This window comes from Panthera tigris, chromosome B3 (assembly GCF_018350195.1).
Source record: "Panthera tigris isolate Pti1 chromosome B3, P.tigris_Pti1_mat1.1, whole genome shotgun sequence".
NCBI classification, from domain to species: domain Eukaryota; kingdom Metazoa; phylum Chordata; class Mammalia; order Carnivora; family Felidae; genus Panthera; species Panthera tigris.
Window position 1 is genome coordinate 135,008,287 of NC_056665.1, and position 72,089 is coordinate 135,080,375.

Below are 72,089 nucleotides of genomic sequence, written 5' to 3' on the forward strand. Positions count from 1 at the left end.
GGAATGTTCATATACAAGTTTTTTTTTTCTTATTGTTTTTAATTCTCTTGCGAATATACCTACAAGCAGCATTGCTGGATGTAGCAGGCATAATAATGGCCCCCTAACCATGTCTTGGTCCTAAGCCCCAGAACCTGTGCATACATGTCCTTATGTGGCAAGAAACTTTGTGGGTAGGATTAAGGATCTTGAGATGAGGGGCACCTGGCTGGCCTTGTCAGTTGAGCGTCCGACGTTGGCTCAGATCATGATCTCATGGTTCATGAGTTTGAGCCTCACATGGGGCTCTGTGCTGACAGTGCAGAGCCTGCTTAGGATATTCTCTCTCTCTCTCTCTCTCTCTCTCTCTCTCTCTCTCTCTCTCTCTCAACTTCTCTCTCTGCCCCTTCCCCGCCCTCACTCTCTTTCTCTCAAAATAAATAAACTTTTTAAAAGATTTTGAGATGAGGAAATTATTTTGGATTATCAAAGTGGGACTAGTGTAATCATTATAAAGGAAGGGGAGACAAAAGCCAGAAAATGTCAGGTGGTGCAGCATGAGATAGACTCTGGCTGTTGCTGAGTGTGGAGACGGAGAGAGGCTATGAGTCAAGGAATGCAGGCAGCCTCTGGAAAAGGCAAGGAATTCCTTCCCAGGGCCTCCAGAAGGAACACAGCTCTGCCAACACCTTGGTTTTAAGCCAGTGAGACCCATTTTGGACTTCTGACCTCCAGAACTATCAGAGAATACATTTTTGTTATTTTAAACTGTCAGGACAGTGGTAATTTGTTACAGCAGCTGCAGGAAACAAATACACTGGGCTATAAGGTAATCCCAGCTTTACTTTCACGTTACTAACAGACCCATTGAGGGAGTCATCAGTGGATGGGATTAAGAGCACGATTTGCCAGGTGTATGGGTTCAAATCCAGCTCTGCCATTTATTGTATGTCATCCCGAGTAGGTTTTTTAGAAGTTGTGCATTTCTGGAGCACCTGGGTGGCTTGGTCGGTTGAGCATCCAACTCTTGATTTCAGGTCAGGTCACAATCTCACAGTTTGTGGGATCGAGCCCCGCGTCGGGCTCTGCGCTGGCAGTGTGGACCCTGCTTGTCATTCTCTCTCTCCCTTTCTCTCTCTGCCCCTCCCTTGCTCTCTATCTCTTTAAAAATAAATCAACATTTAAAAATAAATAAAAGTTGTGCATTCCTCAGCTTCCCCATCTATAAAATTGGGTAAACAAAAATATGTTTCTTGCATTCTGTTATGAGGATTAAATGAATACGTTGAATCGGACTTCATATAACCCCTACTAGATGAGAAGCACTACACAGAATCATTTACCCTTATCATTATTCACATGATCTTCCCCGAACAAATAGTAATAGCCTGTCCCAGAAATGAAACCAAAAGTCTGGTCAAACCTTTCAAAAAGGTGTTTTCTTCCTCCCAACAATCTTATTAAAATTTCCAAGTTCTTAAAACCAAGTTTACCCTAGAACTCAAGCTAAAGGTTTCAAGAAAGTCTCCTCCTTAGAGAATTATCTTTGAGAAGAATGCTTTTCCCTAAGTTCCTAGCTGTGGAAGACATCAGAGGCCCAAAATGCTCTTGGCAGTTCTGGTCCCGTCCAAGACATCTTGCTCAGAAATCACCGCTTAGTCCATGGACAACAATCTGGTGTATGTTTTTATCCAGTCCCTCAAAACATTGTAAGCACCTCACAAGTGTTGGCTGAATACCAAATAAATAAATGAAAGGGAGTTGAGCAGAAGAGCCCTCTAGTTCAAACTTCTAGTGATCTTCTTTCCAGAACAGATGAAGACTCTTTTATGACTTATGGATATAAAAAATGGGGAACTTGAATAACTTTGGGGGTGATATGGCACAGGACCCTAGTTTTGCAAATAAAAAAACTGAGAGACTGAAGGAAACATGCCACCTAAGAGTATCCAGCAAGTTGGCCACAAAGTAGGACTTGAACACAGCTCTTCTGTTCTCTGGCCCAGATGCCTCTCAAGATGTTGCTACCAATGAAAGGGGCTAAGACTTTGGACTAAATGGGGTGATCTCAGGTCATGCCCTCAGAATCACTTGTTGAATCAAGTTCCTGGTATCACCTTGTTTCATTTTCTTATACTTCTTCTCCCAAATAAATCTTATTATTTTTAATTTTTTCATTTTTTGATGTTTATTCATTTTCTGAGAGAAAGAGACACAGAGCGTGAGCAGGGAAGGGGCAGAGAGAGGGAGACACAGAATCCGAAGCAGGCTCCAGGCTCCGAGCTGTCAACACAGAGCCCGATGCAGGACCTAAACTCACAAACCGCGAGATCATGACCTGAGACGAAGTCGGATGCTCAACCAACTGAGCCACCCAGGCGCCCCTATAAAGCTTTTTTTTTTTTTAATTTTAGGGTTCAGTAAATCAAGGAAATGCTTTCAGTACTCTCTCTTTTCATATCACCTATCTTCAGCTCCCAATGAGCGTGAAAAGACATTGGCAAAAGCCACTATTATCTTTGGCTGGTATCCTGGGACCCATGACTTCCCCAAACCCGGCCTGAACTGCACAAATAGTAAGACTGGCTTGTGATGTTCAGCAAAACACAGAGACAATAATTAACGTGAACTCAAAAATGAAAAGAGTTAGCAGGAGGCCAGAGTTCCTCTTTTTCTTTCTTCCTGTACAACAAAGCACTTGATTAAACGTGAGACTGCTGACTGAAGAAATAAAAAATCAAAACAGGAAGTGATAAATGGCTAACAAAGCACTATATTCGAAAAAGAAGACTCTTAGATAACCTTCATGCTTTCAGAAATGAGTAGACAGAACTTGACTCAATGAAAAGTTATGCAGAGTATATGAACACATTCAACATCCATTCTCTTAGAAATACTTAATGTGAATAAACTCCCAGGGCCTCTTACTTTCCTCTTTTCAGGAAAGGGGTAACCTTATCACATGCATAGATTCATATATAAAAAATGTCAAGATACAGACCTATTTCACCAACATAAAATAAACATAATCTTAACACTATTACCACCCTAAGTAAATAATTCCTCAATATCACCAAAATCCAGTCATTATTCAAATTTCCCCACTTGCCTGCTTGCTTGTTTTCTCTCTTTTACTTTCTTGGTTTTGTTTGTTTCAATCAATATCCAAGTAACAGCCCTACATAGATACATAGGAATCTATAGGTCTCTCTCTGTGTCTCTCATTTCTGTTATAGTTTTGTTTTTTATTTTGAAATGTGTTTGTTGAGGGGGATGCCTGGGTGGCTCAGTTGCTTCAGCATCTGACTTCGGCTCAGGTCATTATCTCGCTGTTCGTGTGTTTGAGCCCCTCCGCCACTCGCACTTTCTCTATCAAAAATAAACATTAAAAATTTTTTTAAATGTGTTTGTTTTGAGGAAATCAATTTGTCTTATAGAGTGTCTCTCATTTTGGATTTTGCTGATTATATCTCCATGGTGTTAACATGTTCCACCCCGGAGGCTTAATAAGATTCAGATTCTCATTTTTGATGATAATGTTTCTTCAGGAAGCACTCCATGCCTGGTTACCTCTCTCTCTTTTTTAAGTAACAGTGTTATTGATGTACAATTCACATCCCATAAAATTTACTCTTTTAAAGTATATAATTCTATGGTTTTCACCATATTCACAAAGTTGTACAACCAACACCATTATTTAATTCCAAAATTAGATAGAATTCCATCATCCAGGAAAGAAACCCTATACCCATTGGCAGTCACTCCCCATTCTCCACCTCAACGCCCTGCAAACACTAATCTGCTTCCTGTTACTATGTTTTCCTATTCTGTACATTTCATTTACACTTGACCTTTGAAGAAACAAGGCAGGGGTTATGAGCACTGACCCCCCATGTGGTTGAAACTCCATGTATAAGCTTTGACTCCCCCAAAACGCAACAACTAATAGTCTACTGTTGACTGGCATCCTTACTGATAGCGTAAAGAGTTGCTTAACATGTATTTTATTGTTATATGTATTGTATACTGTATTCTTATAATAAAGTAAGCTAGAGAAAAAAATGTTATTAAGAAAATCATAAGAGGGGCGCCTGGGTGGCTCAGTCGGTTAAGCGTCTGACTTCAGCTCAGGTCGCGATCTCGCGGTCCGTGAGTTCGAGCCCCGCGTCAGGCCTGGGCTGATGGCTCAGAGCCTGGAGCCTGCTTCCAATTCTGTGTCTTCCTCTCTCTCTGCCCCTCCCCCGTTCATGCTCTGTCTCTGTCCCAAAAATAAATAAACGTTAAAAAAAATTAAAAAAAAAAAAGAAAATCATAAGAGAAAATAAGTTTATGGTATTGTACTGTTCATAAAAAAAAAATATATATCTGTGTAGAAGTGGTCCTGCACAGTTCAAACCTGTGTTGATCGAGGGTCAGCTGTAATGGAATCAGAAAGTATGTGTGTGTGTGTTCTTTTTAATGTTTGTTTATTTTTGATAGAGAAAGACAGAGTGCCAGTGAGGAAGTGGCAGAGAGAGAGGGAGACACAGAATCTGAAGCAGGCTCCAGGCTCTGAGCTGCCAGCACAGAGCCCGACACAGGGCTCGAACCCACGAACCACGGGATCATGACCTGAGCTGAAGTCGGATGCTCAACCGACTGAGCCGCCCGGGTGCTCCAGGCAGTATGTGTTCTTTTGTGTCTAGATTTTGTTAAGCACTTAGCAGAACGTTTTCAAGTTCATCTGCCTTGTAGCATGTATCAATACTCGTCATGGCTGAATAATATTGCATTGTATGGATATGCCACATTTTTAATCCATTCAACAGTTGGTGAATATTTGTGTTGTTTCCCTTCATCTATGAGGAATAGTGCTGCTATAAACAGTGGTGCACAGGTTTTGTGTGGACATGTTTTCGTGACTCCTGGTACACTAAGGAGTAGACTTTCTGGATCATTACTAAAACCTGTTTAAGTTTTCTTGCAGTTCTTTTTTGTTCTTAGGGTGTGTATCTATGAGAATGTGCAGTCAAATTAGTTTTTTTAATGTTTTATTTATTTTTGAGACAGAGAGAGACAGAGCATGAGCAGGGGAGGGCCAGAGAGAGAGCGAGACACAGCATCCGAAGCAGGCTCCAGGCTCCGAGCTGTCAGCACAGATCCCGACGCGGGGCTAGAACTCACAAACCACGAGATCATAACCTGAGCCAAAGTCGGACGCTTAACCGACTGAGCCACGCAGGCACCCCCAAATTATTTTGTTTTAAAGTCACTTGAAATAGCTTCTGTCTGTGTGGTAACGCCACAACTCAATACACACATTTTATTTCATTTTCGCTTCTGATTTGAGAGATTTCTATTTTTAATTTAATTTTGTTTTATATTTATGTGAAATATTCATATGGGCTCCCCATGTTCCTTCTTTGCTCCATTCCCTAAGAATCCCACTGAAAAGTGATCGGGCAGTCTCAGGTGAGGAAGACAGCCAGGTCTGGAGGTGCCCCAGCAATAGTCAGGGCTCAAAGAAGGCAAGAGGCCCAGCGGGTCAGTGGCCTGGCAGTTGGGGCCTCAGAAGGGAAGCTGGCTAAATTGGCCAGTGGCAAAGCAGAACTGGGAGATCAGGTACGTGAAGTGGGATTGAGCAAATACATAAATACGTTGAGGGTAATGGGTAATGGGAAGCAGGCTTCTCATTATCAGGAAAGAGAGTTAACCAGTCTTAAAAGGGATCAATCTAGAATGGACCTTGTGGTGTTGGATTGGAATTGGGGGCATTGCTAAACTCATGGTTTGCAAAACAAAAGATGGATATAGAAATAGACAGCAAGTAACAATGAACAAACTCAGCACTCAGATCTTGGTTTCTAAATGCCTTCTTTTCCCCCTGGCAACATGAACAAGGGACCCTTGGAGAAGTTACTGACTCTAGGAGTGAGGTACAGGAGGTATATACTGAGCCTGAAACATGCTGTGGTGTCAGAAAGCAAGGACGTGCTCTACTGAGGGTGACATCTCAAAGGGACAAAGAAGCCAGATTCTAGGGCAATTTGGAAAGCAATTAGTTAGTGAGAGTAACAGATTGCATTCCATCACCTGAAACAGGAATCCAGCAAGTGAGAAGAGAGAAAAGCACTTCCTGTGGTGGAATGGTACCTGGTAAATGTGGGAGGAGTGATAGAATCATCAAATCATCACCTGGCAGTAATTAATTCAGTCAAGAAACATGGACGGATGCTAAATCCAGCAGGTAAATGGACGAGAAACAGGATAGGGTCTTCTCACTGTGTTCTTACTTAGCGGGGAGGGGAAAGCCTTCTGGTATCTCCTCAAAGCCCACGAATCCTACTTAACAGGCCCCACTCATGGCTTCATTTGACCTCCACTACCTTCTCCTAGGCTCTGTCTCCAAGTACAGTCACAATGGGGTCAGGCTTCAACATGTGAATTCAGGGAGATGCACAATTCAGTTCTGTCGGGAAGGCACGCAATTCCTGTCCCTTACAAGGTCCTTTTGGCTGGGCTAAGATTCAACTTGACATGAGAAATTAACAGGAGAAAATTAAGTTTCATTGCATATGTATGGGGAATCCATGCAGACAAGGGAATTCCAAAGACAGTCAGGCAAAATGAGGTGTGTATTTCCATCCTAAGTAAGGAGAGGAGGGCAGGGTTCCCGGGACTTCAAGGGAAGGAATGTGCTTCATGAGGCAATAAAAAACACAGATGTTAGGTAACTAGATGTTTGCCCTGCCATATACATAGGACACTCAGATAAAATTTATCTCTGGTAATAATCTTTATTCTTGGAAAAGCCTTCAACTGAAATTCTTCTATTTAGCTAAGGGAGGGGGAAGTTTCTCCTGAGTCCGCAGAATCCCAGCATCTCAGAGCTGGAAGGCACTTGGAGATTACTTGGTGCTGAGTGCAAACACATTTAACTCCCTCAGGGCTCCTCTGGGTTATCTCAGCAGATTCTTGATGGAGTGCAGGGAATGACTGGGTGGGGATCTGGGTACCCTCTTTTCCATGCCTACGCTCTTCATCCATACTCCTTAATCAGGACTACTCCACTTTGATGTGTCTTATATATGGGTTGTAGACATAGGATTCCTTTAAAGAACGAATTCTATGTATAATGATCACTCCCATACACTTTAAAAACCACTAATGACCCATTTTACATCTAAGGAACCTGAGGCCCTGAGTGATAGAGTTGTCCACGATGCCAAAGTAAAGCACAAAATGCTGTTTGTTGATGCCCAAGCATGTGCTGTTTCCAGAGCAACTTAGAGCCTTTTCTCCACCCGGCCCAGCTGCCGACATAGAGCCATATGGGGTTTGGGGGCCTCTTAGCAGGGACAGAGACAGGTTAAGGAGGGGCACAGATGGGGGCCTAGGAAGTTTCATCAGGGGCTCAGAGCAGCTTAGCATTCCAGATGGCATGGAAAATAGAATTGGCCTGTCACATCTGAAGGAACTTCCAAAAAAGTATGGGAACATGAAGTTCCTGTGCATCATTCAGGGTCAGTTCATAGAAAGATTACATTCTGTGCTCCATAAACAAAAGAACACAGCAATCCTCCTTTTACTTGTCAATCCAGACAGAATATACATACGTACAAATAGACATATGTATATTTTAAGTACTCAGTGCCTCCTGCTGCTGGAAGATGAAAATGCACAGATTTTATCCTTCAGATCTTTTCGACAAGGACGTAGAACCACAGAACCTGGGAGCTGAAGAACACAGGACCTTTCAAGTGAGGGTCACAAAATTCCTAGGTGCTGGGCAGGTGATGGAAATGAAGAATATCATGTGATGCCAAGAGGCAGGACCACAAAGACGTGGGGAGTGCATGTAGCCTCCTACAGTACTCAAAGTTTAAAAAAATTAATGTTATTTATTTTCTTTTTTCTAATGTTATTTATTTTCACAAAATAATGGTTTCTCACGGCACAGAGGACAAAAGGTACATACAAAAAAGGATTCATCGAGGGGCCCCTGGGTGGCTCAGTCAGTTAAGCATCTGATTTTGGCTCAGGTCATGATCTCATGGTCCGTGAGTTCGAGCCCCACGTCTGGCTCTGTGCTGACAGCTCAGAGCCTGCTTTGAATTCTGTGTCTCCCTCTCTCTCTGACCTTCCTCCATTCATGCTCTGTCTCTCTCTGTCTCAAAAATAAATAAACATTAAAAAATTATTTTTAAATAAAAAAAAAGAGGATTCATCAAAGAATAAACCACCCTTTCACCCCTGATGCCCAGGCAAATTCCTCCCAGGAGGCAAAGAAAGTGACCTTCAAGAGATAGATTCTACCCTTAAAAGATATTTTATACACACACACACACACACACACACACACACACACACAAGGATATTTTATACAAATGATAGCATATGAACACACTTTTTTCCTTTCAGATTTTTTATACATTGTTCAGCTCTCACAGCTCCTTAAGAGCTTCTGTATGTGTGTGTGGTTTTTCTTTTGTTTTTCTTTTTTTTTTTTTACATTTATTTATTTTTGAGAGACATAAAGACACACACACACACACACACACACACACACACACACACACAGCGTGAGTAGGGGAGGGGCAGAGAGAGAATGAGACAGAACCCGAAGCAGGCTCCAGGCTCTGAGCTGTCAACACAAAGCCCAATGCGGGGCTCAAACCCACAAACTGTGAGATCATGACCTGAGCTGAAGTTGGACGCTTAACTGACTGAGGCACCCAGGAGCCTCGTGTGAGTGTTTTTTCAAAACAGGTGTGTAACATTCTGTCAGATGAATGTACCAAGATTTTTAAATCAATGGACATTTAACTTATTTCCAGTATTTGCTATTATATAAGCAATATTGTAATTAATAACTCTGTATATGTCATTTTGCATGTGTGTAAGCATATCTGTGGTACAATTTCCTAAAAGTGGAATTACCTTCCTAAAGAGTATGTGTATTTAAAAAAATTTTTTTTTAATCTTTATTTATTTTTGAGAGAGAGACAGAGTGTGAGCAGGGGAGGAGCAGAGAGAGAGAGAGAGACAGAATCTGAAGTAGGCTCCAGGCTCTGGCTGTCAGCACAGAGCCTGATGTGGGGCTCAAACTTGTGAGCCTTGAGATCATGACCTCAGTCGAAGTTGGATGCTCAACTGACTGAGCCACCCAGGTGCCCCTGACATCTTTATGTGTGGTCTGAGGTAGTAATATTTTTTCAAAATTTTTTTAATCTTTATTTTTGGGAGACAGAGAGAGACAGAGCATGAGTGGGGGAGGGGCAGAGAGAGAGGGAGATACAGCATCCGAAGCAGGCTCCAGGCTCTGAGCTCTCAGCACAGAGCCCGACGCGGGGCTCGAACTCATAGACTGTGAGATCATGACCTGAGCCGAAGTCAGATGCTCAACCAACTGAGCCACCCAGGTGCCCCAAGTATGTGTATTTTTTTAAATTGTTTTAATTGAGATATAACATATATGCAAGAAAAATTAACAAGTGCACAGTGTTTAATGAAGACTATTTACATGTGTATCCACACGTATTCTCAATGCCAAACTCCAGATGCAGACATTATCAGCACCCTGGGAACCTCCATCCCCACCACTCCTAGTCAATACCTGGCCCCCTCGCCCAAGGTAACTATTATTATAACTTCTGTAATCAGAGGTTAGCTTTGCCTCTCCTTGATCTTCATAGAAATGGAATTATAAATATGTAGTCTTTGGACTGGCTTCTTTTAACTCAACACCACGTCTTTAACACAACTCTGTCTGATTCATCCATGTTGTGGCGCGTAGTTATAGTTTCCCGGTTTTCATTGTACGTGTTTTTCACCAGATTATAGACTAGACCTGTAACCGAACCAACGTGTGTTTGCTCCTTGGTGAGTCACAGATACACCAGGTGGGGTTGGCGCACAAAGTAAACTTTATTTGCAGCCAAGAAGGGGGTCATAGGGAATAGCTTCCAAAGCCGTGACTGACTCCCTGACAGAAAGTGAATGGGTGCCTTTTATTTAGGGTTGGGATGAATATTTAGGTAGGGAAGACTTGTCATTGTATGTAGAGGTAGGCATAAGGTCACGCACGTGACTTAAGGAAACATGCCTACACACACATTGCATGTTATGTAAATGAGACTGAGGCTTCCTCCTTGGGGGGAGATTTTAGTATTCTAATAAGGTAAAAGTAATTGCCAATCATTCCAGGGGCCACTCCGTGGTCCCTCTCAGTAGGCATGAGTCGGGGGTTTAGCTCAAAAGGCCTGGGTGGTCTCGGCCAGCGGGAGGTCTTATCATGGCGGTCACTACCACTTGAGGGGTGGTTTCAGCTTTCATTTGCCTGAGTTTAGAAGTAAGCCAGAAAGAAGTTTACGGAAAAGTGTAAGACAAAGGTCAGTACCAGCAGGTGGGCAGTAAAGGTCAAGTGTTGGGGTCTAGCTGGTGACAGACCTATGTTTAGCTTTAATAAACAGAGGCCAAGTTTTCCAAAGAGCTTCTATCACTTACGCTCCTGTCAGAAATGCCTGCGTGTTCTAGCAACTCCATTAATTCATCAGTACTTGATATTTTCCATCTTTTTACACTTTAACCATTCTAGCGGCTGTATAAAGATATTTCACTGTGATTTTTCTGATGACTAATAGCTTTTTCATGTGCTTTTGGCCAATTATATATTTTCTCTTGTGAAGTGCTTAAGAGATTAGTCTGTTTTTGTTAGGTCGATTGCTCCTTTTTATTGGTTTGTAAGAGAGCTTTACGTATTGTGGGATACAAATCTTTTTCAAATATATGTGTTGTAAATATCTCCTCCTAATCTTTGGCTATCTTTTTGCCCTCTTAATGTTTGATGAAAAGAAATTCTTAATTTTAACAAAGCCCAAATTATCAGTATTTTCTTTCATAGTATTTTGTGTGTGTGTCTTATAAAGGGTTTTTTTGTCTGCCTCAAGATCATAAAGATATTCTGTTTTCTTGTAGAAGCTTTATTATTTTCCATTTCACAGTTTGATCTATAATCCTTTTGTAACTGATTTTATTTATTTATTTATTTATTTATTTATTTATTTATGTTTATTTTTTAGAGAGAGTGAGAGAGCACGAGCAGGGGAGGGTAGAGAGAGAGGGAGACACAGAATCTGAACCAGAACCCGATGCAGGGCTCCAAACCACAAACTGCAAGATCATGACCTGAGCCAAAGTCAGATCCTTAACCAACTGAGCCACCCAGGTGCCCCTTTTGGAACTGATTTTAAAAGTAGGAGTGTCTTAGTCCATATGGACTGCTATAACAAAGAAACTAAGATTGGGTGGCTTATAAAAAACAGAAATTTACTCTTGACAGTTTTGAAGGCTGGGAAGCCTAAGGTCCAGGCACTAGTAGATTCAGTGTCTGGTGAGAATCTGCTCTCGGTTCATAGGTGGCTATCTTCTTACTATAATCTTACATGGTGGAAGGGGCAAGGGGACTGTTTTATAAGGTCAATAATTCCATTTATGAGGGCTCTGCTCTCATCACCTAAAGGCCCCACCTCCAAATACCATCACATTAGGGATCAGAATTTCAATATATGGGGGCCTGGGTGGCTCAGTCCGTTGAGTTTCTGATTTCTGCTCAGGTCATGATCTCGCAGTTTGAGTTCAATCCCTCCATCAGGCTCTGTGCTGACAGCTCAGTCTCTCTCTCTCTCTCTCTCTCTCTCTCATTCTCTCTCTCTCTCATTCTCTCTCTCTGCCCCTCCCCCTGCTGTGCTCTATCTCTCAAAATAAACATTAAAAAAAATAAGTTCAATATTTGAATTTGGGGGGTACACAAACTTTCGGTCTATAGAAAGGGGATAAGAGGGGCACGTGGGTGGCTCAGTTGGTTAAGCGTCTGACTTGGGCTCAGGTCATGATCTCACAGCTTGTGAGTTCATCAGGCTCTGTGCTGATAGCTCAGAGCCTGCTTCAGATACTGTGTCTCCCTCTCTGTCTGCCCCTCCCCCACTCACACTGTGTCTCTTTCTCTTTCCTTCAAAAATAAACATTAAATTTTTTTTTTTTAATGGGGCGCCTGGGTGGCTCCGTCAGTTAAGCATCCAACTTCGGCTCAGGTTATGATCTCACAGGTCAGTTTGTGAGTTTGAGCCCCGCATCGGGCTCTGTGCTGGCAGTTCAGAGCCTGGAGCCTGCTTTGGATTCTGTGTCTCCCTCTCTCTCTGCCCCTCCCCTGCTCATACTCTGTCTCTGTTTCTCTCAAAAATAAATAAACATTAAAAAAAATTTTTTTTAAATAAAAAAATAAAGGGGATAAGATTCATTATTATTTTTTTTTTTTTGGAAGAGAGTGTACATGCACGCATGTGTGCACTCATGTGCCCCCGCAAGCATGAGCAGGGGAGGGGCAGAGGGAGAGAGAGAGAGAGAGAGAGAGAGAGAGAGAGAGAATCTTAAGCAGGTTCATGCTCAGCACAGAGCTTGATGTGGAGCTCCATCCCACGACCCTGGGATCATGACCTGAACCGATATCAAGAGTCGATGCTCAACCAACTGAGCCACCCAGGTGCCCCCAGATTCATTTTTTTCCCAGGTGGATATCAAACTCTATAAGTGGTTCATGCATTTTCAATTTTGACATGCATTTCCACATTGCCTCCCCCCATAGAAGTTGTATCAATTTACATTTCTGTTAATAATATGTAAGAATATCTATTTCTCCACACTCTCGTTAACACAACATGAGTGTATGTTTGTGGGATTTTCAATTAAACATTTGGCTTATGGCCCAAACAAAACAAACAAAACAAAAGCAATTAATTGAGGTTGCAAACTTAGGACCACCAATCCCGGTTCAATTATTCATCTCAAAAATGAAGCCTGGGAAGTGGGACGGTCTGCTGAAGCTCACACAGCTAGGAATAAAACTATGATCAGAACAAAGGTCTTCTTACGTTCAGCCTAAATATATTCTAGTTCATTATAGTCTGATACAATTATTTTCTGATAAAATTGAGAGAGATTAAGACACTTGAAACTAATTGATAGCCACGTGAGAATCCAGATCATCCCATTTCTGCCTCTTTCCCATGCTGTCTCAACTCGTACATTATTATTCATTCGTTACTCAATATGTCAGACCATCCACCATGGTCTGTACTTTCCTAGGCTCTGACGATACAGCCACAGACAAGACAGACACTCCCTGCCCTCCTTCACGTAACCACTCTTGTGTAAATGCTATGAAGCAGAAGAATAGGGTGGAAGAAACAGCTGTGTGATGCTAGTCAGGTGGGAGACACAGAAGGGGAGTCACTCCCCACAAGGAGCTTATATTTTTACATCTGGGGGAGGCAAACACTCTGAGATGTTAGCGTATCCAGTTTATTAGGAAATCTTAACCCACTTGGGGCACCGCAAGGAAATAAATTCAATTTCTTCCATTCATTCTCTTCAACTACACTTTTGATTTGTAGGAGATCCCACTTTTTCTTCTGAATGATAGTTTCTTTGAGACGATCTTGCCTGATTCTAGAACTTATTAAGACAGAGTTGTCCTAGTATTTAACATTCAGCTCTGTTTAATTTCTTCACTTAGATTCGAGTTATCACCTGGTATCATTCCCTTTGGGTTGCAGGATTTCCTTTAATATTTAGTATATATTATATATTATTATGTAGTATTTATTTCTCTAAGGCAGATCTACTAGCCACAAATTCTCTCAGTGTTTATCTGGGAATGTCCTCATTTGACTTCATTTTTGAAGGGTAGTTTTGTTAAAGAATTCTTGTTTGACAGTTTTTTTTCTCCTTTGGCCCATCAAATATGCCATCCCACTGCCTTCTGTCCTTTATTGTTCCTGGCATCAACCTTTATTCTTATCCCCTGTATGTGATGAGTCACTCAAAAGTCAGGCAGTTTACAGGTCTGCCTTCCCCATCTTTTATTCTACTGGGCTTTCTAGTGTCTCCTCTGTATCTGTGCAAGGCTTTGTATTGAGCCAGGATAAGAGAGCCAGGCTCCCTCAAGATTCTCCTGAGCTTACACAGCCTTGCAAACAGCCTCCTCCCAGACCCCCAGAGTATGTGGGAGCTTATCAAAGTCCGTTATGGCTGCCTCATTACCTGGATCTCCATACTAAACTTCTAGGAGGCTTTCTTGTCAGTTGTTGGCTCAATCAATATTGCAACCTTGGGCAGCTGCAATGTTGGAGTTCCAAACGGAGGCTTCCCCTGGGTCATGAGGCCTTTCTGGCTCCACTCCAAACCAAGTTGCCCTCTCCTGCACAAAGCTGCTGGTTTCCCAGCTTTCCCAGCCCTGGTAGAACAATCTCCATGGACCTTTGGTGGGAGTTTGGGCATCTCTCTGGGCTAAAATGTCATACACCCTCACTCTTCCTGCCAAAAGTTTAGTGACTTTTCTTGAATAAATACTTCTTAATTTGTGCTATGCCTTTGATTGATTTCCAGGGAATTGAAATGATTTTTGTCACAGTTTTGTATAATCTCATCATTGCCAATGATGGGGACGGGATTTGCTGAGTGCCTCACTCTGCCATTCCCCAAGTCACAATACAGCTCTGGTCATTTAAAACTTTATTCTTAAACTCGATTCCAAGTCCTCCTCCCTGGAGGAGCACCCTCCCTGCTCCCCCTAGAGAAGACTAGCTTGGTTGCACTAGAGGCTTAGAGTGGAGGCTGAGGTCTCCGTCCGGTCCTCACATGCCTTCTCTCCCTTCGGTTTTGAGGAGTTAGCTCCTCTGGTGGCATGAGGACAGGGAGGAAGGGAAAAGAAAAGAGCACACTTTCTTACCTACTGGACAAGGCTGTGACCTCTCTCTCTCTTGGTTGTGCTGTTGCTCTGGCTAACCCAGCCTGGTTTCAAGGACTTCTGGGTGGCAGGTCTCTATATGCTGACTCTCTCAGGGAGTATATGTAAAAATTCTTGAAACATTCTTCTGGGGGGCCTGCCTGCTGCTAATATATTTGACATGGAGATTTGGCTCTGCTTCAGCTTCTTTTATCCTCAACCCCTTCAATGTTTAAAAGCACTAACCTGGCTTCAGTCCCAGACATACTACTCACTCCCCGTGTGACCGTGCAGCTGCACCCCAGCAGACTCTAAGCTTAGGGTAGGTGATGGTCTGGTGAGGTCAGAGGAGAGACCTGGAGACAGCGATTGAGACACAGGTTTACTGGGGTACTTTACATATAGGGAGCCCAGGAGCAGCCGACTGGACAAAGCATCCGCTTCTGGGATCTACATGCAACAAGTTTTTACATCACAGCACCTTAACTTAGCAAGTATCAGTGGCCCTTCCCCTCCTTGGATGGCCAGAGTCTCAAAGAGATCAAGCAAGGCCTGCCACCTAGACAATCTTTCTGTGTGTGTGTATGTGTGTGTGTGTGTGTGTGTGTGTAAAGATTGTTACTTTTTTTTTTTAATTTACATTGAAATTAGTTAGCATCTAGTGCAACAATGATTTCAGGAGTAGATTCCTTAGAGCCCCTTCCCCACTGAGCCCATCCCCCCCTCCCACAACCCCTCCAGCCACCCTGTTTGTTCTCCATATTTAAGAGTCTCTTATGTTTTATTCCCCTCCCTGTTTTTATATTATTTTTGTTTCCCTTCCCTTATGTTCATCTGTTTTGTCTCTTAAAGTCCTCATATGAGTGAAGTCATATGATTTTTGTCTTTCTCTGACTAATTCACTTAGCATAATACCCTCCAGTTCCATCCATGTAGTTGCAAATGGCAAGATTTCATTGTTTTTGATTGCTGAGTAATACTCCATTATATATATATACCACATCTTCTTATCCATTCATCCATCGATGGACATTTGGGCTCTCTCCATACTTTGGCTATTGTTGATAGTGCTGCTATAAACATGGGAGTGCGTGTATCCCTTCGAAACAGCACCCCTGTATCCCGTGGATAAATGCCTAGTAGTGCAATTGCTGGGTCATAGGGTAGTTCTATTTTTAATTTTTTGAGGAACCTCCATACTGTTTTCCAGAGTGGCTGCACCAGCTTGCATTCCCACCAACAATGCAAAAGAGATCTGCTTTCTCCGCATCCTCGCAAACATCTGTTGTTGCCTGACTTGTTAATGTTAGCCATTCTGACAGGGGTGAGGTGGTATCTCATTGTGGTTTTGATTTGTATTTCCCTGAGGATAAGTGATTTTTAGCCTTTTTTTTCATGTGTCGGTTGGCCATCTGGATGCCTTCTTTGGAGAAGTGTCTATCCATGTCTTTTGCCCATTTCTTCACTGGATTATTTGTCTTCTGGATGTTGAGTTTGATAAGTTCTTTATAGATTTTGGATCCTAACCTTTATCCAATATGTCTCCCATTCTGTCGGTTGCCCTTTAGTTTTGCTGATTGTTTCCTTCGCTGTGCAGAAGCTTTTTATTTTGATGAGGTCCCAGTAGTTCATTTTGGCTTTTGTTTCCCTTGCCTCCGGAGACGTGTTGAGTAAGAAGTTGCTGCGGCCAAGATCAAAGAGGTTTTTGCCTGCTTTCTCCTCAAGGATTTTGATGGCTTCCTGTCTTACATTGAGGTCTTTCATCCATTTTGAGTTTATTTTTGTGTATGGGGTAAGAAAGTGGTCCAGGTTCATTCTTCTGCATGTCGCTGTCCAGTTTTCCCAGCGCTGCTTGCTGAAGAGACTGTCTTTATTCCATTGGATATTCTTTCCTGCTTTGTCAAAGATTAGCTGGCCATACGCTTGTGGGTCCATTTCTGGGTTCTCTGTTCTGTTCCATTGATCTGAGTGTCTGTTCTTGTGCCAGTACCATACTGTCTTGATGATTACAACTTCGTAGTATAGCTTGAAGTCCGGGATCGTGATGCCTCCTGATTTGGTTTTCTTGTTTAAGATTTCTTTGGCTGTTTGGGGTCTTTTCTGGTTCCATACAAATTTTAGGATTATTTGTTCTAGCTCTGTGAAGAATGCTGGTGTTATTTTGATAGGGATTGTAGATTTGATAGGGATTTGATGTAGATTGCTTTGGGTAGTATTGACATTTTAACAAGATTTGTTCTTCCTATCCAGGAGCATGGAATCTTTTTTCCATTTGTTTGTGTCTTCTTCAATTTCTTTCATAAGCTTTCTATAGGTTTCCATGTATAGATTTTTCACCTCTTTAGTTAGATTTATTCCTAGGTATTTTATGGTTTTTGGTGCAATTGTAAATGGGATCAATTCCTTGATTTCTCTTTCTGTTGCTTCATTGTTGGTGTATAGGAATGCAACCGATTTCTGTGCATCGATTTTATATCCTGCAACTTTGCTGAATTCAAGAATCAGTTCTAACAGTTTTTTGGTGGAATCTTTTGGGTTTTCCATATAGAATATCATATCATCTGCGAAGAGGAAAAGTTTGACCTCCTCCTGGCTGATTTGGATGCCTTTTATTTCTTTGTGTTGTCTGATTGCAGAGGCTAAGACTTCCAATACTATGTTGAATAACAGTGGCTAGAGTGGACATCCCTGTCTTGTTCCTGACCTTGGGGGGAAAGCTCTCAGTTTTTCCCCATTGAGGATGATATTAGTGTTAGGTCGTTCTGGACAATCTTTGTTATAAGGGAGACACTCTGGGTTGGCCACCCCCAATGCCCCTGACCTTGAACACTGAACAACACATTCTGCTGCACGTTCTGCTTGATAGGAATATGGACAGAGGAAAAGATTTCTACATTTTCAAGATAGTGATTAACAGGGGCATTCAGGGTATGCTTGCACAAACAAGCTATCCAGCAGGTACCATACAGTGACCGTGGGAAAGTAACTAAATCTCTCTGAATCTCAGTGTCTTCGTCTATAAGAGGGGGTTATGTGTTAGTTAAGGCTCTCTGTCTTAATCGCTCTCTTAATCTCATTAGTTAAGGCTGTGTAAGATACAGTGCCAAATCTCAGTGCCACCTAAAAGCAAAGGATGGGGCACCTGGCTGGCTCAGTCGGTTAAGTCTCTGACTTCAGGTCAGGTCATGACCTTATGGTTCATGAGTTTGAGCCCTGCGTCGGTCTGTGTGCTGACAGCTCAGAGCCTGGAGCCTGCTTCGGATTCTGTGTCTCCCACTCTCTCTCTCTGCCTCTCCCATGCTCATCCTGTGTCTCTCTCTCTCTCTCAAAAATAAACATTTAAAATTTTTAAATAAATAAATAAAAGTGAAGGTTTATTTTTCACTCCTGTAATGTGTTAGATGTGGGCTGCTTCGCATCTTTTTCTTTCCAGGTCCCAGGGGGAGGGAGCAGCCCTAACTGGACTAGCCATTCTCATGAGAGAGGAAAAGGATCAAGAGAGCTGATAGAAATATAATGGGTCTTAACACTTTTGCACAGATGTGGTGAAAGGCCTTCTGTTCACATTTCATTGGCCAAAGCAAGTCACAGGATCAGGCTTGACCTCAGGGAGGCTAGAAAGGACACTCCTCCTACAGAAAACATTGCAACCACCTGGCAACAGGTAGTGATGTATAATCCTTACCAGGAAAAGCTACATAAAACCTGAGAACAAGACCACCTATCACAGGATAACAACAGCACCTTCCTTACAGTTGTAAGAATTAAATGAGGTGAGTGTTGGTGGTATAGTGGTGAGCATAGCTGCCTTCCAAGAATTAAATGAGGTGAGGCACATCCGATGCATAACCGTATTCTGCACTTAATAAGGGCTCAGAGGGGCGCCTGGGTGGCGCAGTCGGTTAAGCGTCCGACTTCAGCCAGGTCACGATCTCGCGGTCCGTGAGTTCGAGCCCCATGTCAGGCTCTGGGCTGATGGCTCGGAGCCTGGAGCCGGTTTCCGATTCTGTGTCTCCCTCTCTCTCTGCCCCTCCCCCGTTCATGCTCTGTCTCTCTCTGTCCCAAAAATAAATAAAAATAAATAAATAAATAAATAAAAATAAGGGCTCAGAAACTGAGCCCTTATTATTATTACTTCCAGCTGCTGCTGAAAGTGTTTCCATTCGCTAGACTGGGCTGAACCTGACTTGGGAAGAAGAGAAACAGGAATTGTAATCACTCCCAATATTCAATTGGAGAATATAAAACACTGAGTCTAAGGACACAAGCTTTCGAGAACTGTGGACTCCTCATTAAGACAGATGATTTTAGACGAGCTACTTAACCTCTTTGAGCCTTAGTTTCCTCAACCTGAAAATGGGGATGTATGGGACTATGTTGTAGGCTTGTCCACAATTAGAGCCAAATTAGCCCAATCCTGTGCACCATAGCAGGAGCTGAGTATTTAATTATTGAGTGTGGATTTTAGACTATTTTCAAGTATTCTAGGAACTGTATGCATAACATAACTACAATATTGCTGTATGGAAAGACCCATTATGGGTCTTTTCCATCGTTTGGGTCTCGGCTTAAAGGTCACCTCTTCAGAGAGATCACACCATTTAAAGTGTTTCCTCCACCTCCAGTCACTTCTCCCTTTTTGTCTGTACAACTTTGATAGCGTTCTTAAAATCGTCTTGTTCAGTCATTGGTTTATTTAAAATCCGTCTCTGCCACTAGAAAGGAATCTCCAGGAACTCAGGGATCTTGTTTTCTGTATTCCCATCTCCCGCCCTGGGTCCTCAGCATCCTTACCCTAAAAACTGGCAGGCGAAGAGGGAAAGGTGAAGGCTGGGGGTCCACCTAGGTCTCACGCCCCGCCCAACTCAGGCCTCAAATTCCTTCTAGGCGGGGTACCGCCTCAGTCACCCCGCGGTGCCGCCCAGGGTCCCGCCCCCCTGGGGGGCGTGGCCTACAATGTTATGCCGGCCGCGTGCAGACCGTCGTCCTCCAAGGGAGGAGAGCTACGTCACACGCACCAGGCGGAAGAAGGGCGTGGCCAAGAGCGAGGCCCCCGCAGCCGCCGGCGCCACCGCCTGAGTCGCCTCCAGGTGGCTGTTGTCGGTCCCGGGCCGCTCAGGCAGCTCGGAAGCCACTCTGTTTTGGGGTCCTCGCCGCCCTTCCACGTCTCCCGGAAGAGTAGCGGGGCCGCGGCCGGGCCGGGACCAGGTTTCGTCTGCCTGGCCCTCTAGCCGCCGGCTGCCGAGGTGGGGGGCGGCCCTGGCGGGCGACGAGGCCGCGGTGCAGCCGCTCCGGAGTCCTCAGGTGAGGCGGCAGCTGAGCCCAGTGGGCCGGACGGGTCCGCCTAGGGCGTTAACGGCCGTAGGTGCTGGGTTGGCGTCCCCTAAGCGGAGACTCTGGTCTCTGCGCTTTTGGGGGGCTGAGGGAGAGGGCAGGAGAGCCCCCTGGGGCCTCAGCCGGCATTGTTGAGTGCCCTGCCCTCTCCTCCCTCCCCGCCCCCCGCCCCCAGCCGGGTTTGGCAGCTCCTCCCCCTCCAGAGGTTCAGCCTGGCAGGTGGGGAGCGAAGCGGGGGTCTGTACTCGCCTACCTGAGATCTGTTGACGACAAAGTCCCTGGGACCGACCGACTGACCCCCAGCCTCCCTTCCTCTGTGTTGACACCTGGCCTTCGAAGCAGACCCTGCCACTGCTGTCTGCGGACCCATCCCCAGCCCACGCACTGTCACCCTCTCTTCATCTCCGTCCCTGTGGGCCATTTCCTGGGGCAATGCCTGAGAAATTAATTACTTGGGGGCACTGCACCTCTGAAGTCCGCTGGAGTTGTCAGTGGGGCAAGTGCCCAGGACCGCTGTTTGTATTTAATTGGATAATCAACATTAAGGCATGGGGTTTTGTTTTAAAACCCCATTAACTTTAAAAATAGGAGGCGAGATATAGGGGGTTAATAAGTATGCTTTGACTCCTTTAATTAGTAAGGATCATTTGCCGCCCAGTCGCCACCAATGTCTGCTTGAGAATAATACTTGACATCTGTAAAGAGTTTTACGTGTTACAGAGCACTGCACCTCCATTTTCATTTGAGGTCACATAAACTGTGAAATATACAGGTATATAATAGTCCCATTTTGTAAGGAACAGGTTTAGAGGGTGAGTTTCTTCTTGAGGTTATTCAGTTACTGAGAGGCTAGATGGGAAAGGCAGCGGTTAAAAAAAAAAACTGGGTTTGGCTGACTTAGATTTGAGTTGCTAAGCTGCCATCGAAACTCTGGGATCTTTCTAAATCTTTTCCCCGTTTGTGAAAAAAGAATACTGCTACTTACTACGTAATGTGGTTGTGAAAATTATGTGTGATAAAGGTAATGATTGTATGGCATTTGACATACAAACTACATTCAGCAGTATTTACGGATGCCTGCTGTGTGCTGAGAATTTAGTGGTAAGCAAAACAGACCTGGCCTTCATCCAGCCACTTCCCTCCTCCTCTTTCCAATAGGAAGAGACAGAAAAAAAAATCATATAAAACATGGAAGGTTGTGAGAGTAAAGCCTAGCATGCGAACAGAGAATGATAGAACCTAAGCTAGATGGAGAGAAAGAGAACTGTGTTTTGGAGCTCATGACATTCAGGTGAAGTTTAAGAACAAGAAAGAGTTAATGACGAAAGAGCGTGCCAGGCACAACAATGTGCACATTCAAGAAATGGTTGTTGACTTTTTTAGTACACTTCTGTATCTGTAAGGACTAATTACTTCATCATTCTAATTCATTCTGGCACACCAAAAAGTACTCAGATCTATTTATCAAATAAATGGCCGTGCAGTCATTTTTTTTTATTCTGAACTTAGCCAGTGTGCACATAGTAGGTACTGAGAATGTAAATTATTGTAACTGTACTTTAGACAGATTATATATGTGCACATCTAAATTATCCATAATACTGCTGCATTTAAACATGGAGATTTAGTATCAATCAGAAGTTTCTTCAAGTTTTAGCACCTTAAAACAAACTTCAGGGAATTCTTTTTATTTGGTTGAGCTGGAATTTTACTATATTGATTATTTGCTACTTACGTTTGCTACAGTAACATTTGCCTATTGTTGAAATAGGAGTTATAACAGTAGAGATAGCTGTAATTATTATGGTAATAGCAACTACTAAAATGAGTGTCTACTGCGTGTTAGGCCTTTTGCAGAGTTGTTTTTATAGATTACTTCATCTTAAAGCCGTCCTATAATGTGAATACACTTATTTTCCTCATTTTCCAGGTAAAGATTCTCAGTTTCAGTGAAGTCGTTTGCTCAAGGTTACATAGCTAGTAAGGGGCAGCGCTAGGCTTTTAGTCCAGGACTGCCTGACTGCGGAGCCTGGTCTTCACTGCTGTGCTCTGCTGTTATGCCATACTGACCACTTTATGTCCTTTTCACAGGTTCACCAATAGGATTATTCTGCTACCATCATGTCCTGGTTTGCTGATCTTGCTGGGAAGGCAGAAGATCTTTTAAATCGAGTTGATCAAGGGGCTGCAACAGCTCTCAGTAGAAAAGAGAACACTGGCAATATCACATATAACAAAAATGCTGACTATCCTGAACTTCAGCAAAATACAGATTTGACTTATCAGACTGGATCTAAAGCTGCTTATATTTCCTCAGCAGCTGATAACATTAGAAATCAGAAAGCCACTCTCTTAGCTGGCACAGCAAATGTGAAAGTAGGATCTAGGACATCAGTGGAGACCACTCATTCTGTTGAAAACACATCTGTTCCTAGGCCTTCATCCCAGTTTGTTCGAAGAAAAAAGTCAGAACCTGATGATGAGCTGCTGTTTGACTTTCTTAATAGTTCACAGAAGGAGCCTACCGGGAGGGTGGAAATCAAAAAAGAAAGGAGCAAGACACCTGTCCTTCAGAGTTCTCGGACAGCAAGTGTCGGTTCTGTGAACACCAGCGTGACCACCGTCAAAACCGTTGAGGAAAATCCTTCTAGGAGCCAAGGCGATGGTAGTTAATCAGCCCTCTGGTTTCTTTTAGAGTTAAGCAAATGGGACGTGTCATAACCTGAAATGTTCTGGTAGTGTTTCTCATCCTCTGTTATGTTACCTTTCCCCACTGGTGTAAAGGCAGCTTCTAAAATGTGGAATGAACGTGATAGACGACACGGAAGCCATTAGTCAGTGTACAGTTATAATAGGGACCTTTGAATGTTGTCTGTTGGGTACCTTTACCCAGCCTAGGATCTAAGAAATTCTGCCCAGGATGATTCTCTAAGATATTTTAAACTACAAAAAAAAAAAAGACAATTTTGAAATCTGAAAGAAAACATAATTTTGGACTTGGAACTATCTCAATTCATTTCTTTTTGGGATGATAAAATAGGAGGATGTCCTTCACATTTATTCTGGATTGTGAGGGCTTTTTCTGTGTGTGTGTGTGTGTGTGTGTGTGTGTGCGTGTGTGTGCGTGTGTGTGTGTTTACCCCTTGCATCCCTCAGAAATGAAGCTGAGAGACTGAACTTCGATCCGAGTTGAAGGGTTGAAGGCATTGACCTGGTCATGAAGTAACAGTTTAGAATTCTGGTTTTCATTGCTGTGAAATTACCTGTATATATAGATCTTCTCACCTGCAAAAATGAGGTTAACGTGGTAATATGGCTGATTCAGGTACCTACTAACCATTTTAAAATAGCAAACACATGGTAGGTTCTTGCAGAGATTCTTTATAAAGTTGGTGATTATTGGAAGCTTGTTATTTTCTTAAATATTAAAGCTTCTCCCGTAGTCCTGGCTGTTGGTGAATAAAATCTGTCAAGATAAAGTGGTAAAGAGGCAAGTGTTTGGGGCTTTCAAGACAGGATCATGCAGTAACAGTTGACTATGTACACACACTCCTAAATTTCTTTTTAACAGGGTCGAGAGGGCGAGAGAGACATGTAAACATAATTTATGGGGCACCTGGGTGGCTCAGTCGGTTGAGGGTCTGTCTTCAGCTCAGGTCATGATCTTACAGTTCGTGAGTTTGAGCCCCTGCATCAGGCTCACTGCTCTCAGTGCAGGGCCCACTTGGATCCTCCGTCCCCTTCTCCCTCTGCTCCTCCCCCCCCCTTTCTCAACAACAACAACGACAACAAAACTATAGTATATTAGTATATAGTATAGTAAATACAGAAATTGAAATACGGTTAGAGTATTGTGGAGCCATTAAGGAGAAAGTAAGGTATTCAGGTAAGGATTCACAGGGGGTCTGTGGTTTGAGTTGAGTCTCAAAGAATGAGTAGAAGTTTCCAGGTGAAAAAAAAGAGGGGTTGGAGACAGCATTCAATGCAGAGATTCTGTACACGTTTGGTAGAGTAGTTGTTGTGGGCACAGTGTGTAGGAGACAGCAAAAGAAAACGAAGGTAGCAAAGAAGGTTGGGAGCTGTTTGTGAAGGCCCTTGTATGCCTCCGTTTACATGTTTAAAACCATTATTCGTATACATCATCCTCTCTTAAAGAGTGGTCCCTGGACAACATGCGTTAGAAGCACTTGTGTGATTAATAAAAGTGAATTGTGTGCCTCCCCAGACTTCTTGAATCGGACTTTCCGGGGCTGGAGGTAGGGCATATGATATTTTTGTTGTTGTTTTCCAGGAGATTACTAGGGCCAGGTAAATTGTAAGTGCCATAGCAATGGGATGCTAATAGAGGTCTTTCAAAGAAAGTTGATGATATTTTTCTACTTTTAAGGAAAACCGCTTACATTTGATTGTAAAGGAGTCAAAGGAAACCTGTTGACAGGGAAAGGAGTTAGAATCAGTTAATACGTGGGAGTTATAATGATGAAGTTTTGTTTCTCTAGGGCAGGGTCTCAATCTTGGGACTGGTGGGTGGAATAAATCTTTGTTGTAGGAGGCACCATCCCTGGCCTCTTAATCCATTCGATGCCAGTAGCATCCCCAATTGTGATAACCAAAAATGTCTCTCTCTTCCCTGCCCCCCTCTCTATGTCTGCCTGTCTATCTATATCTATATCTATATCTATATCTATATCTATATCTATATCTATATCTATATCTATATATCTATATCGCCAAATGTCCCTTGGGAGCAAAATCACCCTAGGTTGAGAAGCAGTGCCCTAGGATGCCTAGAAACGTCTATAAATGGAATTGCTGGGTTGTAGGGTGTGACAGGGTTCCAGGTACGGTAGTATACCAGAATTGTTTTCTCAAGAGGTGTACCAATTTATACTTGAACAACTATGGTTACTATTGCTTCTGCTCTGCATTTTCACCAACATTGGATATTTTCAGTGACTGTGTTTTGTTAATCAGGTGTGTTGTTATTTTTCTCCTTACTAATGAGGTTGAGCATCTTTTCAGATATTTAACTATGCAGGTTTCGTCTTCTGGGAAGTGCTATTCAAGTCTTTTGATCAATTTTTTCCAATGGACCATTTGTCTTTTTCCTTATTGATTCATAGATATCCTTTATATATTCCAGATGGTGATTCTTTCTACACCTCCTTCTGTTTTACCTTGGTTTTCCCCCACTTCTCTCTGTGGTATCTCAGTAGAGTTCTTAATGTACATGAATTTAGCGTTCTTTTCTTTGTGGTATGTTTTTTTGTGTCTTAGAAAATTTTTTCCTGTCTTAAGGCCATAAGGATATTTTCCTGTATTCTAAAGGTTTTATAGTTTTGCCTTTCATATTTTTATGTTTATTTAAAATTTGGGGGTTTTTTAGATAAACGGTGTAAGGTAGATGCCTATCTAGTTCCATTTTTCCCCCCATACTGTTATCTCAGCATTAGTCATTGAAAATATTTCCTTTCCCTGTCAATCTGCAATATCACCCCTGGCATTTTGTGCCAATGCCACGCTGTCTTAATTCATGTAGTTTTATAGTGTTTTGATATCTCCTAGAGCAATTTCTCCCATCTGGTCTTTCAAGAATGTTTTGGCTATTCTTGGACTTTTTTGTACATCCATATTCATTTTAGAATTTGCTTTCCAAGTTTCACAAAAATTCTTATGGCCTTTTTATTGGGAGTCTATTGCTTCCGTTTGGGTGAGAATTAGCATCTTTACAAAACTGAGGTTTCTCACCCATAATAACATGGTACAATTTCAACTTAGTTTTTAAGTGTCTTTCTTTAAGATTTTATCATTTTCTTCATGAAAGTCTTGCATATTTTTTGTCAGATTTATTCCTGGTAGTTTATATTTTTTGAAACTTGTAGATGGCATCCTTTTTAAAGTTTTACTTTCTGTTCCTGATGTATTGGCTTTTGATACACAGCAGCCTACATAGCTCTTAATCTTTTATTTTTCTGTACATTCAGATTTTCAACAACACAGTATCTGTGGATAGTGACAGTTTGGTTCCTTCTTAACCCTTTAATCTTTAAAAAGAATCTCTTTCTTGCCTCACTGCATTGGCTTGGGCTGAGAACCAGTATCTTGTTCTTTGTCTTAACCATGGTTTGACAGTTTAACCAAATACAATGTCTATGTTAGTTTTTTTATAGGTACTTTTTATCAGGTGAATACTGTATCTATGTGTATCTAGTTTGAGTTGTGTTTTCTTAAGTTTATTTATTTTGAGAGCGAGAGCAAGCGGGAAGGGGGACAGAGAGAGGGAGAGAGTGAGAATCCCAAGCAGGCTCCGAGCTGTTAGCACAACATAGGGGTCAAACCCACAGCTGGTGAAACCGGTTAACCTACTGAATCACCCAGCCATCCCTCTAATTTGAGTTTTTATGTTGAATTTTTACAGTGTTTTTTCCTGTATGTATATCATATGATTTTTTAATATGCTTTTTGTTCCTTAATATTAATATGGGATACAAATCAATTGACTTTTTTAAAACCTAAAACCAGACTTGACTTTGAGTTTGCTAATATTCCAGTTAGGATTTTTGCATTTATTTCATAAGTGAGAGTGACCTGTAATACTGTTAGGTTTTAGTGTTACAGTTATGTTAGCCTTATAAAATGAATTTGAAAGTGTTCCCTCTTTTTCTGTTGTCTTAATTATTTGATGTAAAACCGAGATTATTTATTCCCTGAATTTTGCTGGAACTCACTGGTAAAACCATCAGGTCTGGAGTTTGAACTATTGATTCTATTGGTTTTCCATTTCCTCTGTTTTTGGTGAGTTACATTTTTTTTCCTAAGAGTTTGTCTATTTCATATGTACTTTGGGGGATTGTATTTATTTTACTTAATTTTAGGAAAATAGTAAAAGGGTCATAGCTGAAACCTTAACCCAATTGGACACCAACCTAATCATTCATACTAACCCTGCAGAAACCAAAGCTTGATCACAGATACTACTAGAAGAATATCAGTATCTGGCACTGTGATAAATGCCTATTTTTTTAAACAGTGTTAATGAAGTGTAACTGACGTATAATTAACTACACATACTTAAGTATACAATTTGATAGGTTTCAACATCATATACGTTTAAAAATTTATTGGCATAATGTTTGTGATATGTCCCTCAAAAGACCATTTTAATTATCTCTAGCAGATTTCTATTTTGTTAATTTCTGGTCTTTATTGTTAATTTTTGCTTTGGGGTTTATTCTGTTTTAAAATTGTGTGTGTGTGTGTGTGTGTGTGTGTGTGTGTGTGTGTGTATTTTTGAGAGAGAGAGAGAGACTGAGTGTAAGTAGGGGAGGAGCAAAGAGAGAGGGAGACAGAATCCGAAGCAGGCTCCAGGCTCTGAGCTGTCAGCACAGAACCCAATGGCACGGCTCATACCCATGAACCGTGAGATCATGACCTGAGCTGAAGTCAGACGCTTAACCAACTGAGCCACCCTGGCGCCCCAGGTTTTATTCTGTTTTTATAGCCTTTAACTCATTTTCTTCCTTTCATTTTTGATGTATATATTAAATACAAAAAATGTCTTTTTATTTATTTTTTTAAAATGTGTATTTATTTATTTATTTTGAGAGAGAGCAAGCAGGGAAGGGGCAGAGAAATGGGGAGAGAGAAAATCCCAAGCAGGCTCTGTGCTGTCCGCTCAGAGCCTAATGAAGGGCTTAATCCTACAACCCTGGGTTCATGACCTGAGCTGAAATCAAGAGTCGGATGCTCAACCAACTGAACCACCCAGGTACCCCTATAAATGTCTTTTTAAATACTACTTTATATATATCCCACAATTTTGGATATATACTTTATTTCTTTAAAAAAATTTTGATTTTGGGGCGCCTGGGTGGCTCAGTCGGTTAAGCGTCTGACTTTGGCTCAGGTCATGATCTCACAGTTGGTGAGTTCGAGCCCCGCGTCGGGCTCTGTGCTGACAGCTCAGAGCCTGGAGCCTGCTTCACATTCTGTGTCTCCCTCTCTCTCTGCCCCTTCCCTGCTCATGCTCTGTCTCTCTCTGTCTCAAAAATAAATAAACATTAAAAAAAAGATTTTTTTTTTTTAATTTTGATTTTGGAAATTTCAGATATATCAAAGTAGATTTTGATGACTCCCTCCGATAATACCTATTATCTGACTACATTATCTAAACAGTTTACAGCCGTTCTTATTTCTTTTATACCCTCCCGTTTTCCATCCCTTCCTCTACCCGCCACAGAATTATTTTGAAACAAATCACAGATCTCCTATCATTTCTTCTAGAAATATTTCATTTGATGACCCTAGAGAGATGCAAGCTTTAAAAACAAACATCCACACCATAATCACCCTAAAATTTTAATAATTCCTCAGTATCACCTAATACCTAGTCATTGTTCAGATTTCGATTTCTCATAATTTTTTTCTGTATATTGAAATGCACAAATCTTAGCTATACAGATAAATGGCTATGCCTATGTAACCCACCCTTTTATTATGATAAATAACATTTCCTTTGTCCCTTTGCCTCATGTCTCTTTCCAGTTCATCTTTCTACCCCATTTCCCCAACTACCACTGTTCTGATTTTTTTCACCTTCGTTTTTCTCCTAAAACTTCCATATAAATGGAATCATATAGTATGTCCACTCTCTTATCTTTTTCCTCACCACATTAGTAAGATCCATGGATATGTCAGTAATTTGTTCTGAGTATACCACACTTTAGTCTCTTTTATGGACGATGGATTGTTTCCAGTTTTGGGTTATTGTAAATAAAGCTGTTATGACCATTTTTGTTCTTGTCTGTTTGTGGGAAAATGTTTTCATGTCTCTAGGAAGTGGAAACCTGGGAAGGGAATTACTAGGCGAAATGGTAGCTGCATATTTAATTTCATAAGAAACTGAAACCTTTTCCCACAGTGGTTATACCATTTTGTGCTCCCACCAGTAAAATCTAGGAGAGCTCTGGCTGCTCCGTGTCTTTGTCAGCATTTGGCATCGTCCTCTTAATTGTAGCCATTTTAGTGGGTGTGCACTGGTTCTCGTGGTTTCAATCTGCATTTTTCCTTGATCACTGATGATGTTGAGAACTTTTTTATACGATTATGGGTCAGTAGTTTATCTTCCTTTCTGAAGTGTCAGCTCTTTTGCCTGTACTGTTACTATTTTCGTCCATTTTATCATTTAGCTATATAACTGTACCTCGTTTTTTTAGAGCAAGTTAAAAATGCATCTGCATCACATTTTGTAACAAAAGCAGGATGAATCTGAATTTACGAATCTCTAGCTCCTTGAGTAAGACCTTTTAGACTCAAGTTTGGTATGTAACAAATTGCTCCGACATATTATTACTCTCCTTGCCTTGAAACCCACAGCTGTTCTTTTGTGCCTTTCCAGTATTTTCACTGTTGGGACTTGTCTCTTTTTTTAAGAAAATACTTTAAAGCCCAAAGGGAGACTGAAACCCTTTTTACCTAAGTCCAACCACTTAAATCCTCTCTGGTTTTCTCCTTCCCAGAACTGTATTCTTGTGTCTGTTCTGCATCACCATTCATTCAGTATATCCAGACTTTGAGATCCTTAGAGGTCTGTAGCCTCCAAGTAGGACAATGAAATTTCATCAGAAGGAAGTCTATTGAAAATTTACCCTGTATTTTATTTAAATTTAAGCTGTCATTTTAGCTGTAGCAGTCGACTTGAGCCAAAAGGCATTCTACCAAAGTAAGCTACTCATGTGTATGCAGTGCCTGTTCTGGTGTAACAAAAGTGTATTCTTTTTTTTTTTTTTTTTTAACAGAAACCTCTAATAATTCAGATTCTGGCCATGAAGTTCAAGAGGATTCTTCAAAGGAAAATGTATCCTCAAGTGCTGCCTGCACTGACCACAATCCAGCACCTACTCCTGACGGCAAATCACATGAACTGTCTAATCTTCGGTTGGAGAACCAACTGTTGAGGAATGAGGTTCAGTCTTTAAATCAAGAAATGGCCTCATTACTTCAAAGATCCAAGGAAACTCAAGAAGGTAGAGCCTTATTTCAATTGTGCAGGGTTAGGAATTTAACATTTCAAAAATAAACGAAGATTTGATTACATCAAAACTTAGAAATATTTCAGATGAGACTTATAAAATAGCATTTTCATAGAAACAGGGCCCAGATTTAGAAGTGAGACCAGTCATCCTCCCACCGACCTGAACCAGAACATTGGCTTGTTTGGTCATTCTTTAGGAATCATGAAATTTAGGGACTGAGAACGGAACATCAGTAATCATCTGATTCATTGGATCGATTTATTCTGAGCATTCAGGGGGAGCTGCTCATGAACCAAAGGTGTGATTAAACAAAGTAGTGGGCACCAGTGGGCGAGGTCACGGTATTGCACTGCTCCTGGGGCTGTAAAGCAAACATGGAATTCAGTTTGAAAAGTACTGTCTCGAAATGTGCAGTGAAGTGGCCCTAGAGTAGAAAACCCTTGGATTCCTCAGAAATAGGTAATTTAAAAGTAAAAAAAAATCCCACAAGTGAGGTAGTGGTGGGGAATATGTTAATGTTAATGTAAGTGTGGCCAAGGGAAAATAAGACAAGTCTCTGCCCTGGATCCTGGCAGTGATTAGAAAGGAGTGTAGGGACAGTGGGAAAGTTTGGCCAAGACGTGGATGGAGGCCCAGAAGAGTACAAGAGGAAGGAAGTTTAAGACTTGGTGGGCTGACTTTAGAAAAAACTTCACTTTACCAGACTAACGTGGACATAGAAATAGAGCCTGTCCTGAGACCATGTAGAGTTTGCTTTGATGTAAATTTTGTTTTGCCGGCAGACTGTTGTTACAGATCATATGTAAGGATGTGGAAATCTTTACTGCACTGTTCTTTCTAGATTTAAAAAATAGAGGGCACCTGGGTGGCTCAGTCGGTTAGGCATCCGACTTCAGCTTGGGTCATGATCTCATGGTCTGTGAGTTCAAGCCCCGTGTTGGGCACTGTGCTGACAGCTCAGAGCCTGGAACCTGCTTTGGAGTCTGTCTCCATCTCTCTGCATCTCCCCCACTCGCACTCTGTCTCTCTCTTTCTCTCTCTCTCAAAAATAAATAAGGACGAAAAAAATTTTTGAAAAAAAAAGCATCTTTTTGGGGTGCCCAGGTGGCTCAGTTGGTTGAGCGTCTGACTTTGGCTCAGGTCATGATCTCATGGTTTGTGGGTTCAAGCCCTGCATCGGGCTCTCTCTAGTCGGCACAGAACTCACTTCGGATCCTCTGTCTCCCTCTCTCTCTGCCCCTCCCCCACTTGCACTCTCTCAAAAAATAAAACATTTAAAAAAATAGCATCTTTTTGCTACGATGATTGAGAGAAACAGATTCTTTCCTGTGTTTATCTTCAGGTTTTGACTTTGTTTGTTTGGTCTTACTGGAGCGTATGCCCTTGGTTTGGATTTGCATTCGTCCTGTCTCTAGCAGAACTCTACGAATCCACCGACCATTTTAGTGTTGTGAATTCTGCTCTATACTGGTTTTGGCTCCCAAATACTTTATGCTATGTCTCAAAAAAATTTTTTTTTGTAGAAGAGCAGCTATTATCATGCCCTGTTCCAGCCTCTTAACTGTAATGTAGATGTGAGTGTTGGCCTTGAGAAGTGGGTATCCCATTTGGAGCAGATAGTCTGAAGATACGTCTAAGCCCCCAATTTTGGCAGTCAGTCCTAAAGGCGCAGAGGAGAATCTGTGTGTGCTGTGAGAAAGGCGTGTCTGCTTGGATAGAGACATTTCTCTCTGTCTTTTTTAGAATTAAACAAAGCAAGAGCAAGGGTTGAAAAGTGGAATGTTGACCACTCAAAGAGTGATCGAATAACTCGAGAACTTCGAGCCCAGGTCGACGATCTGACTGAAGCAGTGGCCGCAAAGGACTCGCAGCTGGGTGTGCTGAAAGTGAGGCTGCAGGAAGCCGACCAGCTACTGAGCTCCCGCACAGAAGCCCTGGAAGCCTTACAGAGCGAAAAATCGAGGTAGCTCACTCTAGAAGTCATGAACGAGGGGGCTGGGAAGTTTCTTTCCAATACAAGTAATGATAAACACTGTAGTATATCCCACTTTGTGGAAACTTAGCTTTTGAAATTTACAGAGGGGAAATCTATGTTTTTTTTAATGTGAAATGTGTGTGATTAAAAGTCGATTTACTAGTTGAATCTTGAGATGCATTGTTAGCAGAGTCTGCATTTAAAAATATTTGAAGAACGTCGGGTCATTAATCTTTTGACATATGATGATATGTGCTGTGTGCTTATATTTGGATGCCTAAAAATATAGGTTACGTTCCATTAAAAAGCAGAAAGGTTTCTTTAAGAATATTTTAGTCAAGCCATCTTTTTTGTGCTTATAAGCCAGTGCTCTAAAAATTATTCTGCCTGACCACTTGTACACTGTGGAAACGAGCCTCTTCGAGTGATGTCTTGTCTTTTAGAATAATGCAGGATCACAGCGAAGGTAGTAGCCTGCAGAACCAAGCTCTGCAAACCCTTCAGGAGAGACTGCATGAAGCGGACGCCGCCCGGAAGAGAGAGCAGGAGAGCTGTAAACAGATGCAGGTTCGAGAGGAGGCATGACTTTCCTAACACATTTTCTCCCAAATAAGACTCTGCAGTGCGTTTCAGAAAATTCTCTTTCTGTGACAAAATCCAAGTATTTGGAAATTTAGCTTGATCCTCGCTAAATTTAATCCTACGTATTGAAATACATTTAAAATGAAGTTCGGTATCCTTTATGATTGACAAGGCATCGGCAGGGGGACGTGGGGGCTCTTCTTCTGAGAGGGTACTTGAAGGGACGACGCACAGGTTGGACAAGGGTCCCAGAGGGGAGGGGTGTTACGCTCTCTTGACAGAAAGCTCTGTCAGATAATAAAAGGGGAGCAGCCCCTCAGCACCCCTTAAAAAAGGAAATACAATTAAAATAGTTAATGTTCATTAGAGACAGACATTTTCACTTAATTTTGTTGTGCAACCAGCATTACCATTATTTGATTAAAAGCTGATTTGGGGCTTCTTTCTTACAACTAGATGGTGCTGAGAAGCTTTTGAATAAAACAAAAATGTTGCTGATGTGGGGCATCTTGTTTATGTTTTTATTTAAGCTTTTTCTGATTCCATTTTATCTGATTTCATTTATTTCTAGAGAGATGTACTTAATATATACTTCTACTCTTTAAAAAAACCTTTTCTTAAAATTTTTTTTTTAAATTTAATGTTTATTTATTTTGAAAGAGAGAGAGTGCAAGCAGGGGAGGGGCAGAGAGAGAGGGAGATGCTGAATCCAAAGCAGGCTCCAGGCTCTGAACTGTCAGCACAGAGCCTGACACGGGACTCAAACTCATGAGCCGCGAGATCATGACCTGAGCTGCGGTTGGGACGCTTAACCGACCGAGCCACCCAGGCGCCCCTAAAAAATTTTTTTTAAGTAGGCTTCATGCCCAGTGTGGAGCCCAGTGCAGGGCTGAGTTCAAGACCTGAGCTGAGATCAAGAGTCAGATGCTTAGGGGCGCTTAGGTGGCTCAGTTGGTTAAGTGTCCAACTTCAACTCAGGTCATGATCTCAAGGTTTGTGGGTTCCAGCCCCACGTCAGGCTCTGTGCTGACAGCCCGGAGCCTGGAGCCTGCTTCAGATTCTGTCTCCCTCTCTCTCTCTCTGCCCCTCCCCTGCTCATGCTCTGTCTCTCTCTGTCTCAAAAATAAATAAAAACATTAAAAACAAAACAGATTTCTAAGCCTAGTCTTAGAAGTGCCAATTCAGTAAGCCTGGGGAAGGCCTTCGGTGGCTGCATTTTTTTTAAAACTCCCTAATTGATTCTGATGCATTGCCATGTTTGGGAGCCAGCAACCTTAAATTCTCTATTCTTTAGTTCTTAACAAATGAGGTGGTATGTTTTGTTTTGTTTTGTTTTTAAACCTCCCTGTTGGGTTGTTGGACTGAGCTAAAAAAAAATCCCGTAAGATATCTGATTAGGTGGTTGTAAAATATATCTCAAAGGAAATGATGTAAGCAGATATAAAAATTTGTCACAGAACGAGTTTGCTGCACGCCTTAATGACATGGAAGCGGAACGGCAGAATTTGGCAGAAGCGGTGACCCTGGCCGAACGAAAATACTCGGACGAGAAGAAGAGAGTTGACGAGCTGCAGCAACAAGTCAAAGTGTTTAAGTCCAACTTGGAGGCCTCTAAGCAGGAACTCATCGACTACAAGCAAAAAGCCACTAGAATACTCCAAGTAAGCTTGAGATGTACACTGCGGATGTTGGGATTCGCCAGTTGGGAGACACTCTTTGACTCCACGTTGATCTGTGAGAGGATTTGTTCGTGTTTGGCTGGGTTGGCTCACGTCAGGTGCCTTACTCAGAGGTTTTGTAAAAGGCTAAAGTGTCCCTTGTTCCAACCACCTTTCTTTCTTTTTGCTTAAAATTCATTCTGCCACTGCCCAGGCCAGGCCCGCCACCTGTCATCTTAACCACTATATCGATGATCGTTGTTAAGCAGTCACTTCCTTCTTCCTTGCTGATCCTCCGTCGGGTTTTTCAGGCAGCTTCCCCCGCCTGGTGTCTCAGCCGACCTTCCCTTCCACTCCGCTGAAAAACACTGTGTCAGTCTCCAGCTAATGTAGTCTTCAGCTTCTCCTTCCTTTGCCTCCTATCCGAGGGAAACGTCCGCTTTCGTCAGGAGGCATTGTCAGCCTGTGCGTTGCTTCCCGCTCCACCTCATTTAGGCTCCTCCACCTGAGTCTGTCCTCTCCCTGTTTTTCCCCTCTCTGCTGCCTTCTTCTGGCTCAGCACACTCAAGAGCACATGGTCGCTTAGCGGAAGAACAGACAAGGTCTTCGAACTCCTGCCTAAGGAAAAAAACCATACTTTTGGCTTTTTTGACCACTTCGATCCATTTCCTTGTCCTTTCTCTCAATATCAGACTTACCAGAATTTTTGTAAATATGCGGTCTCTATTTTAGACCTGGTAACTTTAACTCCTTCGTGTAATTTCTGTCCCTGCTACATTTCTGAAATTGTCTTCCCAGAGGCCTTTAATGACCTGAATATGTACTTTCTTCCTTTCTTAGTTTCCACCCACTTTGATTTTGGTGGAGTATTGGACACTGTTAGCCCCCTTCCCTTCTTGAAACCCCTGCCTTCTGGTGCCACTCGCACTGCCTTCTCTCTCTCTATCCTCTCTCACTGCTCTTTCTGTCTCTGTTGGGCCCTCTTCCCAGTCTCCAAAGAGGAGAGTCCTCCCAAATTCCATCCTAAGCCCTCTCTAACTCCTTTCTTCGCGTTATCATGTATATATCCACTCTGCCTGTTTCTGCCACCTTGATGTGACTTCAGCTTGTCTCCAAGCCTAACTTCCTGACCTGTTTCTAAGTGCCTGCCGTGTTTCTCTACGTGGGGTGTCCCATCCCCCAAACCAGCTTATTCATTCTCTTATTCATTCTCTTATTTCGGTAAATATCATGCCTTCTCCCAGGCAATAGAGCGTGAACCACAATGACATTTTGACTCCGCCTTTTTCCTTTAGCTCCTGCCTCCTGTTGGGTATGAGCACCTTTTTGATTCCTCTTTCATGAGACAGCATGTCTGTCTCCTCCAAACCATTCCAATTATTTTTGCTGTGTCACTCTAATTCATTTAAAAGGGTCCTTATTGAGTACTTAACTATTCACGAGGCATTATGGTAGGTGCTGAGGGTATGTCTTCTTTCTGAAAAGAGCAGTTAAGTTAGTAAAAAAAAAAAAACAACAAAAAAAAAACCTGAGGTAATTGGTGGGATGAAGCTATCGATGCATTAAGCCCTTAAAATCTGCCGGGGGGAGTCAGGGGCAACTGGAGATGCCGTATAAAGAGGAATTGGAGGAGGAGTAGGAAGACTTGTGGGGAGGAGATTTCTGATAGGACAGCCTGTGCCCTTGCAAAGGGGGCCTGAGGGAGCATGGCATGGCATATGTGGTGGACGGCAGCTAGTTCCCTTGACCATGACGGTTAGGGATGAAGAGGCGAGAAAGAGAAGGAGCGGAAGGACTGGCCGTGATGAGGATGCGAGGGGAGAGTTGGCACGGGACCCGGCTCTTAGTTGGTGCTCAGTGAATTGCCACGGATGTTGAGGGGTGAGGACGGGATGGCGAGATGGAGACGGTAAAGAGGAGGGTATCAGAATGGATGGTGAGGAATAGTGAGGACTGGTCTAATTTGTGGTAGTGAGGGTGGCAGACGGGATAGACTTGGAGGAGGTGGGGTGTGCGACATGGAGAGATTTAACTGGAGGAGGGGGGGAATAGAAGTGCAAGGAAGGAGGACTCCGGTTTTCTGGTTTGAGTGCACAAGAGATACTCCCCTGCCGTGTGGCAGAGAAACAGGGAAGCCGGTAGGCTAGCACTGGAGGGTAGGACAGGCGATGACGAGTTTGCAAAACTGATGTGACATTGGGGTGAAAGTTTTAGGAAGGCGATCAGAAATACAGGCCTGGAGCTCAGCACAGAGGTCTGGGCCTTAGCCCAGAGAGAGACGGAGAATTATGTTTATTATAGAAAATTAGAAAAAATACAGAGAAGTTTGAAGAAGTCGCCCAGAGTTCTACCACATAAAAAGAAAAGACTATTTTTGATGGAGGAGAGTGCCTTTCAAATATTTCTATCGAAGGTGAAAGAGCTGATGGTCATTACTGCTGGCCTAGAACAATAGCACTTTTTAAACTAGTCTTCCCACATTAAATCGCTTTTTCCAACTCCTCTTTTCTACCAGGGGTTGGTAAACCTTTTCTGTAAAGGGCCAGATAGTACATATTGCAGGCTTCGCAGGCTCTCTGTGGTCACCATCACATACTCTTTATTTTTTTTATGATCCTATAACCGTGTAGAAACCCTCCTTAGCTTATGGGCTGTCCACCGATAGGCCACAGGCCAGATCTGGCTCGTCAGCCGTAGTCTGTGAATGCCTACTTTATACCCCTGCCAGATTAACCCTCCTAAAATACAGCTCTGGTCATCTCACTTCCCGGTCTACTTTTTGATCATTTGTTTTGGCCCGCCAAATAAAAGTCAAACGTTTTAGCCTGGCATCTGAAGCCCCCACAGATTGGGCCTAACATAGTACCTCAGCACATCTCTCAATACCCTGATGCTGTTTCTTGTATACCCTTGTTCACCCTGATGCTGTTGCATTTTTATGCTTTGCCCTGTCTTCTCTATACCTGTCCAAATCCTAGCCATTTTTCAGGATCAGCATAACTGCTCCTTTCCGGTAGAGCCTTCTCTTCCCCAGAAGTGGTTTTTCCTTCTTGGAACTCTGCGGGTAGTCTTGGCAGATGCCTCTCTCAACTTGCTTATTGCCTTTTACTGGATACTTGTAACGTCCCTTCTGGTTTATAAGGCTGAGGGTACCATCCCAATGGGGACATCTTCATGACACAGACACTTAGCACAGTGCCAAACCCTCTGTAGGCGTTCCGTAAATATTTGTTGAGTAGCATGTGATGGAGGAAAAAAGCATGAGGAAGGAGGAGAAGAACATATGAGAAGAATCTTGTTAATAACAAGTTCTCAACAATAACATGGGCCTGGGGACCAAAACCCAAGGACGGTCTGCGGCAAGGCTCTAGTGCATTTTCATCCCAACGTGGACTTTCTTTGGCGGAGAATGTAATTGGGCTGTTTCCACAGTGGCTTAGGTAGTGCAAGATTGATGGTGTTCAGTATACAAGCTGACCTCAGTTTTGCTTAAAGAGGTTCCTTTTTTTTGTAATAGTCTAAAGAAAAATTGATTAACAGCTTGAAGGAAGGCTCTGGCTTTGAAGGCCTCGATAGCAGTACTGTGCACAGCGTGGAGCTGGAAGAACTTCGCCATGAAAAGGAGCTGCAAAAGGAGGAGATACAGAAGCTGATGGGCCACATCCATCAGCTGAGGTCCGAACTACAGGTAAGATTCACTGCGGGTCGGCTGCACAGACAACCACCCACCCCAGCTGTCGGCAGGTGAGAAGAGGGGGCGTCTGTGGTTTGGGGGAAGACAGAGGGAGACAGAGAGTGGAACTTGTGTGGGACCAGCAGTCGCCATGTAGAAGTGAATCTAAAGCGATAGGTTTCTTGTCCACTGACTGTGAAGTTCTGGGAATAACAAACATAGGTAACTAGATTCGTTCGTTAAACAAATTCTCACCCTGCGTCCCCCGTGTGCTGGGCATCCTGTAGGCTCAGAGTAACAGCAAGGAACCACACAGAACCTTCGTATTTATGGAATTTACAATTTAGTGGTTAAAACACACATGAGATTTGGGTTTGTCAATAAAAATGGGATGTTTTCTGATACTGGAATGGACACAGGATGGTCTCTTCATTAGAGTTACAGGCATAATGTTAATAATTTATGGCCTATGTGAATTGCTGTTTTTAATCCACAAGTAAACGGGGCCTTTCATTTAGATTCAACATGGAGTCTTTGATGTAAATATCCTAGGCGGAGTCTCTGAGAACGAGAGAACATAAAGTGCTGGCTAACAAGCCTTCTTTAAAAGAAAAAAGAAAAAAAAACCATTTTGCAAAGAATACTCATCCGTGCGCGAACTCAGCAAGTGATTGGTTTGTGAGATGTGCATGACCTACAAAGGAAAGTGTGGAAGTCACAAGGGTAGGGTTTCTTGTCTGGCGTGCGGGCTTGGATATTAGACTTAGCAGATGTGTTACCCGTGCCAAACACTTGGTCTCACCGAGCCTGAGTTTTCTCATCTGTAAACTGAAGGCAAACAGAGCTGCTCTTGAGGATAAGGGATGTGTGTAAAAGGGCCTAGCATTGTTCCCAACATGGATTAGGCCCTCAGCAACTGTTAGCTGATGTTACTTCTGGATTTTTTCATATTGGCCGAGTAGAAGAGCTGATAAAGACTGTTGTCCTCATAGTCTGTAAAGTAGGACTTTTTTTTCGTGTAATTTTGAATTCCAAAAATTCAGTCCCATGAATTTAGAAATGGAGTAGATGCTAATCCTCTTCACATCTTGTCTTATTTATACATGTATTTTGGATGAGATTATGAAAAATAGGACTTGTTGTATTTAATATCTCATCCTTACCCCAGCATCACTGATGACGTTGACTATTCTCAAGAAGTTGATGAAATGTATAGTAAGGATTAAAGTATATCCATCAGAATGAGAGAATTGTTACTGGCCTACAATAGCTATCCTTCACTCAGCACTTCTGTGCCAAGCATCGCGCTGAGCTCTGAGCGTACATCCTTCCATTTGTTCCTTACCATAAACCTGGAAGGGAGGTATGGTGCGTTCTGTCTCTATAGGTTGAAGAAATCTAGTCATAGAGAAGGAGAGGAGCTTCCCTGTGACTAGTAAAGTGGCAGAGTTGGGGTTAGAACCTTAGTCTGTCCGATTCCAGAACACGTTCTTAACCACTGCCCATCCCACCTGCGGCTCAAGAATTCATTTGATTAAGTCAAATTGATGGCAAGATTAATTTACCTACTACTCACCCCGAAAACTCAGGGGTAGGGAAAAATAATTGTACTTATTGCTGTTTTCCTCTAAATCCACAAAGTTGTGTTATCTGGGAATATCTGTTATTATCTGGAAGTATCATTAATCTGCTCGTTCTTCCAAACAGTATGTGAAGTGCGGAGTTGTGGAGAGGAGTTCAAGACAGAGTGTACCAAAAGATCAAAAGCAGATTGAGATGCTGATTTTCATCTCTTGTGGGCCTGTATGAATGGACGCATGCTTAACCCATACAGGGGAAATAGAAAAACCTAGAGTTCTGTTCTTTGCCACTAGAAAATTTGATAGGAAATCTAGAAGGTGGTTTTTGAGTTTGAAGAAGTGAGAATAATGATGCTAAGTGAAGGAGTGAGAAATATAGAAAGATATAAAAACAGATAATGGTAATAAAGCTAAAAAAAAAAATGAAATAATAGACTAACCTGAGGGTAAGAGAGAACAGTTATTTCTAGGTTTCTGTTGAGTACTTAGCACACATGCAAAAACTAACTATAACCTGCATTCCCACGGGACCAGTGCAGCAAAGTCCTTTTTGATGTTATGTTTCTGTTCCTTTTGAAATTGTTAGCTTTTGATTAGAGCTGTAGGTCTCCCAGGGAGCCACTGTTTACGCATGCTCATTAAATCACATGGTTCATGTGCTGCGGCAGCTATGGTAGCCTCTTCGTGTCTCTCACCATTTGCCACATTATACAGCGAAGCGTCCGTTTATCTACTCCTTTTGGGCTGAGACCATGTCCTCTCATCTGTATCCCTCTAGTGCCCGCTGAGCCCAGGGCATGGTGCACAGTGATAACTCAATAAATGTTGAAACGAACGGTTAATTATTGCTTTCACATATAAGGCTCATCGTTTTAGGATATGGAGGCTCAGCAGGTTAGTGAAGCAGAATCAGCAAGAGAACAGTTACGAGATCTGCAGGACCAAATAGCTGGACAAAAAGCATCTAAACAAGAGCTGGAGGCAGAATTGGAGCGACAGAAGCAGGTAAAGACTTTAGATGGGAGATTACCAAGGAAGGCGCTTTGCTGGCGGTCCCGTGAGGCTACTCGTCTAGGAAAGGACCTCACTGACATTCTTGTAGGATGGGTTTGGAGTGGTGATGGTAAATGCGACCTTCTAGGTCCCTCCTGCCTTGTCACTACCCACCCCTTCACTGTTTATTTGACAGATGAAAAATAGAACCACAACACGGTCATGGGACTTGCCTCTTAGCACACAGCTAACTAGAGAACAGAATAGAACCCAGAATTCCCATCCCAGAGTTCTTTCTACTACCTCCTCTGTATTTCGGTATGTCTCCTCGTCACAGTGTGTATGTACAGAAAGCTTAAAAAACATCAGTTGATTCTCACGTTTTATTACATTTGTACTTTCTAGGAACAACAGTAATATTATTTACTAGAAATGCAAAATACATTATTGCCATATTAAGCTGTTCTTTCTGTTTGAGAAGAAATATTTATACAGTGTTCTTATAAGTCATGTTTATAATTGTATTTCTTTGTTTACTCGGCAGTCGTTTGCTCCCCAAGCCAAATTATTTTACTTTAATAGACTTACGTAATAGTTTCATTATTAAAACAGTTAAACATGCTTACAGCCACATTTTCAGAACAAGATGCTGTATCTAATGTTAATAACATCTGTAATTTGCTGAATAATGACATTGTTGTAGGCACATAGTACACATTATCTTATTTTATCCTTACAATAAAATCTGTATTTACTGTACAGAAAACTATTCTTAGAATTGTCAGTGCATCGCTTATAACATTTCCAGCCTTGTGCATTTATATTCTTAGATCTTTTTTATTAGGATTTATCATTTCTGAAACTTGTTCTAGTCTCAGAGCAATATTTGTTTTTATTATGAACGTACCACTTGGAGCTGTTTCCCGAGTAGTAAGGAAGGAAAAAAATTCACCAAGTAGCAGCCTGCAGATACATCATAGTCCGTCTTAGATAATTTAGTTATCAAATTGGCCACCCTTTCAGAAATTGCATTTTAATTTATTCAAGGGGCTATTATTATATAGTGAAAGGCAAAAATTTGATGGCCTTGATGGTTAGATAATTTTCATTTTATTATGGCAGATGGTTTTACCGCATCCACTGCCAGTGCCTGTCTTTAAAATGATATAATTAAGTAGAGGCAAGTGCAGCTGAATGTAGCTCTAGGCTGTTTATTTAGTCATGAGATGTTCTGGATGTAAGTGCTTGATCTTGGGATTAAATAGTCCTATGGTGCTCCTTATTAATTTAAGTAATTTCAGCCTTAAATTTTTGCTGGCCTAAGAGTTTAAAAGAAATCAGACCTTCTTGTAAATTGAGATTCTCCTACCCTAATTACTGCCTCATTTTCTTTATTCTCACTTATCTCAGTTTTTTTTAATCAGTAAAATGAGCAGGCTGAACTAAATGTTTTAACGTAGCCTAGCAGCTTGATCCTGTCTCACGTTTACTTCTTCATACAGCTCCCTTTATTTCGTCTGCACGGTTAAGCATAATGCTTTAGAAGGTTTTTAGTTCATTACTCTGTCTTCCCTGGCACGTGCTTTGTCTTAAATTGCAACTGACACCAACTCATCATATGCATCATACAAACCAGCACATTCGTGCAGTTGTTAATGAATCTGGAGGTATTTCTTTCTTTTAATTTTTTTTCTTAAATTTATTTATTTTTGAGAGAGACAGAGTGTGAGCAGGGGAGGGGCAGAGAGAGGGGGAGACACAGAATCGGAAGCAGGCTCTAGGCTGTGAGCTGTCAGCCCAGAGCCCGACGTGAGGCTCGAACCCACAAGCTGTGAGATCATGACCTGGGCCCAAGTTGGATGCTTAGCCGACCGAGCCACCCAGGTGCCCCTGGAGGTATTTCTTTTTTTCCCTTTTAGCGATGATAGAGCAAAACAGGTGCACAATATTGCCTGGTCCAAATAAGTCCACGAAGAGCTGCTCAGCATCATTAATCAGTAGAGAAATGCAAATAGAAACCACACTGAGATACCAGTACGTACCCATAGAATAGCTACACTTACCAAAACTAACGGTACCAAATGTTGGGAAGGATGTGGAAGAACTAGAACTCTGTCATATTGCGTGGGAATCCAGACTGGTGCAGGTGTTTTGAAAACCATTCACAAGATAATTTGGCAGGTTTTGCTCCTCTAAGTTAGACAACACTTACGTGATCAAGCAGATCTCTTCCTACACATCTACCCAAGAAGAATGAAGACACACGATCACTTACAGAATCGTGCTTGGTTATTCATCATGTACGAATTGATACAGCACGGTGGAGTACCGTTCATCAGACCCGTCCAAGTCTGTTCATTTGTTCATTCAGGATAGACACAGCGCATGTTGGCTGAGGGCCTCCTGTGTGTCAGGCACTGTTTTAGGTACTGGGGATGAAATGGGGGACACTGATAGAGCTTCTGTTTATTCATGTCTCACTTTGTAGGAATTCCACTACATAGAAGAAGATCTGTATCGAACAAAGAACACATTGCAAAGCAGGATTAAGGATCGGGAAGAAGAAATTCAAAAACTTAGGAATCAGGTATGAATGAGTGCTCACAACTTGGGAAGAGATACCATTGCAAAGCTAATTTTTTTGTAGAGGCTACAGAATGACCTTCTTTTCCCATATTTTCACCTGAGTTCTGCTGTTGCAGTAGTGAGGTGTTACTTTCAGTCTGATACAGAAATTCCTCTAATGCCATTTGAGGCTGCATTTGCTGTGTTCTGTGGCTTCTCCTGCAAGTGTCTTGTAGCCAAAGCCATCCGAGGACATGTGATTTACCTCAAATTTCATATCTTCTAACTTCAGTGATGGTTGTGCCAGTTGCCAGTTTCATAATTATGGTTGCTTTCCTGAGAAAAATCCAATGATAAATCTTCTTATTAACAATTGATATTTTTTTCATAAAGCCACCAAGACTTATGTTCAACCCTGAAAATGTAAAACATGGGAAATAACATGTGCCCACCACCCAGATTTACCCATATTTATCATTAACTGTGACAGAATCATGCATTCACTTATCCTGTAACTACATTATCCTTTTCTCCCTTATATTTATTGACTTAATAAGCAATGAACCCATTGAACATTGAAAGAATTTATATAAAGATTTAGCTGGTTAATGACTTAGTTTGAACATAAAAAGTCAAATAATTTTGGCTTTTAAGTTCTCAGACTTCATAGTAGTCCGTAACTTAAGATATTTTAGAATATTTTAATTTTTATGAGTTGAAAATAGGAGCGCCTGGATGGCTCAGTCAGTTGAGCATCTGACTCGATTTCGGCTCAGGTCATGAACTCAAGGTTCGTGAGATGGAGCCTGCATCCGGCTCCACGCTGACAGTGCAGAGCCTGCTTCAGATTCTGTGTCTCCCCCTCTCTCTGCCCCTCCCCTGCTTTGCTCTCTCTCTCTCTCAAAATAAATAAACATGAAAATAATTTTTAAAAATTAAAAAAAAACGTTGGAAACAGCTAACTGATTTCAGTGTTCTATTCTTCCCTCACCTGCCTTTGTGAAGTGCCTAAATGGTAACGTGACTTTGCTAGCAGAAAGTCAAAGAAAAGAGGAGCAGAAACCACCAATTGGTTTAATCCTTAGATAGAGATTCCTGTATTTATTAAATGTTTATTGAGTGCCTACTAAGCCCAAGATAATTGGGCTATTTTAATTAAGAATTAACTGTAGGAGGACATCTCTTAAAGATTTTTCATCTAAGTGGAGCAGAGGAAAACCTTTGTCTCATAAAAGAAAGTCAATTAATACACACTTTAAAAAGAAATCAGCATCTTAATATCTTGCCCCAAAACAACCACCCTTAAATGAGCGGCCACATAAGCACATAAGTTGGTGCTCAAAACCATCAGTCATCAAGAGAATGCAAACGAAAAGCTCAGTGGGATACACCTGTGACTACACCATCAGAACGGTGATCAGCGATCGTACCCCTACATACCGCCTACAGAGCAGTGTAGTGAGTCGTCCGAAGTCGGACTGGCCACGGGATTGCAGAGCAGAGGTGAAAACCTCAGGCTGTGGCCTTTGCGCTGTACCACAACTGCTGAGTTACGGGGGGGTTTTGAATCCAGGTGGAGAAGTTCAAACTGTCATGGATCGTGGATCGGTGCTTTCGAATATTTCTGACCACGAGGCCACAGCAAGAAGCAAAGAACACGTTGTTTCCCAGTGTTCACATGTACTTAGAAGGACAAAACTGAAACAGAAGTTTCACAAAACAGTCCTCTCACATACTATGTGCCGTATACTCTGTCCCATAAAATGTGGATTATGACCCACCAAGTTGATTTTGTGGCCCATTAATACAGTTTGAAAATCTCTTCTGTAGCAGTGAAAGTAGGATCACAGAGTTTGAGATGTTGATTAATGCCACACTTTACCTGTGGGAATGTGGATTCGATGTTGTATAACTTTAGTTTTATGTAATTTGTGAACACTTTGCCTTTCAGCTTACTAATAAAACTTTAAGCAACAGCAGTCAGTCCGAGTTAGAAAACCGGCTCCATCAGCTAACAGAGACTCTCATCCAGAAGCAGACCATGCTGGAGAGTCTCAGCACGGAGAAGAACTCTCTGGTCTTTCAGCTGGAGCGCCTTGAGCAGCAGGTGAACTCTGCCAGCGGAAGTAGCAATAACGGGTCTTCCATTAATATGTCTGGAGTTGACAATGGCGAAGGTAACAAAAACAGGAATTTCGAAAGAGCTTTTCATTGCCTTAATTCCAACCTTGCTAATTCAGACATGACTTTGAAAAGTTACAGAAAGACCATTTTTATTTGTAAAGAAGCTTCGGAGCGCGTGGGTGGCTCAGTTAAGTGTCCCGCTCTTGGTTTCAGCTCAGGTCATGATCTCGACATTTCATGGGATCAAGCCCCACATCGGACTCTGTGCTGACAGAACCTGCTTGGAATTCTCTCTCTTCTTTTCTCTCTATCCCTTCCCTGCTTGTGTGTGCACACACACTCACGCATGTGCACATTCTCTCTCTCAAAAATAAACGAACTTTGAGGGGCACCTGGCTGGCTCAGTCGGTTGAGCATCCAACTTCGGCGCAGGTCATGATCTCGCGGTTCATGAGTTCGAGCCCCACATCAGGCTCTGTGCTGACAGCTCAGAGCCTGGAGCCTGGTGCCTGCTTCAGATTCTGTGTCTCCCTCTCTCTCTGCCCCTCCCCTGCTCATGCTCTGTCTCTCTCTCTCTCAAAAATAAACATTAAAAACATTTTTTAAATAAATAAACTTTGAAAAAAGAAAGAAAAGAATCTTGATCCAGCAAAGCACCCACTTTTCTTCTGATGCGAGGCCTGAGCCATCTGTTTGACATGATCTTAGCAAACAGCACAATGGACTGGTTATATATATCCCTCGCTAGTCTGGGTCTTAGAGAAGGGAGGCCCAAAGACCGATGATCATATTGAAATATGTAGGACATTCATCACGATGTTGATGACAAGGCAGATAATTTGGCAGAGAGGGGCTTTCATGAAGACTTAAAGATTTAGTTTAATAATCTAATCTGGGGGTGCCTGGGTGGCTCAGTCAGTTAAGCATCTGACTTCGGCTCAGGCCACAATCTTGTGGTTCATGAGTTCTAGCCCCACGTCGGGCTCTGTGCCGACAGCTCAGAGACTGGAGCCTGCTTCAGTTTCTGTGTCTCTCTTTCTAAATTCTGCCCCTTAACCACTCGCACTCTGTCTCTTTCTTAAAAATGAATAAACCTTAAAAAAAATTTAATCTTATCTGTAATTATGAATATTAAAGCTAATACTTAGTCATGTAAGTATATCCATGCTCTATAATTTTAATGAAGAAATCTGTAGATTCCCAAAATACATAACTAAGAAGAATGTTAAAGACTTTAGTATAACTTCAACAGATCAGGTTTTTAATCTCAGAGCTTCATAAAGTCTACAAAGTAGTCATTCAGCAAACCTCACAGTTCTTTGGTTTTATTAAAAGTTTTTTTAAGTTTTTAAAAAATAACACATTGTTGTATGTTTATATATATGTGTGTGTGTGTGTGTGTGTATGTTTTTTAATAGCATGGTTACTGTTAAAAATATCAAAAAAAGGAAATTAAATCACCCAGTAATCTTACTCTCAGATAACATTTTGGAGTATCTCCTTTCAGACTTTTTTCCTATATATGTTTGTAGTATCTGTTTTATTGGTTATTAACTTTTTCATATAAATCAGTTTTTATTATGTATTTTCTTACAGTAGTTTATGTCTATTGCTTTATATACATCCGTTGTGGAAATGGCATCATTTGTTTAATAAATTCCTCATGGTTGGAGATTTAGGTTGCCAATTTTGTCACTAATATAAGCAGTTCTGAGGAAACTATTCTCTGTAAATATCTTTTATTTTTCTTAACATAAGCTATTAGAAATGGAGTTTGCTGAGTCCTAGGTATACACATTTAAAGGCTTTTGATTTTTGTTGCCAAAATCAAGTAATTATTAAGCACCTACTCAGTACCAGCTACTGTTCTAGGCATTGGAGATACAGTGTTTGACAAAAGAGGTCAAATCTCTGCCCTGTGGATCTTACATTCTGGTGCTGTGGGGGGAGCTAGACAGTAAATGATGTGAGATGGTGATAGGTGCTACAGAAGAAACTCAAGCAGAGAAGGGAGAGACAAGGTGCCAGGTGTGGAGATGGGATTGCAATTTAAATAGACCTCATTGGAAAGGTGGCACTTTATTAAAAGAAGTCCCAGAGGAGGTAAGACAGACTAGAAGGAGCTCTACAGGAAGAGTTTCCAGGCAGAGAAGAGCAGGTGCAAAGGCCCTGAGGCAGGAGTGGTGCTGGCTTATCAGGAACAGCACGGAGGCCAGTACAGCTGGAGAAGACTGAGTAGGGGAGGAGTAGTCTAAGGGGAATTCCGATAACTTGGAGGAGACTGTTTTGACCTGAATGAAGTCAGAAGCCATTGAAGGGCCCTGAGGGGATAAGTCCTCTGACTGTGTTTTAGTGAGATGCCTCTGGCTGCTGTATCCAGAATAGACTGTAGAGAACTGAGAGTGGAGGTGGGGGACCAGGGAGGAACCATCGTATTAACGTGTGTGAGAGATGGTGGTGGTGAGCACCTGAATGGGGTTCGGAGGGTTATTTTAAAGGTGAGTGGGCAGATCGGCTGTGGAGTTTGAGAGAAAGAAAGGAGTTTTGGCCTGAGCTGATGGAACGATGCTCTCGTGTACTGAAATGGGGAAAACAGCAGGGTGAGTAGGTTGGCAGGGAGGGCAGGACGTCAGAATCATGGTTTTGGGCATGCTAAGCCTGAGATAACTGTTAGATATCCAGATGGAAACAAAACAAGACGATTGGATGGGTCTGGAGTTGGTGGTCTGGGCTGGAGATACAGAGCCGGGAGTCATCAGCTTTGTAGAAAGGGTGTGTCTGGCCTCTCTCTTGCCCGCACAGGAAGAACCTACTCATTAATGCTGATTCTCAGCAACATGGTATTTGTAAACTTCAATTTTTTTGCTAATTTTATAGGGAAGTAATTGTTTTAGGTTTTAATTTTTATTTTTGTGGATATAGAAATTTAAGCATTTTATATAATCAAATTTATGCCCTTTCTTTATGGACTCGCCTTCTTTGGATGTAATGCTTATTTGAAAGTTAGCCTTGAGATCTGTTTTTAATACAATATATATTCAACTATAAATGTTAGGACATTGATTTTGGCGTTTGTACCTTAATTCATTCTTTTCTTGTTTAAACAGGCACACGGCTGCGAAACGTTCCTGTTCTTTTTAATGATACAGAAACTAATCTGGCAGGAATGTATGGAAAAGTCCGAAAAGCTGCTAGTTCAATTGACCAGTTTAGGTAAGCAAGGACAGTAATGACGAATGATGGATCTTCAGCTATTTTTGTACCATTTTCTGGTGGTTTCAGTCACAGTAAGTCCCATCAGGCAGAGCTGATATTTAAAGTGACATTTCCCTACTTCCTCTCATGATAGTTCATTCAGTCTCATGAAATTGCTTTATGTGCTCTGCCAGGGCCTGTATTTCATTGAAGATTATTAACCCTGATCATCTCTCTTCTTATAATAAACCCTATTAAAAACTCTTATTAAATTCCATTGAGAAAACTTCTGTCTCATGTAAATGCGTCCACTGGAATGCTTTATTTCATTTTATCGCGTGATGAGAATAAAAGATGCTATTATATATGAGTGAACAGTACGCATTTTAACGTATATTTGTATATACTGCATAAGTAATAGATCATTTATATGCATGTTATTACATATTAATAACTTCTTTATACTAGCATACATCCACCCTACAAAGAAAATGTTTTAACAGTTTATGTATGCCTTGTTAAAGTTCATGTTTCAATAACCCCCTAAAGTCTTTTGCCTCTTAGTGTTTATAATTAAACACAATTGTAATGAGTTGTTGCAAAATAGAGCGATCTTTTCTTACCTTTTTGTGTCAGAGCTATGGTGTTAAAAATAAATCAGGAGGATGATTTGCTAAGGTTGCTGAGGCCACGGGCCAAAGATGCCATAGTTGTTATCTCCAGGCTGTTAAGCACATTTATTTCAGCTACTCATTTATTCAATGTACATAATAATTTTTAGAGAAACTACATGCGAGGCGTTATGCTGATGGCAGTGAAAGACACAGAAAGGCCTAGAAGAAGGGTGTATGTGCTTGTATATGTATCCATCTTGATGGGGAAAAAGTGTTTCAAAGAGGCCTAACAAGGTCTAACGTCACGCTGCTCCCGCGTTTACTGTAGTTAAGTGTTTGCTTGAGTTTCTGTAGTTCTTTGCCTTTTAGACGCATGCGTCTGTGCAGAAGCTTCCAGATTAGCTCTTTGCAGGTATTAACCAACCAGACTCTTTCCCTATTCACGTGTTGACACTTGGCTTATATTTTGTAACTTCTTTGGTCTCTGAAAGAAAAATTATTTAGAGAGGGACCAACTTGCCTCCTGTAGTTGTAGCTGGAAATTTAAGGGAAACTACTGTGCTATATATTTAACAGTTAAGCCACAATCAATAAAGCAAATATTTGTTTACTATGATGTTTCTATGGTTATTCCAAGTAATCATTTAACAATCTACTATAAAATGGTTTTTCTGTTACGGTGGCCATATAAATAGTTTAAATGAGAGGAATCCTAAAAAGCCTCATTAGCTGTTACCACAGGAAGATGTGCTTTGAGTGTTAACTCTCTCCTCTCGTCCCCACCCTCCATTTGCACAGCATCCGCCTGGGAATTTTTCTCCGAAGATACCCCATAGCACGAGTTTTTGTAATTATATATATGGTAAGTAAACCTATTTGAAAAAATAATGCTGCACTTGATTTTTAATGAGTTTTTTTCCAGCTGCTGATCGTTTTGACCAAAAGTCTAGCAATCAATTTTGAAAGAGAATAGAACTCATTTTTGGAAATTAAGATTTTTTTCTTCAGGTATGCAAGTATACTTACAGTTCATTACATCTAAAATATAAATTGCTCGGGGCGCCTGGGTGGCTCAGTCAGTTGGGTGGCCAACTTCGGCTCGGGTCATGATCTTGCGGTCCCTGAGTTCGAGCCCCGCGTCGGGCTCTGTGCTGACAGCTCAGAGCCTGGAGCCTGTTTCAGATTCTGTGTCTCCCTCTCTCTGACCCTCCCCTGTTCATGCTCTGTCTCTCTCTGTCTCAAAAATAAATAAACGTTAAAAAAAAAAAAATTAAAAAAAAATATAAACTGCTCAAAGGCTTTTCCTACAATAAAATTAACTGTAGTGAAGTTTGATAGTTACCTCAATTTCTTAAAAAAAAAAAATGTTTTTATGTTTATTCATTTTTGAAAGACAGAGAGAGACAGAGCACAAGCAGGGGTGGGGCGGAGAGAGAGGGGGACATGGAATCTGAAGCAGGCTCCAGGCTCCACTCTGTCAGTACAGAACCCAATGCCAGGCTTGAACTCAAGAACCGTGAGATCATGACCCGAGCAGAAGTCAGACGTTCAACCGACTGAGCCACCCAGGCGCCCCTTATAGTTACCTCCATTTCTAAGCCCCTCTGATGACAAAAATGCAATGCAAAACAATCCATTTCATTTTATGTAACGTTTCTTTGATTGTTGTCATGTGTTTTGCTTTATTTTCTGAAAGGCTTGTCAGGTTGATTTCTTTCAGATTTCTTAGCTCTAATAAAATGGTCACCATAGTTTGGGATACTGTTTCATGTGTCTTGTGACCCTAAAAAGCCCTCTAACTGTTCTGAGTGAGGGCGGCTAAGAGTCATTAAGACAAGCAGTTTTCTTGAAAAAGAAAACAAGCTTACTTAGTAAAGAAATTTCTCTGTGATCCACTAGAGGGAAGAGTTACTCCTTTAAATAAAAAGTTTTTAAGGAGAGGAACCTGGGTGGCTCAGTCAGTTAAGTGTCTGACTCGATTTCAGCTCAGCTCATGATCTCAGGGTCTTGAGGCTCAGGTCAGGCTCTGTGCTGGTGGTGGGAACCGCTTGAGATTCTCTCTGTGTCCCTCTGCCCCTCCTCCGCTGGTTCTCTCTCTCTCTCTCTCTCTCTCTCTCTCTCTCTCTGTCTCTAACTAACTAAAGAAGTTTTTTAAGTGAGGGATGGAGCGAACAAGAGAAAAAAATTGATGGCATCACAGAGGCTTAGAACAGGCCTACACTGAGTCGATTCCTGGTGTCAGAGACTGAAGAGCACTGGCACCCCCGTCAGCACGAGGTGTGATGGCACACGACAGAATGGCGAGGCACGTAGCAAGGGAGGCTCATGTAACCTTAGTGCTGCCACGAGGGAACTAGTGGGAATTCATCACTGCAGGTCCTGTGCTAGACCGTAAATCAGTTCCTGAAGCTCAACACGTTATTCCTGCAGGAATGTCTTCCCATCTCCCCTTCACCAGATGATGGCTACACCCTTTTCAAAACACCAACCGTAACTCTGTTCCAGAAAGGCTTTCCAACCGGGAGCACTTGGGTGGCTCAGTTGGTAGAGTGAGACTTTTGATCTCAGGGATGTGAATTCAAGCCCCGCATTGGGCCCGAAGCCTACTTTAAAAAAATAAAGCCTTTCCAACCAACTTCATATATATCTTGCAGTTTTCATTATGCCATCTACTCTGCGTTATAATCACCCGACTGGTTATTTATGTATACCTGTGCATATTACGGATGTGTTAAGGACATTGATAACTCTCAACTGAGAATTCTTCAGGCATCACAACTATTACTGTCCATTACATTTAGCTAGTTTAGTTGCTTGCACGTTTGTTTCTTCATCATCTACCCAGTAAACACGTACCAAGCGCCTGTGATGTTGCACACACGGTGCCAGCCCCAGGAATACGGACACAAATACGACATGCTTCCTGCCCTCAGTGCACTACACAGTAGGCCTTTGGTGCAGATTGATCTCTTGGCTAATCTAGAAACTGTTTTCTTTTTCTTTAGGCTTTGCTTCACCTCTGGGTCATGATCGTTCTGTTGACGTACACACCAGAAATGCACCATGACCAGCCGCATGGCAAATGAACTGAACCCAGTTGTTTTGGTGACTGGTCGTCTGTTTTCAGACTTGGGATCTGCAGAAGGACCAGTGGCCTAAAATTGCGGAGAACGGGGTGCAAGTTCATCTCATCACTACAAGCTTTGAACTCGTTCACTTATTATACAAGTGCTCTGCTGCCTAAGTCCTCCCCCCATTTCTTTCAAATGGTAAGAGTTTCTGAAACTGACAGTAACGTAACAAGCTCAGCTCTGCTTTCTCTGAAATCCAAGATTCAGTGTGTGTGTGTGTGTGTGTGTGTGTGTGTGTGTGTGTGTGCACGCGCGCGCGTGCACACGCACACAGATGTGCTGGGCTCGTTCACCCCTGTACAGGCCAGCCTATATTTTAGGTGACATGCATTATGGGTTATAATCAGGGAAACTAATTGTATTTACTGATAGAAATAAAACGTTTTCTTTTTGATAATTCAGTCTGCTTTCATATTTTCATATATTTAGCTTTGCAAATATGGATTCGCTTCTTACATGTTAAAGGCCTGATTGGTCTGAGGCTTTGTATAGATACATAAAATTTGCTGTGCATTTTTCTTTTGTAAAATAATAGTTTCTTACCCCCCATTAAATAGGACCTTTCCGAACAGGCTTTAGTGAGAAAAGCAGAAATGAGCAGTGACGTCACCGGTCACTGATTCTTGGTGCTTTGCCCCCTCTCCGGGGACGCCCCACTCCCTCCTGTCCCAGTGTGCCAGCCCCCTCGGGTTCTTGGGCACTCGTTCACCGTCCTCTTTTCCTTTCCTCTAGCCTGGACCTTGGGTCAGTCAGCTCAGGACGTCCATAGCCCCTGCGTGTAGCGTTTAGGAATCAAATCTGTTTTTTCAACCTTTGCATTTTTAAAACACTCCACTGCAAAGACATTATGGAGTTATTCTTTGAAAAGAGATATTTTCTTTGCTTGAAGTTCAATATAATGTCTCTTTTGGCACTCCTTTTCCCCCACATGCCTGAATTCTTATTTTGTCCCCTGGTTACTGGTGGTCTCTCTTCGCATGTGATTAATTCATGTAGATCTTGGGCAGGGGTACAGTTCTATCAGGAATGTTTCCAGAGCAGTCTGCTGGTGCTTAACCAAACACCTGAGCAGAGTTTCCGTTCTTAATGACATCTGTACTATGACTTTAATTGACCTATAAATTCTTCAAAATTAATACCCTAGCAGATGTATATGTTTCTTATTTTTCATCAGAAAATGAAGCTTTAAAGGTTATCTTATGTGTGTTTGAGCTTTTTCTCAAATTAGCATGAACGAAAAAGGCCGAAATGGCACATCATCTAAAGGTGGATATGAGATACTGGGGTGGAGACACATTATTAAACCTGTAGGTTTTATGTCATAGCTCTTACCTGGATGTAATAGCTTGTCGGAGCGTGAGCTGTGAGGTCAGGTCTGAGCTCAACCAGAATAAAGTAAAGGTTTAATCTTGTTAATATCTTTTAAAGGTGGTTTTCCCTCTCTTCTAATTTGGAAATTTTTCTGGAAAATGATTAAAACCAGGTTATATACTTAAAATGGAAAACAGCACATGCTTCATCATTGTGTATTGCCAGACTTCCCGTCTCTGCGTGTCTTCCTGGCTTTCGTTGGGATGCCTTGACATCTTTTTTAAGGCTTTGTACATTCTTGGCTTTGGAAATAGTTGGACAAAGTGTTTCCAAGACTATTTTTCTGCGGTTACTTTTTAATTTGAGTTTCAGTTTCACCATCCTTAGCCACTAACAAACTGGGGAGTTCTAAACAGTGTTTCCTTTCATTTATGCTCAGATTGCATGAAACCTTCTTGACTCAAAGGATTGCATGAGGGGCACCTGGATGGCTCAGTTAAGCATCTGACTTTGACTCATGTCATGGTCTTGCGATTCATAGGGTTAAGCCCCACATCGGGCTCTGTGCTGACAGCTCAGAGCCTAGAGCCTGCTTCGGATTCTGTGTGTGTCTCTCTCTCTGCCCCTCCCCTGCTCACGCTCTGTCTCTCTCTCTCAAAATAAAGAAACATTAAAAAAATAATAAAAAAATAATGATTGCATGAGAGTCGATCTTTTTCCTTCTCAATCCAGTATATTCATTTAAAGACATTATGTGTGTGTAATACATATATAGGGTATGTTATTATATATACATTATATACATGCAAATATACATATATTATCAGAATGCTTGCATTGCTTTATATTTACAGCCATCAATTGGAAAATAAGATTGTTTTATTATTATAGGAATATTTCTCTTTCTCTAGACTTTGTGCTTACCAAAAGCCACCACTTCTGTTGAAGTTTATTCTGTAGAATAAAACCTTCAAAGGAAAGCAGGGGTTTTGTTAACACGTATTAAACAGCCTGGTCTGTGGAGGAGGGGGGAGGCTGTCAGGCTGGGCGGTCCAGCCTTAGGTTAAGAAGGCTTACATCCAACTCACCCTGTGGGGGCAAAAACCCAAACTACTCGAATTTGCCTCCTTGGGCTCCCGATAGCTGTTGCAAGAGGCCAGCTGTGTTGGAAAAAGGCCCACATGGGCACCTTGGGAGGTGGAAGTAGAAGGAAAGAACTGGAAAAGCCGAAGAGCATAGTCAGGGACCGATGGCCTAAGGCAGGCACTTCGGGCTGTGATTGGTCAGAAGAAAGAAATTACTGAGAAAAATGTCTTCGAGGTCATCCTGAACACTAGTATTCCCATTGACTCCTGGATGACATTGACCCCTGAATGAGAAGAATACGGACTAAATGAACATCACACTTGTTTTTATTTGTTTATTTTTTAATTTTCTTTTTTAATGTTTTTATTTATTTTGAGAGAGGGAGACAGAGCATGAGCTGGGGAGGGTCAGAGAGAGAGGGAGACACAGAATCCGAAACAGGCTCCAGGCTCTGAGCTGTCAGCACAGAGCCCGACGTGGGGCTCGAACTCAACGAACCGCAAGATCATGACCCGAGCCGAAAGATGCTTAACTGACTGAGCCACCCGGGTGCCCCATGAACATCACACTTCTAGTGGGTGACCTGCTTTCCAGACACAGACACCCCAAAATAGGTAAGATTTTTTTCTTTTGTCAGAACATTGGAGGGTCGAGTGTTTACGTGCAGAAGAGTTATTCACAGAAGGTTGTATTTTAAGCTATAATAAGGCTACAAAGTAATTCACATTTTCAGTGCCCGGCATGCTGGTCCCTTCTAGGAACTGGGAGTAGCCGGGTGGGGTCACATTTAAGTGGGAAGGCAGGCTGTCAACACATTCTTCACGTGACACTTGGTGTTAAATGCTGGGAAGAACCATGTGAAGGTCCCACGAAGTGCGGGAGGGGCGGGGGGAATCCTCTGCAGAAGTGACCACTGGCTGGCACAGGTTCCGAGTGCAGGGGTGGGTGGGCCTTACCCAAGGCCAAAGCCTCCAGAACGGGGAGTGTGCTTGGTGAGCCCCTGGAGGCCAGCGTGGCTGGAGCAGAATTCGGGAAGGGAGAGCCGCAGGGCCGGTGTGGCAGGGACCCGTAGTCCAAGGGAAGGACTTGGAATTTGAAATCCCTTTTTGTTTCTCCTTAGTAAGCGCCTCCGACCCTGAATCACCAATGTCTTTAACCAGGGAAAACCTTTAAAAATCTGTTAGAAATCCGCAGACTACCATTGCTCTACATACAAATGATGAATAGTATAGATTTCATTTCGTTGAGGTGACGGCAGGCTGAACCCGAGGCAGGAAGTACATTTTCCTATGTAGTTACAAAGAATACCAGATGGGGGCGCCAGGGTGGCTCAGTCGGGTAAGTGTCCCGCTTCGGCTCAGGTCAGGATCTCCCGGTTGGTGAGTTCGAGCCTCGCATCGGGCTCTGTGCTGACAGCTCAGAGCCTGGAGCCTGCTTCGATTCTGTGTCTTCCCCTCTCTCTGCCCCTTCCCTGCTTGCACTCTGTCTCTCTCAAGAATGAATAAACATTTAAAAAAAAAAAAAAAAAAGGAATAGCAGATTGACGAATTTGTTCATTTCCCCCACAACTGTTCATCCTCCACATTCACAGTTAACTCTTCATGTTTGTTCAAGTCAAGAACAAACAAAACTGAAATGAAATCCAAGAGTACAGCTGCGGACAAACGTATCCCATGTTTGACTAACCAAGCGTAGCATGACTCACTGCCCGGTGTTACGGCTGTCATGCTGTCAGACTCATAGACTCAAATGTCTTCGGACGTTTGTCATCCCCAGAGGGCAGAGACAGTACTTTTTTGATCCACTGTTGTATCCTCAGTGCCTAGACCCATGCCTGGCCCATAACTGGCCTTCTGTTGACGTTCGCTGAGCTTCATTCACTGTTATCCGGCAAAGCCCTAAGCTCTGGTCCTTCCCTCCAGTGCTCCTCAGACCTTCACTCAGCATCTCTCCTGTTCATGCAACGCATCTAGTTCCTAAAACCACAGCAAAGAAGAGAAACTGGCTGGCCAGGTACACTGACAATAGTGAGGACTCCGATAAGGCAACTTGCCAGGATTTCCCAAAAAGGGACAGACCATAAGTATGTAAAATACAGAAACAGGGGACGCCTGGGTGTCTCAGTCAGTTAAGTGTCCGACTTTGGCTCAGGTCATGATCGCATAGTGGGTGGGTTCGAGCCCCGCATTGGACTCTGTGCTGATAGCTCAGAGCCTGGAGCCGGCTTCGGATTCTGTGTCTCCCTCTCCCTCTCAGCCCCTCTCCACCTCGCACTCTGTCTCTCTCTTTCAAAACTAAATAGACATTACAAAAGTTTTAATACAAAAATAAATAAATAATATATAGAAACAAAAGGTGACCCGAGGACACTGCTGACCCAAGGTGTACATAGTGAAGAGTTTTAATCATCAGAGGAAGTTCAGTCGTGCTTCATGGATTTTCCCAAAAGATAGTGGAGAAGATTTCTGGAAGCAGAAAGAGGCTTAGGTTCAATTTCTGGAAGTTCTGCCAAGCGACACCCACATATAGTCAGGCTCTTTCCTCATATCATGTTTTCCTCTGTAGCTCACCGTACCACTCTCCTCTCGAGGAGTGCTAGTTAAGGTAAGTTTACCTAAAGTAGTAAGGTTTATGCGTGCAAATTTTTCAGCTACTGGCAGTTTGCTTTAACTCACATATTCGGTGTAAATCAATGGAATTCAAGAATTAATTCAAACCTTAAATGTAATTGCAGCTAGAACATGCTTCCTCACGGGCCGATATCGCCACCCACAGGGTAAGAATTGGTTCCTAGGAGGGCAGAGATATCTTACTGTTTCCGTCTGTAAAGCCAGGTTTGCATCTAATGTGCACCAGGCGATCTGACATTGAGATTTCATGGAGGGGAGTGGTGATAATGGAAGAGGCTGGGCAACACCGAGCTGGATGATGGAGCAGAGACGCGGCTCTGCCCCCGCGGAGCCTGCACTCCGACAAGGGGAACTGATGCAGACCGCAGCCTGGCACGGTCTGGTCCTCACCACCTCCAAGCTTCAAGCCGCTCCGCACGTCATATTCTGCACTCCGGTCTCTTGTACCGTTCCAGTCCGATCTTCCCCAATGACTCACTTCCTCTTCCTGTGGGATGATTTTACTTCCTGTCCTGCTGACGTCTGCCTTAGCCTTACAGACTGACTTCTTTGGCTGGTGGAATGTGAGTGGAGGAGGGATGTGCCATCCCAAGCAGGAATGTTAAGTATCATCCTGTGGCTTGGGCCCGGCTTGTTCCTCCGCCACGAGCCCAGCATGTTCCAGACAGTGGCTGCTCCTGCAGCCTCGGTCCTATGGGGTGAAGGCATGGAGCAGAGTCAAACACGGAGCGTATCCAAGGTGGACATGTGGCTTAAATGAACAGTAAATCTTTGCTTCTGTGGGACCCTGAGACTTGGGAGGTTGCTTGTTAGTGCAACGTAACCCAGCGATAGCTAACTAAGTGTCCACCCGTGCACCATGCCTCCTTTCAGCCTCCGGGCCTCCCCTCTGCTTAGGACACTTCCCTTCTAACCTCCTGTCCCCTCCTGCTTGAGGATGGCACATATCTCCTCCACTCACACTCCTCCAGCTTAAATGCCACTTTCTCTATGAAGGGCGAACACCTCCCTTCCCTCCCTCCGAAAAAAGAAAAGAAATACTAAGCTGGGTATCTATAGTGGGCAGGATGATGGCCCCCCAAAGATGTCCGTGTCCTAATCCCTGGAACCTGTGAACATTTTACAGCCAAAGGGACACTACAAATTACCGGTAAATTAAGGATCATGACACAAGGAGATTATCCTGAATTGCCCAGTGATCCTACGCTGGCCCTTAAAAGATGGAAGAAGGCAGAAGAGTCGGAAGGAGATGTGAGGGCAGGAGTCAGAGTGGTTCAACTGGTGGCTTTGCAGATGGGGAAGGGGCCATGAGCCAAGGAATGCAAGCAGCCTCTCAAAGCTGGGAAAGGAAAGGAAACATTCTCCCCTAGAGTCTCCGCAGAAGAATGCAGCCCTACCAAGTTCTTGATATTAGCTCAGTGAGACCCACTGCAGACTTCTGACCTCCAGAACTATAGAAAGTAATTTAAATTGTTCGAAGCCACTAAGTTTGTGGTAATTTGCTACAGTGACAGTAGATGACCAGTAGTGTCCTTCCCTGGTTACGAGCTCCCATAGCACGTAGAAATCTCTACTCTTAATACTCATGCTGAATGGAGCTGCCTCATCACTTTCCATCACCCCAACCAGACTCCAAGCTTGCGACCCCATCTTGTTCTCAGTTATATCTTCAGAGCCTGGAAGGGTGCATGGCACTTGAGTATTCAATACAGATTTCTGGAACGGATGCAATTTTAGAAACTAGGACTAAGGAGGAACAGTGATGTGTGACATTGAAGAAATACTAACCAAAAATTGGATGCTACTACTTTCTGACTTGCTTAACTAGCTGTGGCAAAGTCACTAAACATCTCTGACCCTCCATTTCCTCATTTTTAAGAATGGGGAAACTAGAAAGACTCACAAAGAAGTTCCCCATAGGTAAAAAAAAAAAAAAAAGAAAAGAAAAAAAAAAGAAACAGCAGTTTCTAGGGTGAAAATGTACTCAAATATTAGTTTTTTATTTGGTGGCATGTTTATTATTTTGTAAGATTTTTAAAAAATGTTTATTTATTTTAGAGAGAGATAGAGAGAGCACAAGAGCAAGGGAGGGACAGATAGAGAGAGGGACAGAGGATCCAAAGTGGGCTCTGTGCTGACTGCAGAAAGCCCAAGCAGGGCTTGAACTCACAAACCATGAGCTCATGACCTGAGCCGAAGTCGGGCACTGAATCGAGTGAGCCACCCAGGCGTCCCTTGTGGTATGTTTGTTTTAAAGTTGAAATGGACCAAGACAGTGGAGACCAATCCTGCTGACAATCAGTTGATCGTGTTCCCAGCAGAACATAAACAGTACCTAGAGCAAGATAATGACAAGGCCACTCTTGTGAGCACAAAAATTACTAAACACCCCCTCTTCCAACCAGCACTGCTCCTCTCTGAGCATCTGCTGCTCTATCACCGATATTAATTCAAACCCCGTTTTAGCTCTCCTTCTAGACAACTATCACTGTGATACCCAGTCACCAGGTCGCGCCTGCTCCATGATGGTATCCCACCCAGAACTGCTCCAAATCTTTAATGCCCTCACCATCATCCAACACAAGCCTAAACCCTTAAGAAGTCCCTTTCATCTCCCCTGTGGAGGCGCTCCTGAGACACATTCTCCCTTGCTGCAGCAAGCTTAGCTTCAACTTTGGGTGTTTGTGTTTTATTTGTTTTGACCACAGATATGGTCTGGTCAATTGACTCTGATATAAGACCCTCCGTATTAAATTCTCTACTTCCGCACACAAGCAAACGAGTTCAGAGACCCGTAAAGGTTCTCCCGCTAGTTACAAACACGACAGCAAATATATCTTTTGCTTGTTTGTTTCCGTATAGTCATGGGGTTAAACTATCTGGTTATGGAACATGTCAGCTTACCAAATCTGTCTGGTACCAAGTCTTCTATTTCCCATCTTGGCTAGAACCTTCCAGGAGCTTTTAGTCATTGGAGAAAACCTGCCATATTTTTTCAAAAAGCACTTAGTCCTGGGGCAAAGCCAGATATGTTCTGATGAGAGTTAATTGTTCTTTATCAGTGTGAGAGGAAGCAGGTGTGTGTTCCCTGCTGTCATCTGATTTATTTCTCCAAACTCTAGGAACAGACACTCCATCAGCCACCCAAGCAGGAAATTGCCTTTCTGCAGAAGGTAAACAAAGAGGGTTGGCGTTATTTTTAACTGTAAAATTGGACCTGAAAAACATTCAGATCACTTGGACTTCCCCCCCCCCCCCGATTATTAGAATAATATTCTTTAATTGTGAAAAACACAGAAAAGTGTGAAGAAGAAAATATTCATCCATAGGCCCACCACTCCAAACGAATGAGCCTCCACATTTTGGCCTATTTCCTTCCAGTCTTTTCTTCCCCCCACTTGCGTATGTGCAGGAAGATCCAGAAGTGGAGACAGAGCAGGTATAGTTGAAGTCATAGTTTCAAATGACTCCATGCTCATTGAAAAAAAAAAAAAATTCCAAGCAACAAGGTATACAGAACATTCTGGTGTCCTTTCAACACCTCCCCATCCAGACTCTTTGCAGTAGCAACCACAGTGAAATTAGGAAGAAATGGGATAATACACACGGTGCTTTACTGCTCATAAAGAGCAAATAAATGTTTAGTGGTGGGTAGGTGGAGGTGTGACACTCGTTAAGTAGATGCTCCTCACCCCCTTTGTGGCAGACAGACCCTAAGCTGACCCCCAGTGATTTCTCACCTCCTGGCATCTATGCCTTTGGGTAATTCCCTCCTCATGAGTGTAGCTGGGATCGACAACTTGCCTCTAACCAACAGAATACGGCAAATGTGATGGGATGTCACCCTCTTGATTTGGTTACATTACATGGCAAAGGGGTTAGGGTGTCAGCCCTGTGATTACATTACATTACATTACATGACCTGACTTGCAAGATCATGACCTGAGCCGAAATCAGATGCGTAGCAACTGAGCCACCCAGGAGCCCTGGCCAACATCTTTATTGTAGCTTTGTAAGACCCAGAACAGAGCACCCACCTAAACCGTGCCGAGACTCCTAACCCACAGAAATCGTGAGATAATAATGGTATGTATTGTTTTAAGCCCCTAGACTTGTGGTAATTTGTTATATGGTGAGAGAAAGCTGATACATTTTTCTAAGCACTTCCATAGTGGTCGGGACTCCCTGCGTGTAAGCAGCAGGTACCAGCTCAAACTGGTTTAAGCAAAAAGGAGATCTACAGGTTCACCTAACTTCACGTTTATATCCAAGTACTCAGATACTGTATTTTTTTTTTATTTTTTAAAATTTACATCCAAATTAGTTAGCATCTAGTGCAACAGTGATTTCAGGAGTAGATTCCTTAGTGCCCCTTCCCCGTTTAGCCCATCCCCCCTCCCACCACCCCTCCTGTAACCCTCAGTTTGTTCTCCATATTTACGAGTCTCTTCTGTTTTGTCCCCCTTCCTGTTTTTATATTATTTTTGCTTCCCTTCCCTTATGTTCATCTGTTTTGTCTCTTAAAGTCGTCATATGATTTCTGTCTTTCTCTGACTAATTTCGCTTAGCATAATACCCCTCCAGTTCGGTCCATGTAGTGGCAAATGGCCAGATTTCATTCTTTTTGATTGCCGAGTAATACTCCATTGTATTTGTATCCCACATCTTCCTTATCCATTCATCCAGCGATGGACATTTGGGCTCTTGCCATACTTTGGCTATTGTTGATGGTGCTGCTATAAACATGGGGGTGCGTGTGTCCCTTTGAAACAGCACACTTGTGTCCCGTGGAGAAATGCCTGGTAGTGCCATTGCTGGGTCGTAGGGTAGTTCTATTTTTAGCTTTTTGAGGAACTTCCATACTGTTTTCCAGAGTGGCTGCACCAGCTTGCATTCCCACAAGTATCAGATACTGTAAACTGGTACCTTTTCCTTCCTTCTTAGGTTTCCTTCAATGTCGGCTTGACTCAGAGGCAGCCGTTCCCCAAAAAAGATGACTTCCCTGCTTCTGTTTACATCCCATCAGGTAGACAGGAAAACCTCAGCGGAAGAGGACTGCTTTTTCCCCATAGGTCCCGCAAAAGCGCCGGGGTTGATGTCCGCTGTTCCGCGAGTCTGGTTGGACTTAACTGAAAACGTGTGCCCACCAATCCCTGGGGACGGATGGGTGTGGTTCCTATGCCCCCATCCAAACTTCATGAACCAAGAGAGGAAGGGATGAGTTCCAGAAGGAAATAAGGGTGCTGCTAGCTGACGAAGGTGGAATGGAAGCCGAGTGATAAAAATCACAGCCAACCACCCCGGGTGTGTGCATATTTGTATATCCACATGTATATGCAAGTTTATATACTACTCTGATGACACAAGCATCTGACAATATTGTCATAAATACCCCCCCCCATGCAAGTGTTGCCAATGTTGATGAAAATAAGCTCCAAAAATTTTTAACTCACGGGTAAGTTGAAGAAATAACACAATAGATATCCATAGACCCTTCATCAAGATGTCCTCATTGTTAACATGTTGCCCCACCTGTTTTCTTTTTTTGTTCTGAATGACAAAGTAAATTGCAGACCTCATGACACTTTGTCCAAGGAAGTTTCAGCTGGGATCTAAGAATAAAGTCTCCTATTTAATAATATCACTGACGTATCCCAAGAAACCTAACATTGCGCACGGATATTCCCTAATGTCCAGTTCCTGTTCACATTTTTCTTAGAGTCCAAAAAAAATGTTCTTTGTAAGCTGTTTTGTAAGTGGTTTTTGTTTTTTGTTTTTTTTCCTGATCCAGGATCCAATCCAAGGTTGCACTGGATTATCCTACCTCTTCAATCCCTTTAATCCTAAACAGCTCTCCTTTCCCTTCATTTGTCCTTTGTGGGTTTGTCTGTTTCCTCATGATTAGATTCAGGCTTACTGTTTTGGGGAAGAATACTATGCGGGTGATGTTGGCTCATTACATCAATTCAGGAGGCACACGGTGTCAGTGATGCTGTATTTGACCACTTGGTTAAAATGGTTCCTGCCAGATCTCGCCATCATAGAGGCATATTTTCCCCCTTTTTTGTGAATAAGTGTCTTGTGGGGTGATACCCTGAGACCATGGAAATGTCCTATTTCCCAACAGTGGTTTCAAAATGCACTGACAATCCTGACCTGAATTTTTATATCGGTAATTGAAAAATGGTGATTGTCTAAATCTGTCGTTGTTTTTCTACCATTGTTAGCTGGCCTTTTTCTTTCCCTCTGGTCCTCTTTTTTTTATTTGATCACTCTGTACTTATGGCTTCTTTTTAATTCAGTGTATTAAAATCCAGTCTTCAGGCACGTGGGTGGCTCAGTCGGTTAAGCGTCCGACTCTTGATTTTGGCTCGTGTCATGATCTCACGGTTCGTGAGATCTGTGCTGTCAGTGCAGAGCCTGCTTGGGATTCTCTCTCCCTGTCTCTCTGCCCTTCCCCTGTTCACTCTCTCTCTGCCTCAAAACAGGTAAATAAACACTTAAAAATCAAAATCAAAATAAAATCCACTCTCGTCATTAAACCTCTTGATGTTTAAATTATCCCAGATTTGGCTTAGTGGGAGCCCCTTTAAGCCAGCTCCCACATCCTGTCCACCTGTCTCCGTGCATTTTGAAGCACTTCTTTGCTTTCTGGAACACCAAGACATTCTAGTCTAACCTGGAGCTTTCCCTGCCTTGGATCTGGAATCAACCATTTCTGCAAAAAGCCCCCTGGTTCCTTTCAGTGGAGAATGATATATTTAGAAACAAAGATCTCAACATGGGACTCTTCTGTAATAAGCTTTAAAAATTGCTAAACACCATTTTAAATTGTTTCATAATATTTCCACTGGGTGGTTGGACTATAACTTCACTATTCTATTAATGCTGGATGTTTTGGAGGGAAAGAACATTTTCACCATTCAAAATAACACAGTGATGGAAAGCTGTGTGCAACTCTGTCCCTCTCTGTGTCTTTCTCTGTGTGTGTGTCTCTCTCTCTGCCTCTCTCTCTCTCTCTATATATATATATATATATATTTTTTTTTTTTTTAATTGAGAATGAGTGGCTGAGGATATATCCTAGGGTGGACCTAGTAGATAAAAGGGTAGAGACACTTTTCAAACTCTCTCTGCAAATTGCCTGATTTCCCTCCAGAGAGAGAGAGAGAGAGAGTACCAGCTTACCCCCTAGCCCCCCAGAAGTGAGTCCAATTCCTGGTGCACTCTCACCAGCAGTAGGCGTTAGAACTAAAAAGAGAGAGAACATTTCTAGAAGTCCAACAGAGAACGTGGTGTCTCGTTGGTTGAACATTCGTTTCTTTGATTACTAGTCAGGTTGAGTATAGTCAGGAAGAACATTTTTCATATTTACTATTTGAATATGTTTTATAAAATCAGGTCACGTTAGCAGGAAGACGCATCAAAAGAGGAACTAAATGCATGCTCTTGATGTTCTTGTCACGTTGCAAAAGGCAGGGCAGGGAATCGTGAATCGCTGAGCCCAGTTTTTCCAATCAAAGTGACTTTGAAAGAAAAGTGACACGCGAGAAACAGAGTCCACGTGCCACGCCCTGTGCTAAGGGGTATGTGTGGCTGTCATTTGGTCCTTTTAACCGCCCAGTTAGGCACCACTGGTGGAGAGGACAAGTAATCTGACCGAGGTCGCTCGGCCGCTAGTAACAGAGCCGGGACTGGAACCAGGCAGTCGGGGCCCAGGGCCGCTCTTACCCATACACTCCATTGCCTTCCTGGCCGTGACACTGAGAGCGCGAGGCCCTGGCGTGTGGTTGTGTGTGCAGTACATTCTGTCTCAGTTTCAGCTACTTTAGCTCTTTTCTTTTTTTTGATTTTTTTTAACGTTTATTTTTGGGACAGAGAGAGACAGAGCATGAGCAGGGGAGGGGCAGAGAGAGAGAGGGAGACACAGAATCCGAAGCAGGCTCCAGGCTCCGAGCCGTCAGCACAGTGCCCGATGCGGGGCTCGAACTCACGGACGGCGAGATCATGACCTGAGCCGAAGTTGGACGCTTAACCGACGGAGCCACCCAGGCGCCCCACTTTTTGTTTTCTTAATAAACGAACGTGCAACTGAGATGAAATAATGCTTGGGAACACTTTGGAGAAAGGAAACACCACTGCACAAGTTCAAGGTTAGAGTGAAAACCAGCCTCACGATCATCCCTCCAGCGAGGAGTGGAAATGTAGGAGTCTGCAACTCAGCCCTGGCTCTGTCTATTGCTGGGCAGGTCATTGGGCCTCTCTGAGCTTCTGTCTCCTCATCTGCGCAATGGAGACCCAGCTTCCACGGTGACTGCACGGGTTGGACGGGCGGAGTATGCAGTCTGGGTCTGCCTGGCAAACAGCCAGCACTGGGTGAATGCAGCCCCCCTCCCCCAGCGTCCCCTCCTGCTCACCGGGAAACCCCGGGACTTGGAGCAGCTTTACCAGACCACTGACGGGAAGAGGGCATCTGTGCCAGCTCTCCCCGCTCCTCCTAGTGGATTGCTATTTCCTGCCAAGGCTTAATTAAATCCTGGAGCAGCGAGCACAGATAATTAACGGTGAGGCTCGTTAGGCGTGACTTTGGTTAACGTCTATGACTGTGGAAGATTCTAGTCACGGGCAATTACTATTAACGTGTAATTAGGATGCTCAGTTGGCAGGAAGTGGGGGAGCAGCTTGGGTGTTTGGGCAGCAGATGGAGGGCTGGGGCTCAGCTGGGCATAGCGGGCCGGATGTAGGACAGACGGGGACAGGAGTCCTGGGAGAGGTTGTGGCCCAGCCGCCCTCGGTGCGTGGAGGCCGCACGGCAGCTCGAACCCCGAGCAGTTCTGCCTTCAGCCGGCACCTTTCAGCTCAGGGAGTCGTTAGCAGCAGTCTGGATGGAGTGTGTTTGAACTTTGAATTACAAGAAAATGGGAAAGCAGATTATTAAAAGTTTTACCTTGTATTTATTTAAATTCTAAACTGGTAATACATTCACGTGGTTCTACCGTCAAAATGCGTGAGAAGGGGCACCTGGGTGGCTCAGTTGGTTAAGCCTCCAACTCTTGATTTTGGCTCAGGTCATGATGTCACGGTTCGTGGGATCGAGCTCCAAATCGGGCTCTGCTCTGATAGTGCAGGGCCTGCTTGGGATTCTCTCTCTCTCTCTCTCTCTCTCTCTCTGCCTCTCTGCCTATCCCCTGCTCCCTGCTTCCATCCCTCCCCCCGCCTCAAAATAAATAAACTTTAAAAAATGCACGAAAAGACAAACTGACCTCCCAGCCCTGACTCCCATCTGCCCTGTACCCCCACCTGTCCCCACCTAAGGGTGAAACAGGCAACTTGGGTCCTTTTCAGAAATTGTGTTATCCACATACAAGCAAATCCAAATATGCACTCTGTCTCCCACTTAAAAAAAACAAAACCCAAATATTAGCATATACATGAGCAACACAGGTTTGAACTGTCGGTGCAATTACACATGGACTTTTTCAATAAATACAGTACTGCATATGTGTTTTCTCTCTCTTCCTTATGATTTGCTTAATAAGAGTGTTTCTCTGGCTTCCTTTAGTGTAAGAATAGAGTACATAATACACATAACATCCAAAATACGCGTCAGTCAACTGTTATCAGTAAGGCTTCTGGCGAACAATAGGCTTTTAGCAGTTAGGTTTTTGCGGAGTCAAAGTCATACTGGATTTTTGACCTGCATGAAGGATTGGTGCCCCCCACCCCCGCGTTAGGGGGTCAACTGCGTTGTTTTAATTCTTGCCTTTTCTTTTTTAAATAATAAAGCATGTCTTTAGGGCAGTGAAACTATCCCGTATGATACTATAATGATGAATGTGTGTCTAAATTTGTCTAAACCACAGAGTGTACAATGCCAAGAGTGAACCCTAACGTAAACTATGGGCTTTGGGTGATAATGTGCCGATGTAGGTTCATGAATTGTAACACGTGTACCACTCTGGGGAGGTGTTGATAGTGGGGGCAGCTGTGCATGTGGGGGAAGGGGGGCATGTGGGAAATCTCCGTGTCTTTGGTTCAATTTTGCTCTGAACCTACAGATGCTCTAAAAATTGTCTATTAATTTTTTTTAACTTCGTCATTTTTTAAACAACTGAATGGAGTCCCACTGGACAGATGTGTCTCATTTCTTTAGCCAGCCACCTGCTGGTGGACATTGAGCTCACTTCCAATCTTCTGCTGTTACAAACAATGCCCCCATGAATGACACTAAGGGGACAATAGACGTCCCAGGTGGTGTGCCTGTACGGTTGTAGGAGTTGGGGACCAGGTCAAATGCTTGGAGACCTTGGATGGCAAGACAGAATGCTCCACCCTCCCTTTGGCCACTGTCCTGTGCTGTGTTTGCAGGAAGGAGAAAGAAAGCTCAGGGCAGGCAAGGCCTTTAACAAGCCAAGAGCAGAAGTTGGGTGGGTCAGTTCTGCACCCCTTGCAATGGGTGAGAACACCGTCATGGCCACAGCTGGCTGTGGGGAAGTGTATCCAGCTGGAAGCAGACCCAGGAAGAAGAGGGCACAGACCTGGGACAATAGCTAGTGGTCAGTTCCCAGGAAATCCCCAGACCCGGACACGCTGGACCAAAGGGTACAGATAGGAAAGTAATGAATTCTTGGTAAATGTGTTTGAGAGACAAGCAACTCTTGAAGCGTGAGCTCAAATGAAAGTCATGACATTTGGGAACCACTCACCAGTTGACCCCTCTGGGCTCTTAAATTTAAAACAAAAACAGAAAAGAGCAAGTGTTGACGAGGACGTGAAGAAATCGTAATGCTTGTACGCTGTTGGTGGGAATGTAAAACGGTGTGACCACGATGGCAAACAGGATGGAGGTCCTCCAAAAATTAAAAATATGGCTCAGCAATCCCACTTCTAGGTATATCCCCCAAATAATTGAAAGCAGGGACTCAAACACAGATATTGTTCATGTGTTCATTGCTACATATTCATAGCAGCGTGTTCACAAGAGCTAACAGGTGTAATCAACCCAAATATCCACCAACAAATGAATGCCTTAAACAAAATGCAGTGTGTCCATACAAGGGAATATTATTCAGCCTTTAAAAGGAACAACATGGGGGCACCTGGGTGGTTCAGTTGGTTACGCATCCGACTCTTGGTTTAGGTTCAGGTCATGATCTCACGGTTCATGAGATCAAGCCCTGATTCTTGGGATTCTCTCTCTCCCTCTCTCTCTGCCCATCCCCCGTGCACTCTTTTCCTCTTTCTTTCTCTGTCTCCCTCAAAATAAATAAATAAATATTAGGAAAAAAGAACCACATGAATGAATCTTGAAGACATTATGCTAAGTGAAATAAGTCAGTCACAAAAAGACGAATAGTGCATGATTCCACTTATGTGAGGTGTGTAAAGTAATCAAGTTCATAGAAACAGAAAGCAGAGTGGTGAGTGGTTGCTGAGGGAGGGAGGATCGGGGAGCTGTTGTTCGGTGCGTAGGGTTTTAGATTTGCAAGATGAAAGGTTCTGGAGATTTTCTCACAACAGTAAACCTATACTTAATGCTATTGATCTGTACACTTAAAAATTGTTAAGATGGTAAATTTCATGTGGTTTTTTTAAAAGATTTTTTAAAAGTAATCCCTATACCCAACGTGGGGCTCAAACTTACAGCCCCGAGATCAAGAGCCACATGCTCTATCCACTGAGCCAGCCAGGCACCCCAAATTTTGTGTTTTAAAATCACAATTAAAAATGCATTTAAAAAAAAAAAGAAATCTCTAGGATATCTTTAAGACGTTTGTGCCCTCTGGCTTAGCTATTCCATTCTTTGCAAGTGGGGGAAAAATCTATACGATTATGTAAGCACCTATAATTCGATAGACCTATTAACATTAGCATAAAATTGAGAACAATCCCAGAGTCGAGAAATAGAGGCATGGTTAAGAAATTGTGACATCCAGGGGCTCCTGGGTGGCTCAGTCAGTTAAGCATCCAACTTTGGCTCAGGTCATGATCTCGTGGTTCATGGGTTCGAGTCCCGCGTCGGGCTCTGCTGACAGCTCAGAGCCTGGAGCCTGTTTCAAGTTCTGTCTTTCTCTTTCTCTCTCTCTGCCCCTCCCCTGTTCATGCTCTGTCTCTCTCTCTGTCAAAAATAAATAAACATTTAAAAGAAAGTTTTTTTAAACTGGTTAAAGTGGTAAATTCTATGTGATATGTATTTTATCACAACTACAAGAAAGAAGGAGCTTTGTAACCTGTGGGCTTCGTGTGAAAATAACGTCACAGAACTGGCTCATAGGCTGTACCAAATAAGCCACACTGATGTTCAGAGGGGAGGCTCTGGGAGAGGGTGGAGGCGGGTGCTCTGTGGGAACTCTCTGCACTTCCTGCTCAATTCTCTGTAAGTTAAAATCGCTCTAAAAAATGAAGTCTTCCAGGGTGCCTGGGTGGCTCAGTCGGTTAAGCATCGGACTTCAGCTCAGGTCATGATCTCACGGTTCGCGAGTTCAAGCCCTGCGTCGGGGTCTGTGCTGATGGCTCAGAGCCTGGAGCCTGCTTTGGATTCTGTGTCTCCCTCTCTCTCTGCCCCTCCCCCACTCACATTCTGTCTCTCTCTGTCTCAAAAATAAATAAACAAACACTAACAAAATTTTAAAAAATAAATAAAAAAAAAAAAGAAGTGTTCGTTTTTAAAAAGCCTCACTTGCTTTTCATGAAAACAAAGCCTGCCATCCACCATCTTGCAAGGAGCAAACCTCAGGCTGTGTGTCTTCCCAACAGATCTGGGCAGGGTCTTGTGCCGGGGGAAGGGTCAGCGATGACTCATTTCTGGGTCAGAGAGGTGACAAGTCTCAGCCAATTTAGAGCAGCCATTTGTCATTCCACTGGGACACTCTGCCCTCTCCAGGGACACGCACAAACAGGACGGGGCACTTGTGAGTGTCTGGGGCAGGTCCCATTGGGCAGGGTGAGAGCAGGGCTCCAGAAGGGGTCCTGGCTATTAGGCACCGGGGTGTAGGTACAGATGCAATGAAAGCCAGCCCCCCTGGGCCTCGGATTCCAGGCTCTGGGCCTCAGTCCTCTCATCTTCAACGGGACAAAAATATTTATCTGCTCCCCACCCCTGCCAAAGCTCTCTGGGTCTGTGGCATGCTTGGAGGGGGTGCTGACCACATAGCTGAGCACTGAATGCTACAGGCACCCTTGCCGGCTCCACAGGGGAGAGACCAGGGGCCACCGAGGGGTCCAATGACTTACTTCAGGTCACAGGCCCCTCCCACCTCTGCATGACTGGGTTTTGGGAACACTCGTGCCCTGTGAGGATTGGCTGGAGTAACTTCCTCAACCTTCACCCTTTTCCCAGAGAGATCCTGTATCCAAGGGCCCTGAGATTAAGGCTACTTTTTTCCTATTTGCATTACTGTTTTAAAGAATTGTTTGAAATAATTTTCAGTTATTTTTATTTTTAAAAAAAATTTTTTTTAACGTTTATTTATTTTTGAGACAGAGAGAGACAGAGCATGAATGGGGGAGGGTCAGAGAGAGAGAGGGAGGCACAGAATCTGAAACAGGCTCCAGGCTCTGAGCAGTCAGCACAGAGCCCGACGCGGGGCTTCAACTCACGAACCGCGAGATCATGACCTGAGCCGAAGTCGGACGCTTAACCGACTGAGCCACCCAGGCGCCCCTTATTATTATTTTTTTAATGTTTATTTATTTATTTTGAGAGAGACACACAAAGCGCAAGCAGGAGAGGGGTAGAGAGAAAGAGGGACAGAGAGAGAATCCCAAGCAGGCTCCTCACTGTCAGTGCCGAGACTCGGGGCTCGATCCCATGAGCCGTGAGATCCTGACCTGAGCTGAGATCAAGAGTCAGACACATAACCGAATGAGCTATCCAGGTGCCCCCACGATTGTTTTTAAAGAATTGCATTTACTGTTTGAAAGAATTTACAATCGTTTTTGAACAGTTGCATTTATTGTTTTAAATAATTTATTGGAAAGCTGACCAATGTTCTACGCAGAACATTTAGACCATACAGATAGACAGAAAAATGGCAGTGAAGATCACCTATATTCACACCACCTAGAAATACTGTTATGGACATTTTAAAGTACATCATCTGGCTCTTTTTACTATGGCTCTTAATTCATTGACTAATTTTTTAAAAATTTTTTTTGAGAGAGAGAGAGAGAGAGAGCATGCACAGGCAGGGGAGGGGGTAGAGGCAAAGAGAGAGAGAGAATCTTAAGCGGGTTCCATGCTCAGCACGAAACCCGACACGGGGCTCGATCTCAGGACTGTGAGATCAAGAGACAGAAGCTTAACCGACTGAGCCACCCAGGTGCCCCCATTCACTAAACACTTACTACAACTTACTGCGTGTCAGGCATGGTCCTGGGCACAGGGAATACAATAATGAATAAGACTTGATACTTGACCTCAAGAAGTTGTATGTGAAGACACACACCCATACACTCACACACACTTAGACACACTCAGTTTGGTTTTCACTGTTACTCACCATAATGATTACACTGAACATAATGTCCTGGAACCTTTCCCCGCCCCCCCCCCTTAATGTATTATGAACACTTATCCTTGTGATTAAATATTATTTCACAAAACCATCTAAACGACTATACAGTGGTCCATCCTGTGAATGCCCATCGTTTATTTAACCAATCTATTGTTGAACGTTTAGGGCTTCAGTGAAAATCTCTGTGGTTTGATCTCCGTACACATCTATGGTTATTTCTTTAGGCTAACCGGAAGCAGAATTTCTGGGTCAAAAGTTGTGATGTTTATTGCTTAATCCTCCTGATTACATATGCCAGCTTTCTCTCCCTTTGGCAGGACAAGGCATTTCATGTCCCCGGCTTCC

The 72,089-nt window shown here is 42.9% G+C and overlaps 1 protein-coding gene across 1 annotated transcript; it reads left to right on the forward strand.

The window, feature by feature from the left end:
• The first annotated feature begins 19,792 nt into the window (after positions 1-19,792).
• On the forward strand, positions 19,793-52,396 carry GOLGA5 (golgin A5). The gene is made up of 13 exons (XM_042990417.1): positions 19,793-20,047; positions 22,169-22,742; positions 29,875-30,102; positions 31,855-32,074; positions 32,530-32,653; positions 34,126-34,329; positions 37,844-38,014; positions 40,456-40,584; positions 43,061-43,159; positions 45,089-45,314; positions 48,369-48,474; positions 49,869-49,932; positions 52,076-52,396. The coding sequence occupies exons 2-13, from the start codon at positions 22,199-22,201 to the stop codon at positions 52,154-52,156; spliced, it is 2,196 nt and encodes a 731-aa protein (XP_042846351.1). The 5' UTR covers positions 19,793-20,047; positions 22,169-22,198; the 3' UTR covers positions 52,157-52,396.
• Positions 52,397-72,089: the final 19,693 nt, after the last annotated feature.

Excerpts from the sequence above, each read along its gene's own strand:
- GOLGA5 (XM_042990417.1), top strand. The coding sequence starts at position 22,199 with ATGTCCTGGTTTGCTGATCTTGCTGGGAAGGCAGAAGATCTTTTAAAT. Across the intron at positions 32,075-32,529 it reads TTACAGAGCGAAAAATCGAG|AATAATGCAGGATCACAGCG; the intron begins GTAGCTCACTCT and ends CTTGTCTTTTAG. Across the intron at positions 34,330-37,843 it reads AAGCCACTAGAATACTCCAA|TCTAAAGAAAAATTGATTAA; the intron begins GTAAGCTTGAGA and ends TTTTTGTAATAG.